Source organism: Anguilla anguilla, chromosome 15 (assembly GCF_013347855.1).
Source record: "Anguilla anguilla isolate fAngAng1 chromosome 15, fAngAng1.pri, whole genome shotgun sequence".
NCBI classification, from domain to species: Eukaryota; Metazoa; Chordata; class Actinopteri; order Anguilliformes; family Anguillidae; genus Anguilla; species Anguilla anguilla.
In genome coordinates this window covers 23,645,578-23,717,666 of record NC_049215.1, presented here as the reverse complement: position 1 = coordinate 23,717,666, position 72,089 = coordinate 23,645,578, and the positions used below count along the sequence as shown (strand labels likewise).

Sequence of the window (72,089 nt, the reverse complement as noted above, 5' to 3'; positions counted from 1 at the left end):
TTTGTGTTTGTGGCATAGTTGTGTACATGTGTGATGTAGTTGAAAGTGTTGTTTTCTAGCATATTTATGTGTGCGGTTGTGTGTGTGTGTGTGTGTGTGTGTTATGTAATTTGATGTGGGTGTAGTTTTGTGTGTGTGTGGCAGATTTGTGTACGTGTGTGGTGTAGTTATCTAAAATATTTATGTTTGTTATTTGTACGTCATATGCATGTGTATGTACGCACGTATGTGTGTGTGTGTGTGTGTGTGCGTGTGTGTGGTGGTTAAGTTTCTCTTTTATATGGCTAAGACTCCAGAGAAGAGACAGTGATCTGAAACGCTGTGTGCAATGCACATCCTTTCACACCTCTCTCTCTCCTTTAAGAGTAGCACGAAGTCTGGTTTCATGAGCAGATGTGGGACAGATGTCTTTATGATGAAAAAAAAAGAAAAAAAAAGCATCTTCCTCCTATTCGGCATGAACTACCTCCACATCAGCCATGTACTAGTGCACATGTGGCTAATTTATAAACTGTATATACTCACAGGTTGCTCTTGATTAAATATTTTGGGGAGAGCAATGCTGAGTCAACTGAGTAATTAACGACCGCAAGCTTCAGCTCTGGCGTGCATAAACCTTCCCGATATATCCAGTCTGCAAATATTTACTGTTTCCATGAAGGGGCGAAAGCGCCGGTTTCAGAGATTTGCTGGACGAGCTGTTCTCTGCTTTCATTCGTCCAGAGAGCGTTCTCAACACCGCTCGGGTCAAACTGGGGTAATACAACTTTCAAAGATCAAATGTGTTCACTGACAAAATCAGACGGCATATTTAACACAAAGCCTGAGATTTAATGTCATTTTTATTGCTTTCAGTTGGGTCCCTTCAGTCATGTTATATACATACACTTGTTCATTCCCTCAAACCAACTGACCAGAGCACTTACATCACAGCTCCTGTCACGAAAAGTAGCTAAAGAAAACTAGCTGTTGTCCAAGTCAGACAAAAAGACAATTTGTTCTTTCTTTTTCTTCCTAAATATGATTTAAATATGGTGTGATGACAGCAATAAAATAGAAAAAATGTATTAATATTCATTTGTATTATGTGTTATGTTCTGAAAGAGAATTATTTAAAATAAGAAACTGTTGTAAGATCTAAGCCAACCAATCATTGTGATTTGATATTGTTACATCACATTTCCCAGTTAATTACATTATTATTATTATTATTATTATTATTATTATTATTATTATTATTACACTCGTTTAATATATGTTTGCATATCCCCATCTACAATGCACTAGGTGAGGAATATACAAAGTAATATTTGAAAGGGCAAGAATAGAAATTAAAGTATTCAGAAAAAAATTATGAATACCTTGGAATATCTTCAAAATGAATTGAGTCTGAATACCATTTGGCTTACGGTTCTGTCCAGATATTGCACTCTGAACATCATTCAGCTACTTATTCAGCAAGTAGAAATTAAGTTGGCGGTGCCCTGAATTTAGAGGCAACAAGATAATCTTATCATGTCTGAAACAAAAATAGACAGCCAGCTCTTATCAAGGGGGACTAAAAAGCTTACAAAAGCAATGGTACTTGACATACATTACAGCCATTTATTATTGGTAAAGAATGTTTTTACTTGTTTTCATTAAAACATCTTTTATATGCCGCACATACTCAAGCTGGTTATTGTCCTCCTGTGGCTACTTATCCTATTTATCATTTCTGGATTTTATTTCCTTATCTTTATAATTGTGCCTAGTTATGGAGTCCCAAAGGAAATGAAAAAGAACTTCTAAAGACACTGGCCCACTGAACAACAGGGAACTTACTGCTTTGGTTTCTCCCAAGCAAGTGTCAGATGCCCACATGCACTCAGCTGTCGCCTGTGAGAGACGCACTTATCCCCAACAGATCGATACTAGTGCTGTGAGGTACTGTAGTGCCGTGTGACCAGTGAGTTTTAAAATAGTCATGGACCCGAGCGTGGAGACAGTGCTCTTTGCAGGGGTCTGAGTTGAGAGGCACAAGCGGGGATTTCAAACTGAGGAGAAAATAACAGGGAGAAAGAAAAGTGTGCTCTCTTCCTTACAGAGGCTGTATTTAAAATATATAATTTCGCTTGGAACATCTGTGTATCACTTTAATTTGAATCATTTTTATTTTGTTTTCAGAAACCTGTGAGTGATGAAAGTTAACAGCAAGGATACATTTGTAAGGCTAACTGAACAAACATTTCACTGTTTTCCTTCCCGATCCAGACACAGCACTACAATAAAAAAAAAAGTTTGCTCAAGGACAGACAGCCAACCACATGGGGACTTGAAACCAGACAGACAGGTTTGTGTGACCTTCTAATAAGACTTAACAACCCTTCATTTGTATTTTTAGCTGGCAACTTGCATCCATTGTGGGAGGAGAGGCTCGTAAGACGCTGACGGAAAAAAAGAGCACTCTAACAGACCAAGCCCTATGCCTTCCCCAAACACCGCCCGTGGTCAGCGTCCTGTTAAAACCTGTGGCTAGTTAAAGCTCTGTTTGCTGTCTGCACGTTGTTGGGACTGCTGTGCCTCGTTTAATGCAGGAATGCACCCGGATTGGTGAAGGCAGGCTTTCATCATAAAAGCCTTTTTATGACGTAGGGAAAATGACCATTTATTTTGGCTGGCCAAATGTGTTACTTTTGGCTAAAAGCTCTGATCCTTTCTGGTTCTGCTAATGTTTGACTTTAGACTTTACGTATTACTGGTGAATATGTTAAAAAAAATTACTCTATATATTTACATCTATCTATCTATCTATCTATCTATCTATCTATCTATCAATCAATCAATCAATCATCTGATACTGTCCAGCACTTGTCGTCTTAAAATACTTGTTATGACTGTCCCACGCGTGTGGCCTGGATCCGCTCCGAGTCCACCTCAATATCTGGGTTGAATCCCTAACAGGGACTTGGCCCGGCTGCCACACGTACAACGAGTCAGCACAGAGTGCAGCCAGGCAGAATCCAGATCCACAGCATATGCAGGCCAGTTCTGGCACAGTTCCAGCTATGTATTATCACCTTCTGTCCAAATAATGACCGTTGCTCTCAGCTCTGGCCCGAGCCTGGCTGGGACCCGCAGGCCGGCACATTCGTTTCTCACCTCCTGACCGAATCTGGTGCTGAGGTGCAAGCCAAGTGTGACTGCTATGCGAGCAGGGGAGAGCACTCCTGGTGAGATTAGACCAGTGTGATTCGGTGTGTTCCTCTCCTAAAGCTTTCTTTTCAGTATCTCACAGGAAGGAGTGAGACGTGAATGTGAGGTGGTGGCACCTCTCACTCTGATTTCTGTGGGTTAATTGACCCTGACGAGGGGCAGGTGTGTGAGTGCTATGGTGAGGTGATGGCACCTCACAGGCATTTGCTCTGAGCTAATTGTCCCTGATGAGGGTCAGGTGTGGGAGGCCTATATCTAGCCCCTGATTTCTGGGGTTCAGCGCAGACTCATTGTTTGTCATGCTCTTGGTGTGTAGGGGTGTAAGAATCGGCAGAAGTTACCGTATTGATCCTATCTGCCAGATTTGATCACCATTTAATTTCTTCTCGAGCTGATTATCTCTTTGAGCTGTGGAGGATATTTTGCTCTCGTCTCTTTAGTTTTCCTTTTGTTTTCTACCTGCTAGAGTGCCCTTTTTCTTTTGTAAGTGACTCCACTCTGTTTTTCTAGTGGGGTTTTTCTTTCTGGGTAGCTACACTGGCGGTGTTTCATTTCTTTTAGTTTTGAGCCCGCGGACAGAAGTTTCAGTGAGTGGAGGGAGCGATTACTTAGCTCTTTATTATTTGTTATTTTCCCTTCCCTTTCTATCGTTCGGCGATTTTGTGGTTACCCCTCAGGGTTAATTTTTAGATCCCCTCGGTCTGCAAATGCGTCCCACCCTCCTCAACCGTGACAGTGAAGGCTTGTCTGAGAGTGTAGAGCAGTAGCGTGTGCAAATGTGTGCGTGGTGCGGCTGGTTTTGGGTTCTGTAATGAAGTTTACCTTGATCACTTGATCCTTGTTTCTTCATTAATTCTGAGCTCTTCCTGCAGTCCCCCTTTTTGATCTGCTCGTTATCTTGACTTCAGCCCATTAAGGCTGGAATCTGTTTCTTTTCTTCTATTCTTACCCCTTGTGCGCTGCTTTATTTTCCTTTGAGCATCTCACAGCCCTGACAGCTTCAGCTTACTGAAATAAGCTGTATTAATATGTCCCAAGGAGTTTGGTTGACCGCTCCATGTAATTTATACCCTCGAGTTGCAGTTTGGAAACAAAGGGTACATCTCAGGTTTAAACATACAGTTCTCTACAAAAGTATGGATAGAGTGAAATCTATTATTTTTGCTATACATTTTCTATATATTATGGTAATTACATTTACATTTGTATATGTTTCACTCTTTTCCAAAACAGGTGTTTTTGTGTTGAGTCCCCCCATTTTCAGCCATACAAAAGTAAGTTAATAGATGCACTTTAAAGTAAATCAATGCAGTAAAGTCTAATATTTGGTTGCATAGCCCTGAAATGCAATAGCTGCCACAAGTCTAAACCCCATTGGCATCACTGATCGTTTGGTATCTTTGTAAATGCTTTTCTGCAGGCCTGCAGCTGCTTTCAGTTGACCTTTGTTTCAGGGGGTTTCCGTCTTCAGTCTCCACTTCAGCAGGTGAAATGCATGCTTGATTGGATTTAAATCAGGTGACTGACTTGGCCAGTCTAGAACATAACACGTTTACCCATTGATGCATGCTTTGGTTGCATAGGCAGTGTTTGAGAAGTGTGCCTAAAGATGCCTAAAATGCATAAGATGCCTAACAGAATGTATACATGACTTCAGGATCGTTGTTGTGAAGATTTTTCCAGGCATCATAACAACATGCCTGCTTTGATATCAGTGTCAGGCTGTCCTGTTCTAGCAGCAGCGCTTCCATTTTGAATTTGGAAGGTGGCATTTCATTCATCCATCCACGGGCGCTTGGCTGGGGGCGGCGGTCAGCTGCTTGACTTTGGATAGGCTCAGGGCTTGGCTGAGGGGGCCAGCATGCCATGTGTCAGGTGGGGAAGAGAGATACTGTTTCATTAGGACCATGGGGCAACATTTAAAGAGGTAGATATCCATGCATCCCAGCAATCAGCTGATTCATCAACAGACGGAGGGAATTCATGTCACTCTATCAGGGATTTTCTTTGGACCATCAACTTGATATACCAAAGTCTATCTCTCCCTGAAGCCTATCCCTCTGTTCAGCCCAGGACCATAATCCCTAGGGAGCATACCCATTTCTGGCAGTGAAGATGTTATATGATTGATTCCCTATCTGAAAAAATCTGCTGACCTGGCCACAGTGAATCATCAAATATAATTTTTGCATTTGCAAAATATGACTTCATAGTCATAGGATACTTGGACATATACAAGCAGTCAGCGATAACATGTAAACACCAATTCAAAATGAATTCAGAGTGTTCAGCCACCAGTGGGGCCAGTACTGCCTGCATGCACTGTGGTATACTATCATCTGGAGTTCTGCACCAGGAATACAACTCCACTGTCCCATGAGAAAACTAATCTACCCACGCTATTTCAGCAGAAGTGGAAAACACAGATTTGAGTATCACATCATACTCTGTGGATAAGGCCTTTGATTTCCTGGAAGACAAAGACAGACATGGAGTAAAGAGGGCCCCTTCACACTAATAAACAACCATCGTGAAACCACCAGACCCATTGAAGAGATATGACAGTCGGAACACCATCATGTTTCCTTTATTTTGTTTTTACAAGCCAAAACTTTCCTTTTCCGTTTATCATATTTACCGCAACCTCCTTTTCTCTGTGTCAAGGAATACGTTTTCAGATAACCCCTATTGATTACCTGACTTTTCTGGCTTTTGATTTTTTATTTGTTTATCTTTTCAATTGTACTTTTGGATTTTTGCCTACAGTGTCCTGCTTTGGGACTGAACTGTTTTTCTTTAGGAACACATGGGGATTATAGCAGTCCACTATCAGAAATAAAAAAGTATAATACCATTCCAAGACTTATCTGCACGTGGCTCAGAAGCATGTTTTGTCCAGAGCTAACAGCATAACAGTGACATCACACTTTGGCGTTCCAGTTGCAGGCTCAAGCTGTAAACAGATGGATGCAATCGGTGTGACTCCTGAGGTCATTGCTAAAAATGGCATTAGCGATGTGTTCCCTTTTTTAATGTGCAGAAAAAAAGGCTTGCGGGACAGGCACAAGCCGTCGGGACACCGCACATGAAGACTTGATAAATGGCTCTGCACACCCTTTAGCCTCTCCCCTCCTCTGGAACTGACACACAGGCTGTCACACACCTCATTTCTCAGCCTTTCCCTAAGTGCAGAATGTTTGTGCTCCTCTGTCGGGGAGAGCTGTCTTCATTTAACATAGCCTGAAGTGCAAAAACAGGGCCCGTCCCTGCCGTGTCTATGTACTTCCTCTTTGTCATACAGAAACGCATCTCATTAATGGATATTGGTTTACAGAGTGCTTCTTTTTTGCGTGGCCCACACCCTTGCGAATGAATGGGGAATCAGAAGGCTTAGTCAGGAGCACTTCCTCGTTAAACTGAAATGGCTTGTCTAGTGGGTGAAAGTGAAAGGGAGAGAAAGAGAGAGAAACCAATGTGCTGACGCCCCTGGAATTCCCTCTGCTTTCTTTCTGACAGTTGTGAGAACGCCCTTCATTGAGTATATCTGGGGGTGGGGGTTGTGTGTGAAGCTTGTAATTTATGTATTGCAATCTGCTCTTTCCTGATGCTCAGCACAATAAAAACAACTGACCACAGAAAAAGTTATGGATGTGCACAGCTGCAATACGTGACCGGTGTAAAATATTTAACAGGAATTTAAATCTGGAAGGGAAGTCCAAGCAGTATGGCTGTATTCATTGAATACAGAAATGAAACAAAGGAGTACAATGTCAGGAGAGGAGACACAGGTATACAGGAGGATAGTCGGCTGACCTACAGATGACACCCTCGGTGACTCCAGGAGAGCATTGATTTCTTGGCTTTTGTTATGCTTTTTTACAGACAGGATACGTTTCTGAAAGATGTCAAAGGCTTTCATTCATTTGTGCTATTATGGGTGGGTTCATCTCCCACAAAGAGCACTGCTGCAAAAGAGAAATGCAGGGTATAAAGACAGACTATAACAGTTATTGAGGTGTAGGTGGAGGAAGGAAGGGCGTACAGCCAATTTAAGAATTTCACAAGGGGGAAATAAAGGGTTTTAGTATTTTTAAGGGTGTATGCCAATTATTGTGGCTGTGGTGGAGAACTTCATAATGGTGCATTAACAACATTCCTTCCAGCAAAATTAAATGTCAACTTTCACTTGCGCTCCTGCACTCAATCATTAAATTGCAAATGAACTCTCCAGCCCCTCGTACCTCCAGCACAACAATACTCTCCAGGTGAGATCTTCAAATGGCCAGGCTCAAAATGAGAGTGCCAGGGCTCAACTCTGAGAGGCTGAGAAAGGGCAGCCACCGCCAGGGCCGGCCCGTGGCATAAATGCTCTATGCGGTTGTTTAAGGCACACAACCGGGGGGGGGGGGGGGCACACGACCACGAGGGCAGGCCACACGATCCAATGTTTATCTAAGGTAAATAACGTTGTTTTCGTGTTTACGTTATTCATCGCCTATCGCGGAACTAGCGGTATAAATTGAAATTGGAACGGCGACAGTTCATAACAATGTCATGTAGGAAGCATTTTACCAAGTAGACTCCCCCCGACCCTCGCTCGACAAACTTGTTTAGGGCCACCAAAATCCTAGGGCCGGCCCTGGCCACCGCAAGCATGCTCAACAGTAATTAAGAAATGACTGATGGACATTATAGCACAAATGAGAAGCTTTCAGCCACTTGTTTGCAAAAAAATAATGCTAAATAAAAGCAAGAAAGCAAAGAATAGACATTGAATATGAGGAATCCATGGAATAAACATTAAGAAAATGTGGGAAAAAATATATGGGAGCCATGTTTATATTATAGGGAGAGTAAAGTTTCTTTCTCTGTGTGTCAGACAGAGCTGAAGGCTGATGAGGTAGTGTGTCTGAGGGAAAGGTAAAAAGTTCCACTTCGTGCTTTTTTGTGTTTGGCGAGGTCTTCCGCTTGAGAGAACATTATTTACCGCTGGACAGGAAAATAAACGCACGACATGCTCTGGCGAGATGGATTTCACCTTTTCATGGTAATACAAGAATAATGAATTACTCTGCTCATTCATTCCACAGCACCTCTCCCTACCACTGGACCCCAAACCAGATATCCACACAAAACTGCGCCTACGCTGCTCCGTGAGGCCACTTTCATGGAACAGCATAAATGGCATGTTATTATCTGTAAATTCATTTACTAAAATGTTTTACACAACTATTACAGTGAATTTCTGAGGAAATTCTGTCGTTAATGGAGCCATTTGATACTTTCCCACATGTACATGGTCCTAAACAAACACCACAACATAATTTTGTGGGATTTAACCACCTCCCATCCTGGGCAGCAGCATTTCCACAGTTAGGCTATACAGCTTTGATTCAGCCACAGGCAGAATGAGCTGCGGCAGATAACTTTGGTCTGGAAGTGATTTGTCAGATCAGCAGTGGAGAGAAAACACACAGTAATCATCACGGCAGTATAAATAAATACATAAATACACAAGACAGGCATGAGTGTGTGAGCTATCGGTTGGCCTACTGAGCAGGTCCCACAATGCACTGCGGGGAGTCTTAAAAAAATTAGAAAAAAAAGGAATCCATGCAGAAGTACATTGCAGGAAATTGCAAAAATTTAGTTTGGTAATGAGCAATTCAAACAAATGAACAAGAAGTCAACAGACTAGAGACATTTATATGCTTAAATAAACTCAAGCACAAATGATTATGATGGAAATATAAAGAAGGAACACAATACATGAAGGAACCTGGCCATGTTCTGAGAGGAAACTCAACTTCAGGTAGCATGTTTATACTTCAGTTTATCTAAGCACATCGTAGCTGTGAGCTTTGTGGTTGTGCACCATTACACATTAGGGTTGCAATTTAAAAGGTGACACTGAAAGGTCTGGCACATGATGGGGTCAGTACAGGAACTCCTGGTGTGTCGGTGTGTGGCACACTGAAAGCTCCGGAGGTATGTTCACCTATTACGAACTGGGAAGGAGGTCAGAAGAAGCTCCTGGTTTATAACACACTCTAATAGAATGATTTACGAGAAGACCTTGTAACTCGAAGGGTGCAGTGTTAATTCCCATGTGGGATGCTGCTATTATGCCGTTGAGGAAGTTGCTTAATCCGAATTGCATCAGTAAACGAATAGTTTATGTCACATGTTTATGTCGAAATGTACAAAACAAAACATTGCTGTTTATAGTCATTGCAGTATATTTTTAAAGCTGCTGTGAAATATCTATTTCTCTTTATATTTTCCGAAATTCCACATATATCATATATTCACTTTATGTAATGGTAAAATGTGCATGTAAAAAGTCGAGTAATGGAGCGAATATTGCATCCTCATGAACCTCATGATGCTAGGATGTGGCATTTCCTTCCATACACTGTGAGGGTTGATGAACACAAACCGGGGCAGTATGGGTTTGACCTATCAGGCTCACCGCTGGCGCTATGCCTACATTCAGTTCCTTACATTGTATTCCTGAGCAAGGAACTTAACCTGAATTACATGCTGGAAAAAGCCCAGCTGTGTAAATGGTTAACAGGAGAAAAAAGTCACTTGCAGAAGTTGACCCCCCAGTGGAGCTATGTGCCAGGCAAGCCAACATTACTAAAGTAGGTATCGGTGTGGTAGAATAATAGAGAGAATCTTTTTGTATATTTCATAAGTAAGGTGCTTAGATCTGAGGTACATCCAGCTGGACTGCATTTGTACTTGGTATAAAATATCAGCTGGACAATTCACTCTGGACAAACGGCATTTGTTAAGCGAATAAAAATAAATATTAAGAAATGAGCTAATTAAATAGCTCAAAATGCACTTACAGCCAAATGGGTCAGAGTGGAGATGGAGGATTATGAGAAAAGTGAGAGGCTGAGGGGGTGGGAAAGGGGTGCAAAATGTCCCCTTGCCCTGTCTGAGTGGCATCAGGCAGAGCGGCACTGACAGCCATGCAAAGATTTAAATAAGAACTGGGGGGCTGTGGGACAGGGGGGGCACCACAGGTCTTTTATAGCAGTGACAGGCTGTATTTGCCAGGTGACAGCTGTAAGAGCAACAGGAAGTTCTACGGTTCTTCTTTGCAGAGAGAGTTCTCCCTGCCTCCCTCCCTCCCACTGCACCACATTCAGATTCTCCTGTGATGCGTCACACGGAATGGAAAATGCAATCCATGTTTCCTTATGACAAAGCCATCTTTTAATAGAGACAGAATCTGGGAGTTTCCACAGCTGGCTGAGAAATTCTAGGGGAAAAAAAAACATCAGAAGAATTTGCCTTTTTTTTAATAAGAAAATAAGCCATTTATTTTTATTGGCCTCTGTTGATTAGTTAAGTACTAGTCCATCAAATATCTCACATCACAATGTCATTTTTTTCTAATGATGAGAGGCTGAATTTTTGGTAAGAAAAGTAAACAAACACTCAACACAGACATCACAGAACTCAGATCTATTATTCAGCCAATAGAAAATGTTCTGTCTCATTCAACTCACGAATTAAAACGTACCAGTGATAATTTGTTTAAGACAATCAATTTCTGAATTTTTTTTTTTTACGATAGCGATAACCATTATCATGTCAATGCCAGCACATAAAGAAAATAATTTTTTGCTGACTGAATTCATGCATGGCTTGTGAGTTCTAATACATTAATACATTTCTAGCCTTTTAGGGTAGAGACAGGGCCCAGAAATCAATGCGACAGAAACGCAAAGAAGCTGAGCGATCGTGCTGTAGGAAGAAAGTCATGTGGAGACTCGACTATCATGAGTGTTTCCAGATCGCCTTTGAGCATCCTGGAATGTAAATTTTTATTAGATTTTTTTTCACTGCCAGTAAAGATTGGCCGTTGGTGCGGAAGCCTCTTCAAGAAAAGCTTAACGGATATCTGAGCCAGTGTGCCTTCATCCCTAATGGGTCACCGCATGGAAAACAAACAGCTCCACAGAGGAGTGTCCAGCACCTAACTGTGACGGATTACCCCAATTTCTCAGACGTCTTTTTTTTTTAGACATGAGAAAACTCCATTCATTAAGTTCCATTCATTTCTTCTAAAAAGAAAAACACCCCAAAACACACAAAGGCTAAAAAAAAACGGAACCCGACCCAGTCAATCACTGTCAAAATAGGGGTTATATAATACATCACACATAATCAGACTAAGAATTTTTTTGTTCAGGCATCAAATTTCTTTTCTTTTTTGTTACCCCCCTCTCTTTGTAATTCTCTCTGAAACTAGTGTTGGGCTCCATGGGGGGAGAACTAGCTCGCCTTGGTGGCAGCAGTGCAATGAGCGAGTGTGGAAAGACGCTTACTTGTGAGGGAACATGGATCCTGCTGTGATCATTTGTCTTCCGCGACACAGCTGACACTTCCCCTGGTGGCCCAGTTCAGCCTGAGCATCTCACCCCCAGACATTCAGCACCGGCCCCCAACCCCACCCCCTTGCATCGTACTTCATCACGAGAGGCCCCACTGGTTCCCTATGAAAGAGTGTGAGGACCAGGAAAAGTGTCTAGAACTACTGCCACTTTGATTCTTATTCTTTTATTATTCTTCAGTCCAACGTAAAGCATAATGATTATAATACAATTATACAATTAATACAATACAAAATTAAAATCTGTAAATATTGTTTTACTAATACCTAAGATTAAGGAAAGAGCTAAATATTTAACGGACATGACAAACTCAATCATAAAAAGAATTAAACAAAGATATAAATGAACATTTCCTTCACACATTGGCACTACTGAAGACAATAATAAGAATGCTGGAATGAAACAGCAGCTGGCTGATTCCTGTGGTTCCATTGCGTAAGAAAGGAACTAAAGACAGTCTTTATTTTTTGGGATCTAATTCCTTTTCCTATCCTCTCTGAGGATTTGTCTTTCACTTTGTTTCTCTGCCTGCGTGCTTCCCTCGCATGGTTTAGCTCAGTGTGTAGGATGCACTGGCTGAATGCTAACACCCCCCGCGCACCCCCCCCCCCCCACCCCCACCCCCCGGCCAGGCATTGTCTGCCTGTTTTGGAAAGGGATCAGCAGGTGAAGCTGGAATTCGGGAAGGCTTATCCCCCTGCTCCCCAGTCAAACAATGGCACGTAAGACAGATTCACGCCCCATCAGCCCATTGTGAACTCATTGTCCCAGGCTGTAGCAGCTATCTGCTGGGGACTGTATTCAGTGTTTGCACAGTTCAGGAGGAAACCGGCCAGGCCGCTTTCTCAAAGGAGAAATGGAGAAGGTCGATGTGACATCACTCAGTCCCAAGCCCACACATAATTTTCAGGCTCAACACCATGGTGAAAATGATTTGTTATGAGTCAATGCTTGATCCGTGAAAAGGTTCTGTTTAACTCTTAATCTTGATCAAACATACAAGCTTCGGCAAACTCACCAACTATCAATGATACAAAATAAAACAGTCATCTATTGTAAGATAACATTTATAAGTTTCATTTTGTTTTCTTTAAACAAGGTCATTTAGATAATTTGAGAACTCACAAGAGAAAAACTTTTGTGAAGTCAGATATATTATCCCCTGAATTTATGAGTCACGTAAGAATAACTGTCCTACTTTATTAGTTTGTTTTAACAACCTTGGAATTTACTGAGGTAATAATTTTTTTCTGTTTTTCATTTTCTACACAAAACAAAACATGACTTTTTTCTCTCCTTCTGGAATTAAGCACAAGGTCACTTTAATCTGCTTCAGTTGAACCGTGACTCCCAAAAGCGCAACACAATTCAGGACGTGTCCATGTATAAAACACACCGACGTACACACTAATCTGGAATGTCCTGGGTTAAACACTTTTGCACATAGCACATTAGTAGACGTGTGCTACACCCCTGGCTCATGAATGTTTCTGCAATGCTTGCCACTGACATTCCTGCCATTTAACATCAGCCTGCATAGGCCAGGCAGTCACAGAAGCCTCTCATGACATATCTGATTGGTTTGCACAGAATGAAAGTCTTCTTATACCATCTATCATTGGGGCTTAACCAGCCAAGCAGACACGCGGTGACATCAGCATGCCTGTGTCTAAGAGACTGCATCACTGTACTCGGCCTCCCCTGTTGAAAACATGCCAAAACATAGGCAGCATGGATTTTCTGATTAAATACATATCTGGCCAAACATACAAATACATATTTAAACTGTTAATATCTTTCAGCATGTCATTAAAATATTTAATTATGTTAAATGCACAAATTGTCTTGCTCACATCAGGTATTGCTGATAAATAATTTCAGCTTTAGTTATGAGACAGACTGCCCTTTCACCAGCTTGCAGCCCTTTGGCACTACAGCTGGATGTCAAAACAGCCCCTAACCAGGAGGGTCAAGTAACTGCTAATGCTCTAGGTGGCTGTTTGCTTTTGCAAACTCCAAGCTCCAGCTGATCTGATACTCGTTGTCATGGTGCCAAGAGTGATTGACAGTTTACCACTAATATTCCTGAGCCTAAGGATTTCCTGAGGTATTTTTGCTATGGGTTATAGGAAAAGGATCTTTGTTTTTTTTTTTTCTCTCTCTTTTTTAAGGTTCAGTATTCAGGAAAAATAAGGAAAGAAATTTATTTTGAAAATCGTCACTTTGTCAGCATTAGGACTTACAGTGGCGTGAAAAATATTTGCCCCCTTCCAAATTCCCTCTATCACTGCACAATTGTCACGCTGAATGGTTTCATTTCAGCTCTTTTTAATTGCAAAGTCATGATCACTGACCTTAGCTGAGGCTAGAGAAGCCAAAATTCTTTGAATGTTCTTCTGGGATCTTTTGTGACTTACTGGATGAGTTGACTCTGCACCACTGGAAAATGTTTGGCAGGCTGGCCACCCCTGGGAGGATTCACCACTGTTCCAAGTGTTCTTCGTTCAGAGATAAGGGCTCTCACAGTGGTGTGTCGGAGTCCCAGAGCCTTAGAAATGGCTTTGTAACCCTTTCCTGAATGATATTTCAACAACTTTTTTTCTCATCTCTTCAGGAATTTTATTTGATCATGGCATAGTGTGCTTGTAGAAACTTCATAGTGACTATTTCATTCTAATGGTAAGGTTCAATATGATTGAGGTTTAGACAGGGCTGGCTGCAATCAATTGCCTGGCTGTGTTCAATCAGATTAATCAATTATCAGTTATATAAGATTAATCGGTTGATTGAGTAACTAAGGGGGGCAATTACTTTTTCACATGGGTGATATGGGCATCTGATAACTTTTTTCATTAATCAAATGAAATAATAATTAAATGTGTTTTGTGTTTACTCAGTTTACCTTTGTTTACTATTACATTTTGTAAAAAAAAAAATACTATTCAGAGTGACAGGTGTGCAATAATAGAAGAAATCAGGAATGGGACAAATACTTTTTTTTACAGCACTGTGAAACAGCAAATGAGGGGTTCTGGAATTCGTCATCACTGTGTAATTTTCCATTGTTAATATTAAATTGATTAAGCATTTATGCTGAAATACAGAAATTATGCAGAAAAAACTGCAGTGTGATCCTAAAATAGATGCAGTGCAGTGTTAAACAACAGAGAAAAGAATAGAAAATTACAGGAAGCAACAACTGACAGATTGAAAAGTTTTCTGTGGAGCCAAGATCTGCGATGGGCTTGTCCGAGTCCATTCACATCAGATGAATATCAGCCTTTTCCCACTGTTACTAAAAGGCTGAAGCCATGCAATTGGTTGGAATGAAATTACTAGCCAACAGACTGAAAAAATTATGGGCAATGGGATTGAGAAAAGAAAACTACATGTTAGATATTCCTTACATTCTAAGCGCATGACATTACACTGCGTATAAATGCACATTCCATTAAATGCAATGGGGAATCCTAAAACTTTTCATGGTAAAAGCAGGCTAATCAATGGACAGCTTGAAGCAAACTAGACATCTGCTGCAGCCAAGCATGACTGGACAAACATGTTAATAAAAAACCTCCACGCTGAAGAAGTTGTTAAGAGATGGGGGGGATATAAACGCACAACGGGAGAGGGCAAAAGCAGTGGCGGAGAAGCGTACCAGATGCCTACAAATCATTTCCTGCTGTAAGACCCTTCCCTATATGCCTTACGGGATCCTCTTCATCTGATAGGAGGGGCTATGCATCGTGGAGGTCACAGCAGTTTGAGGTTAGCCGCACATGCCTGAGGGATGCACATTTTCACACAGCCTGTAATGGGAACTCCAACACTGTTCCACAAGGCCCAAAACCATGGGTCCTCCACAACCAACTTTCTGATGAAATCTCATCATTGCCATACTGAACGCCTTGCCAATATTTCCTCTGCTGTTTCTCTATATCACAGGGCCTCAGGCGGGACTCTCACATGGTTCATGAGAATTTAGGCATCACCGATGATGAGAATAAGCCATTCAGCCAATCTCAGTTAATCATCTGTCTATTCTGTAGAGTAGGGACCCCACATGATGTTCCTGGTGGTCTGCAGGATGTGATGGATTTTACTTTCACCTTAACATCAAAAACCAGTTTGGACCCAGGAAACAAACTAAGTGAACTAAGTGTAATTGACTGCTTTAATTGATTAGAGTATATCCAGCACATGTTCTGGCAAGCAGTTCCACACAAAAAGCCTAGAAACCAAATGTTGTTCCAGACAGTGTACAACCACAGCTCCAATGCAAGTTTTCATAAAACCCAAACCACCAGTCATCATGCTATTTCCTTGGATCTTTGCAGGCCTGACAGAACAGTTTAAGTCTACCACCATCACATGGTTTATTGTAGCCCCAGCATAGTGAATCAATCAAGATTCTATCTGAACTTTTTCATTTATTATTATTTTAAAATGTTCTGCTAAAAGCTGGGAAAGAACACATAAAAAACATTAGAAGAGAGGACTGAAGTAAACCTTCACATTGCTGAGGATATTGTCATCATCTGTTCTTTTAGGTATTGCATTTTATCTGCAGTTAGAGAGGTTCTGACCATCCTCTCTCTCTCTGGAGACATTAGTGGCAAGTTAAAAAAAAATGTAGATGCCCCCTTTTCTGACTCTTTGATGGCCTCACCTTGTGGCATGATGGTTATCCTGTTTGATTTGATTTCTGTTGAGTCGATCTGTGACTTAAATCGGACCTGGCTCAGAATAGTTGAAGTCTTCCTGATTCTTCCGAAGACTCATTTAAGAGATTTCTTGCAGTACACAATACCGTCATAGGCACACAATGCAACCATCATGTCTGTCATAGATGTGACTGCCGCTGGGTACACGGTTTTGGAAACATGCCAATGTGACACGATGATACGCGGTACCTGTGTGCGGAAAGCACTGCTGACAGACCGGTGCCTACAGGAATGGTGGGACTGGCCTCATGAAGTGCATGGCCCTGGGTCTCCATTCAGAGCAGCTTTGTGTGCAGAAGATGCCTCAGATCGGGTTCTGGAAACCCGAACCGCGGTAAGAGCTGCCTTCCAGCGCTCCGTCGGACATCCAAAACCAGACCTCAGCACCTGCACCTACAACTCTCCGGATCTAAATAACAATGGGTCACATTTCCGCCTTGCCCTTCGATTTCAATGGCAGCAGAAGCCACAAATGAGGGGGGATACGTTATTCCCTCCCCCTCGGCCAAAACAGCGTGGCCTTCCCATTCATCCGGTATTCCCAGTCATTCCGCTTTGCTGTCTCCTGCACAGCTATCCTGGCGGTGACATCACATCACCTACATGTGCTGGAATGGAAGGTCATTGACCCCTGAGACCTCCTGCAGTACTAGCAGTGAAACACTCTGCTATTCCTATAATTATTGAATGCATGCGGTTTGAAATATTTGTAGCACAGTTCCCCAGGTAGCCGAGAAAGCAATTGGTTGGGTGTGATAATTGTACACATTTTGGGCAGGACCTGAACAAGCACACGCTGGAAAACAAGCTTGTTAATAAATGACTCCTCAGCAGATACACATCTTGGCCTCAAGGACACACTGAACCAGCCTCAGGTCTTAAGTGGCCTGTTAAATACCACTGGTTACTCTTCACTCCAGCAGCTGCAGAAATGACAGACTAAATAAACGGACATCCTAAGGAAGACATAATGAAAGGAATACATTTTGGAAAAGTTACCCTATAACAATGTTTGGATAGGATTTAGATTGTAATGTTACATTTGGGATTCTGTAACCTAAGAAGAGCTGTAGAAAAGGACAGTTAAAATAATGTGGTGATCATAGGACCCTATGGACCTGAAATTGGCTACTTTTATTTCCAAGCCTGGTCAAATTGTCAATCTTAATAATAAGTAGAAGCAGAGTGAAAAAACACAACTACATACTCTGTCATCTTGTAAAATACCAAGCATTCATGATATAGATGGGTACTATATAGCTAAATAAAATATCGGTAAAGTAATATGGTATTAAAACTGACATGAAAATAAATAACATATGACCGAAAAAAGCAGACCATTAAAAACTGTATGTGTGAAGCATAGACAAATGTATTACTTAACAGCATTTCTAAGACTCTGCAGTGATTTCAAAGTCATGTAAAAAATTCTTGATGAAAATGAAAACACATGATGATAGGCTCTACACAGAAACAACATACATATTAAAGTGTTGATAATCATTTGAAATCCTTTTGATATCCTTTTGAAATTGAATAATGAAACATTATTTAGACTCCTGAATTTTCTCTGAAGGCCACACATTAGGCTGACAGGCATCACATTTAAACCCCCATCCAATGAGTGAAGGATAGTTTAAGGTTAAAAGGTGAAACCTTTAAAACTGACAGTCAGACTGTGGGAGTCAGGCTGGCTCCTGGCTCCTTAGACTTCAGCTAGGCCAGCAGGTGGTAAGATCTCAAGAATACCAACAGCACATTCCAAGGCAGGAAGCACAGGTCTTGAGGCAGACTTCAGCCACACTGGATGTGAATAGTCTGACACAGATTTCCCAGTTTTGGAGACCCAGGCTGAATTATTAACTGTGCAAACATATAAAAATGTAAAATAAGGCCATATATTTCAATATATCTGAAATCACAGAATATACTATAACAAAATATATTATATATGTGCATACAATATACAACATTACAATATAATTGTTTCTCATAAATATATTGCTGTATATGTATTTAATCGGACTCTATATAAATCTTACTTGGGAGGTTAACATTGTATGTCTTCATTGTACAACCATTGTACAACCCTTGACTACTACCCCTGTACGCCCGAACTATGTGTTTTTATTCATATTTGGCTGCGGTTTCTATTAAATGGGTTAACATAACTTTATATCACCTGAATACATTTAAATGGAAAAGCTATGGATTGGAATGCTTATAAATGATAAATCTGAAATAGTAAACACTAAACGCTGTAGGCCAGAGGTCATGCTAACTAACTCATAAGCCCTGCATTGGTATGAATGAGCTACACTATTAGACTAGAGACAACCACAATAGTGGACTGGCTGGCTGATGGACAAACATATTTGACGATCAAAGAAGTTCAGTGCTGCTTGGTATCTTAGAAACAAATTTGTGCTTGGATTGTTGCACATTGAACCTCTTTTTCAATACTTCCACACATGTTTTGTTACCTACTTGGAGGAAACAATGACCAATTTGTAAATATAATTTGTAACTGTTTAACCAAACCTCCAGCGAAATAATAGAATTAGAAAAGTAGCCTTTGATGTGGTGGCCATGGTTAACAAAGGCCAAAAAAGCCAGGAAGTTCAAGAGTGCTTTATTTGATCTATATTCCTGAAAAAGCTTCCCAACACAGCAAAAAGTATGCAATGCATTTCAAAATTGTTCTTTATATGCACTAAAAAAACTAATTTCTTAAACTTCTGTATTGAATGTATATATTTCAATGTATACATCTATTAAATTAAAATCAAATTAAAAACCAATTAATCTGTGAATCAGTAGATTTTTGAAAGTTCGATTGCCATGTCCAATCAAAATATTTTCTTAATTTTTTTACCATTTATGAATAACCAGCTTACAAATGATCTGCGAGTCAAATATTAGCTGTTCTCTATCACCAGGGCTATTCAAAACAGCTGATCTCCAAAAATAAACACCACTTACAGCACATGTTCTTCTGTCACCTGTCACTCACTCTCATACTCCCACTGTGTGCAGGCAGTACAAATCAAGAACAGATCCTGAGCCAGTGTGTGCAAAGTACAAATGACTGTATTTCTGATGTTATTGACTGTGGCTTGTAGGTCCTCAGACTTCAGCCAGTCCAGCAGGTGAAAATCTTATCTAATTACTTCTGTCTGTCCTCGCTCATTTAAGCATGCCAGGAAAAGTCTGCAATATTAAGTGTTATTACATAAATAGTTATCTTCTAGATAATAAATCTGTTCCAGTCTGTTGCTGAAGAATGATTCAAGCTCAGGCTCAGCTAAAACTGCAATACTTCATTTTCGGAAACACCTCACATGGATTCAACGTGTAAATAAAATGACCTCCTTTTGTAATGAGTAAAAAAAAGACATTTCAGAGACTTTTTTCCCTTTTACATGCTGGAACTGGGGAGCTGTTAAGCACACGCAACCAGCTGGCAGAGGGAGAAGGAGGGGCCCTGACCCCTGTCACTCAGCAGCTCACCCAATGACATCATCAATATGCATCAAACGTGATGCCTCAGCACCAGTAGGGTGGGGGGTTTGGGGGGGACAAAGACAATTCTGATACTGAGGAGGGGGGAGGCTACATAAACACAGCCGTGCTGCTGAAGGATCCTGTGCATGCTGACACTGCAACCTCTTGCCATTGAGGACTGCTGATCCCAGTGGCGGATCTGATTCTAGGTGGTTTCAACAAACGATATTCTATGTACTGACCGGGGAGTGTTAGCCTTGAATCCTAAAATATGATTTTCACATTTAATAGTTACAGCACTGACCTTTACTGTCCACTTTTCCTCAAAGGGAACATGTTACCCTTACAGTAATATTCACTTGAAAGCAGGGTGCTGTGATGTCTATGAACATCTGGTCATTACAGATCATTTCTAGTCCTGCCCATTGCTGAGGTTTTTAAGTGGTGGGAATCATGGAATAGATGGGTTACATCCTGTGGTGTCTTTGACCTGCCCCACACTCAAGAGACAGATCACTGCGGCTAAGATACAGTCAGTTCAGTTGCTTTATCCCACCAAGGTCTGGGCTCATACCATCTCCCAGGGGGACACTTCATTTTAGGCTATGGGCAAGCGTAGAAACACGGAGGAAGCTCACTTCAAAAAGAGGAGTTTCTTGCTGGCTTATCCGACAGCAACAGGCCATAAATATCGCCCTCTCCTCGTCCTCCTCCCAATTGTGTTATCATTTTTTAAACAACCAGAAATAACGAGAGCAAAGGCTCCACGGTGATAAATATGGGGTGGGTCTTGGGGGGGAAAAACCTGATCACTTCCCCATTTCATCTCATCTTGAGTTCGGGCTCTGACTCGATATGTCTGCCAAATGTGCCAACCGACAGTACGTTTTGCAGCCCAGATGCATTACGGCAGTTTAGCTCTTTATATAAATAGACGTGTGATTATGATAACCCGGCCAGTTCTGAGGCTGGGAGGGTCTGACTCGCAAGAGGGGATCAAAGGGAACCCGGTACGGGCCGTGCCAAGAATGTGCCAAACGCTCGTCTCCCGCCAGAGCGAAAGAGCAGGGGGTAAAGTGATCCGCCATCAATCTGCTATTCAGCCCCACTATAAGCATGTCTGCGCAGCCGCCTCTAGCAGAGACTGAGGCATTGTGCTCTCTCCGCAACTGACAGACCTTGTGCTCTCATTACAGCGCCGCACAACCAAAGCTATTTATTTTGGCCCTGGGTGCTATTTTTCATTTTATGAAGCATTCACTGCCCCCGTTGCCAAAGCAGAAGCTCGCTGGAACATTTGGTCTTCATTTCCAACAGGCCGAGATGGAGACGGAGGCGCCGGAGAACTGAGGACTGCTCCTGTACGCGTCTGATGGCTCGGATCGCTGCGGTCTGTTGCGTATTCATGACCAGTGGTGAGCATTTCATGGACCTTTCAGTGAAGAGAAGCTAAAAGTTGCTCAGAGAGACTAATTAGACCAGGGGTGGGCAATTCAGCTTCTGGAGGGCCAGTGTGTATACAGAGTTTTGTTTCCATCAATTACCAATTACTCTGGCTAAATGAGCCAAGTGGCCGTATACACCAACACTGGTTCAGCTGTAGATTAAAGTAGGTCACATTTAAAAGTTTCATATAGAGACACATGAACAGTCTTCGGCTGCCATTCATGAGCCTATCACATGACAAAATGTCAGATTGCAAAAATGTTAAGGCTAATTAAATAATTAAGACCAGAAATTGGCATGAAATTCAGGACCAGATACAGCCCACCTCTGGACTAGACATAGAGCTCAAAAAGAGAGACTAAAAACAAAACGTGCAGACAAAGCAGAGACATTAGTGGCAGTGGACAGGAACAATAAAGACAGAGACAGTGCAGATAGAAAGTAGAGCCACGTTGTTTCAATGCTGATAAACAGTAGAGATACAGCTGATAGAAGCAGAAGAGAGAGACAGAACTGATAGAGGGATAGTGGAGATAGGCAGTACTGATAGGGAGACAGACAGTAGAGACAGACCTGATAGACAGTAGGATTGGACGTGTCTTGGTCATTCCAGTGGCTGTATTTCTCCCTCCCTCTTTCATTTTTGTAAACTGCAGCATGCTCTTAGACAGATCATCACCACTTCTCCCTCAGCCATAGCATGGTGACAAGGCAAGACTACAAAATAGACCAAAAAGGTTACTAGAACAGAGATGTCTACAATTTCACATAAAAAAAGAAATAAATCAATTAAATACATATCCAAGTAGGATAGTTCAGTAAAAACGTGGAACTTAAAGCACAAGGTTTCCTCCTGTGTAAAGGCTTCATTGCATTGTTCCATTATCAATGTCCCCAGAGCTATCCAAGCCACCTTTTTCTCCCCAAGGCAGTCTGAGTGTGCCATTCATGGCAGTTTAGAAAATATATTGCTATAAAAATCTTACATTACGAAAAGGAGAACAGGGAAATGGACGATCCTTCATAATACAGGGAGTGTTAGGGAAGTATGCCAGGCGTAGTTTTCAGTGACTACATAGGCACAAACAACACCTAGTGCTGGAATGTTGTGCACTTTCTCCTTAAGTATTTTAATTTTTGTCAATAACTAAAATTCAGAATCTTTATTCAGACAATTACTTGCATTTACGGAATATGGAAAATTTAGATAAAATAATACATTTTCAATGGTAGATTTGAAACTATAAAACAGAATTATTAAATGATAAAGGACGGATTCAATGAATGCTAAAGTAGATAACAATAATGGCATGCAGATAAGTTTAAAAAAAATACATCTCTTTAAATGTAGGCTGTTGAAAGAATATATGCAAGATATATTTACATATAATAATTTAATTTGTCAATAAAGCTGTCATGTTCCCTCCCATGTGAATATATATCTCAACCTACAGCTTGTAACTGAATATCCCTAGTAGGACAATGAAGTTGGCAGTGACAACCTGATATTATTTCCCTTTGGACGTTTTTTTTCCAACACCCATCCCAACCTCATATTTCCATACCAACTGGTTGGAGACATACAAAGGAACATCACTGCATTGTATTTGAGGGAAAAAAAAATCTATTTTGTTTAAAAAACAATAGAAAGCAGGCGAATGGAATTATCTCAGTGAATGCTGCAGATGAACACTCTGTATCCACTCAATGCACATTGACACCTGTCAGTCACGTCAATGCTCTGTGTGAGAAACGAGCGGTTTGCAGTGATGCAAATCCTTTCAGGGGAGCAGCGCGAGCGCGTCTATTATCTCCTCCTGTCGTGGCTGTTAAATGAGTTTCTCTCACACATCTGTCATCTCCCCCCACAATTAATAACGCAACAATAACAGCGTCTCGCACGGCCCCATCCATAACTGTCTCCTGACGCTGCGCAGTGCGCTGTGTGAACCACACCTATAAACAAATCCAGGCTCCAGGCTCCGCACAGCACCATTCATCATCGAACCCACGCCAGGCGTACTGGCACGGGGGGGTCGCGCCTGGAACCTACCACACTGGAACCCGATATAGGCACCGGTGATCTGGGACAACAAATACTAGCCCGTAGCACTAACCACAAACACGGGATTTCACTTGAGCCAGGCAGAGTAACCATGAAGTCACACGCTTACTATTTCTGGATGTATGCACAGAGATAGTCTGTGTTGTTTCACGAAAATGGTGATGTTTGCGCAGATGTTTGGGCTAGTGGGTACTTTGTAAGATGTTTGCTTAGGGTTGGTCCAGAATGTCCAGTTGTACTTCCTGAGAACAAAGTTAGATTTTCTTTTTAGTTTGTTTGGTGGATAGCAGTGGCCCTTTTTTTGGAAAAGACACCACAAATATGTGTGCTAAATTGTGAATTCCAGTGAAGCCAAGTTGAAGGAGGGCAAAATGTTATGCATTGGTGTGTGTGTGTGTGTGTGGATTCCAAGTGTGCAATTCTATTAATTGCAAGTGTGTGTATGCATGCCTTTTTTTGGGGGGGGCAGTGCATGTTGTTGGTTGCAGATTATTGTTATGAATTTCAAAACTATTCAATGCAGAAAAAAAACACCAGCCAGATCATATGTCTGTCTTTCAGGCGGTCTGTCAGTCTCTGAGTGGGTTCATTGAGATGTTCCTTCAAACAGCACTCACTTTGCTGGCTCCTACAGGCAACATGTTTGACATTGCTAGGGACCAGAGTGGGGGATTCTGGAAGAAGGACCCCTCAGGCACTGTTTCAGCTGCCTGAATGTAAATGATGTGGCAGACAGGCGGCAGACAGACGATCCTGCAGCTTGTAGACCATACTGTTTCCCACTGCAGCCGGTCTGTCGTGGCCACAGACTTAAATCCCAGATATAACATTGAGCAGCTGGGAATACACATACTTTTGTACTTTGCTACGCTGCAACACAAGATGGGATTAAACAAACTAAAGGATAACCCCATAAACATTATGATTGTGTCATATTAAGATTAGCTTCTGAATGAACACATTTTGATATCCTGGCTAAGACAAGGCTTTCTAATTAAGATTGGGGGGTGGGTGGTTCACTACTACAACCCTCCACTTCCCCTCTGGGCATCATTTGGAAGGCAATGCCCTAATCAATAGATCAATCCAGTCAGATCACGTTCTGTAGTAGTCTGGGATTATTGAGAGACACACGTCGTCTGGCCTTTTACAAATGACCTCTGCTCAGTCTGAGTTACCTGTAAGTTTCATTGTTGCAGAATAGAACAGCTTGAGGGGAAGACTTCCAGGCTTACCTGCTTTTTGCCTTAGCTTGCCTGGGAATATTAGTAGTGGCCAACTGCAGTCCTGGACTGCCACAAGGACTGCTGCTTTTCCCTATGCCTTTGCTTTGATATCAGCAAGAAATCAAAAGCCAATTAACCATTGAATTCTGAGCGAGAGAAAAACACTGGTCTCTCTTGGACCAGGGTAGGCTATTCCTGTGCTAGAGCATTCTACGTCCATAGTTGCTAGATGTGCTGCAAGTCTTTGGATTACCTGTGCTTGTAGAATTTTAGTATGAGTTCTTGGTTCCTTGCATCAGATGACCTTTTGATTGATACTGGTCTAAAATGGAATTTGGTGTTTAATTGATGCATCTAGCTGAAGCACAATCTACCTGTAGTTTACGGAAAGACCAGCAAGAACAAACACCAGTGTATGCTGCCCCCCCCCCCCCCCTCCTAGCAGGAGCCCAGAACCACAAGTGAAAATGTCAGTTTGTGACGAATACCGCACGCCAAGGCCCCAGTCTGAGGCCAGCCCTGTCTGACTGACAGCACTGGTGCGTTTCTATACAGGATTCCCCTTTCAGTCTCAGGACTGACAGCCCCCCTTCCTGTGGCAACACGCCTGCACAGGACCTGGTTCAGTCTCTCTCGGGGGGGAGGGTGGTTCCTCAAAAGACCCCACGACACAGTAAACACCCTGCGAGCCAAGACAGCACCCACAACAGCAGAGCAGAGAGGACGACTCCCTTCCAACCCCAGGGCGGGCCGCCAGACGCCACTCCCGTGACAAACGAGAAAATAACTGCCGTAATTAAGCCAGGAGTGTGTGCTCGCTATTCGCGGGACCGCATGCCCCACTACCATAGGGCGGCCACTTCCATTACCCAAAAAAGGAGGACGCTGTGCCGTGGCACCGATTCAGGGGGCTGTGGGGAGATTGAGATTCCAGAATGGGGGGGTGGGGAAGGGGGACCAGATTGCTATCGCAGACAGGGGGGGGGGGGGGGGGGGGCGGTGGCGGGGGCACTAGCAACACAGCCAATAGACTGGCAACCAGCTAAGATTAGATTTTTTAGTGACACTTTACAATACTGGAGGCAAATAAGCATTTACTAATACTTGAATGTATGTGTAAACCATGATGAATGAAGGAATAGACTAATGCTTAACACATCAAAAACTAATGAAGCAGCCACCGGAGTCATACATGAATGACCATTAAAAATCCCAAATCTGGACCATGAACTGAAGTAAAAAGAGTCGTTCTGGGGTTTACTCAGCGCAGTTATCTAGCAAACTCAGTAATTAAGTTTCATAAATACCCCCAGTTCATAACCAGGGAGTCATCACATCACCAAATCAGAGTGGCAAGTGGAAAATTTTGTCCTTATGTTTCCATTAAGTTGCAACCTATTTCCAATGTCCTGTGAACATTGAGGGGTAAAAAAGTTGCTAAAATGTTTCTGAAATGGTAAAATGTTCCAGTGATGATGCGCTTACTGTAACAACCCCATGGCCTATGCCATAAAAGAAAGAGAGTGAGACATTCCTGTGGAGTGCAGGTTCATGCAGGCGGGGTGCTCGAATCAAACTGAAAGTGAGCCCGATTCATTCCAGAGACATTAAACCGTTTTATTATGCAATCCAAAGGCAATGTCACAAAACACTTCACAGAGAGCACGATGAGACGCTTTCCGGCAGTGTTGACAGCTTCAGACTCCACCTACCGCTATTTTCATTTCTTTTTCCTGTGGAATGCAACCCCGGATCTGATCTATCTTTGCATTTGCCTGGTTGGCAGCTAGCAACTCTTGAACTTGTGACCAGTTTGATGTGGTAAGCTTGTCAGTGAGGAACCTATTCGATACTGATATATTGTTGAACATATTTGTTGGCATTTTATTCTGGTTCATCTTGCGCTTACTCTTCTCTGATAACATGTACTCAGTGACAGATGCATCATGCAGACTTAAGGAGGTATTCATGAATTTATGACCGGCTATGATAACCTGAAAAACATGAAAATATGAAACATGATCAGCCGTAATGTCGCTAGCCTATTGAAAAGTTTTAAACCACGCACCTTGACTTGTGAGTCATTGTGATTGGACTCATCAAGCCTCTTTTATATGACATGTTAATGCTTCCTTATAAAACCCTTTTCCTCAGTATGGACCCAGCCTTGTGGCACTGTCTTATCCTGCCACATTTCCCATGGAAAACCCACTTCCTGTTTCCCATGACCACTTAAGATATGGAGGGAGATATATCTATGCAGATGCTGATGGAGATCAAACTTCTGAAACTCTTCGATGGCTTCTGTCCCCTGTGGGTGGGTGGATAGATAATTTGTAAAGTTACAGAGAAGCCTCTTCACTCTGTGAACCAACAAAGAACATGGGCTCTTCAAAAAGATGTACAACAGACTCCATTGTGTCAGACTCCATTCCTGGAGGGCTACAGTATTTGAGGTGTTGAAGTACTTTGATTCATGATTCATTTCACTAAGGAGTCCATAAATCCTCTTTCTGAGGCCTATACTGGCTGCAGAGACACAAAAAAAACCTGCAGACGTAGTGGCCCTCCGGGACTCTCGCTTGACATCTATGGTACACAGGGAACAGCGTTTTCTTTAAGTTTAGTTTATCAGACATTGGTTTGGAACACATTTAAAAAAGACCCTGCCTCAGCTCTTTGTATAATGTCTTCAGAAACCTTTAAAAGGCTTTAAATCTCATGGTGAAGGTTATTGCAGAAAATGGGCATGTCTCCCTTCTGGTTCTTTCTGGCAATGCGAATAATATGTTTGCACATTACACTTATGCAGTGATCGTTGTGTGGGCTCCTACATGCATGCACTTTCCTTGAACTTGTAAACAACAGGAGAATTCCCTGCTTGGAGTTGTGCTGTGGTGAGCTCAATGCCAGACGAATGCACGGCCAGCACTGTCTTTGCATAACTACTGCGTTTCCATGGTACAGCCAATGGAACAGCTTCCATTATGAGGGCCTCGACCACATAAACACACTTGTTTTTTGTTGTTCACATCATAAGCGCATAAGTCCTCTGAGACCATTAGAAGAAATTAAAAGAAGAAAAAAGATTTGCACAAGCAGCACGAATGCTAATTACCACATAAATATTTACACCAGTAACATGGCAAAAAAGCCTGCGATTTGAGGGTAATTGAAGTTAGACGGGAGTCTACTCGTGCATGCTAAAGGTCGGTGTCACTCACAGCAAAAAATAACCTCATTTTTGAATGTCACTGTGTGTCATAGAAAAAGGGAACTACTGGGAAGAACCTCCGTTTGTGCGCAAGTGTGACATTCAAAAATGAGGTCATTCTGCACTGTGAATGACACTGACACTGTGCACCTACTTTATGTCACACAGCAGGGTCTGGGTTTCACATTGCAAAGGAATGAGGAAGCATATTTCCCAGCAGGGTGTTTTTCTACATGGTGGCAAATGCATATTAACACGTATTTGCGTGATTAAAATGACTCAACACTGTACAAGTGCTGTTGGACATTTTATAACTAAACATGGGCTTTTACAACCTTACAATAAATACCCATTTTACAGCAGAAATGAAAATTCCTTACATACAATGGAAACCTCCAGTCTGAAACTGATTAAATCTTAGACAAAGATTATGGGCTATGTCATTGGCAGATTGTGACCACAAGTGTACTGCTGCAAGACACAATTGGATCTATCCTGCCAGTGGAAGGGTGGGTTTGATTTAGCCAGGGTTCCTTGGGTTAGAGCTACATTAGCGCCTCAAAAAGACATGCCAGGACACCACAGGCTAACAGCTGTCATCAGTCAGAGGCCATAGAAAGCACACGGAAAAAAGAGAGAAAACATTGTTCAAAGAAAAAAACTCTTACTTAAAGTCATGTTCAATATGTAGAAAAAAAACCCACATTTCTTGAGGATATTTGAAGTTGTGGTAAAAACTATACACTATATGGCCCTATTACTCATATTGTTATTGTTATATTATGGAACATACCATTTGAGAACATACCACAGAGATTCATTAGCAGAGCTGTCTGTCATAAGATATATGGTATTTGGGGTTACAAGAGTCCCCATCTCAATATTTCTTAAAAGAAAATTTATATTAAATTTCATTTCAGAAGATATATTGCACAAATGTATCTTTGATGGGTGGTGCAAAGACATGATGTACCAGAGCCTTCTCCAAATGTGTTCTGAATTCTCTTCTATTGCTGGACTCATGGGTAGAGCATCCAACTAAAGCATCAAAGACCCTGGTTTAATGATGCACCCTATGGTCTGTAATCTAATCCAGACCATACCAGTGTCTATGGCAGGGAGACCTGTGGGGTAAAGTGCAGTTGCCAAATGCATTGCACTGGGAGGGAGGTGTTCAGTGTTGTCCTTGCGTCATTGGGCAAGCGGGACTCACAGGCAGCCGAGCATGAAGTGCTGTCCCCGATGCAGAGGCTGCACAGCTCAGTCATTGTACCGCGGGAGACAGGAAGCACGAGCTGACAGCACATCAACAGGCCACACATGCTAGTCTGCACCCGCTAGAGCTGACAGAGTATGTTATGGTGACTGATTGCTTTTTTATGCTTGGTCCAAAGGACTGTCCCCTATTGGCCCATTAACACCACTTCCGGCAGCAAGTTAGCCTCCCATCCATCCAAGTTGCATGCTTGGCTTCAACCTTCAGGCAGGATTAAGGTGCACGGTGTCAAAATAGGTCACGGATAGGTCAAAATAATTTTAAATGTGGAATAAACCCAAGCTGATGCCTCCGTTAGCTACTGCTAGAGGTGGGAAAACCGTTCAGTGAAAACACTACCATAAAAACAAATGTCTATCACTGAGCTTTAAAAAATATTTAGCTTTAGTCAAAGACTTTAACCCTGTTATTTTCAGGTAGAGGGACTCAGGGAGGAATTGAGGAGCCACCGCCATTCCTCAGACAAACAAGAGCCCAGGGAGTTCTGTGGGACGACTATAATAAATGAGGGGAACCTAGAAACTGTTTTTAGGGGTCTTGCACAAACTCCAGTGGTCATTAGTTTACCATTTGTAGTTATAATGGTCAGCCTGGAACACGCTAGAGTTGTCACAGTGAGTAATATTTTGGTTTTCCTGTGCAAATCCCAAATTTATCCACAGAGCAAACATTGCTCTACATTGGCCGGTTTTGATGTGTTACTTTAGAGAGCACAAACTGTGGTGAAAACCGAATTTCAAGGGGGGGGGGGGGAGGGAAAAATTAATATTGTTTGCAATGATTTCAAGGAAGAACAAAAAATAAATAAATAAGTTCAGATGTCCTGAGCTACAATCAATGGAAACAAAAGAGGTGCCTTTTGTTTATTTTTGTAATCTTCTGGCTTTGTGAAGGGATAGTCGCAGCGGTTCACTGCTGCTGCTTCCTTCCATTCATTAAGAGGGAAGCTGTTAATTGGCGGCAGCTTTATCTGCTGGCGCAGCGCATTCGTGCGGCCGCCTTTGCTGACCCAGCTGCGTCTGGGCTCGCTGTGAAAACACAGCTCTTGGCTCTCTGCTCAGCACATTACCGGTAACTGGCAGCACATTATGCTCGATAAGGACAGTCAGATCCAACAAATGGAATACCTGTGGCAAATAACAGACAAAATGTTGTTTTTTTTCCCCCTCAACTATCAATTCATGAATAAAATGGCCCATAGAAGGCAGCTTGGCCAGATTTCCATTTTTTAAATATTATCCCAAGAGGTAGACAAACAAAAGACCAACCCTCCCCCCTCCCCCCCATTCCACCCCTCCAAAGAACATGCAGCATGCAGAGATGTTGAAGAACAGATGGGGGCTCCTATTGGGAATATGGATTAAAAACACATTTCTCCCCCCAAAAAAAGAAAAATGGATGAATCGCTCATTCTACGTGCACAATCACAGGTGCACACTGTTGGTTCTGTCTCAGCTCCATGACTGTTGGCCCTTGAACAATTTCAGCTCTGATGGCTGGTCCCTGATCTCACTGTCTGGGTCGGTGCGAATTTGAAGGGCGAGGGGTCATGATGTTTGATAAACAGCCGAATGCACATTTAGATGCTGGGGAGTTTAGGGGCAGAAAATGGGACAAGGGGCAGGACTGTTGACTTGGTGGTAGTGAACAGCCTGGAGCCTGGGGGTTAACTGCATTCAGAGGGGGCGCTGTCAGTTTGGCAGTTGCTCTCAAGAGGGCTATTCTCTCAAACCAAGCCTGGAAATGATTACTATCCGAAATTAAAATGGGAAGTGAGACACAAGTCAAGCTACTTGAGCAATGTTTGGCCATGACTAGGAGAGGGTGGGAAAGCTTTGGGGGGCACTAATCTCCCCACAACAGAGGATGGGCTGGAGTAAGGGGGTGTCCAGCAAGTTCTCACTTTTTACCCCTTTTTACAGCCCTATTGTTTGCAATAAATCCTATGGCATCTTTCATGGTTCCAGAGATCCAGAACCTCAGTTTAACATCTCATCCATGAGACAGCCTCACTATCTACACACAGACCACATCCATAGTGAGGCACTGGTTTTCTGTTCTGTCCAGAGAAGAGAGTGTCCCCTACTGGCTGAACAGAACCTCTGAGGAATCAGTTTTCACAAAGGACTCTATTCAGGTCATAGTCTAGTGCAAACCCGCTTAGCCTCAACCAGTTGGAAGGGGAAAGGTATGGGTTGTAAGTGTGCTCTGGCTATGTAGCAACTGTCTGATGTTGTCTGATTGCATCACATCAAGGCATGCCTAAGCTTTCACAGACAGCTGTGGAAACAGAAAAGCTACCCACAAAACCATTCTATGAATTTTCATTGTTTTTAAAAAAAAAAACTTGGTATCCTCAATCCCACCCGAATTGCTGGTGGGAGAGTGAAGACACTCACCTCCTCTGAAACACACAGTGCCAGCCATCTGCCTCTTTTCACACCACAGCCAGAAGCCATGCATGCGTGGAGCAGGGACAGAGGAGACCCAATCATACATGTGCGCAGAGCACAAGCCACAGGCGCCTGCACGAGCAACAGGGGACATTCAGGCAATGAACATTGCTATCCTCACTGACTGAATCCCTCCCATATATCCCTTGGGCGATACAAAGCCGTGCTCAGTGATGCACAAAGGCAAGCGGCGCTTTTACTAAATGAGCTTACCCAGTAGCCCTGTTTTTTAAAAAGACCTCCCCTCTCTAATTTTCTTTACACTGAATGTTTATTCTTTTCTCTGTTTTACATCAGTATTTTTGTATGTGCTTTGCCACTGCTGACCACTTACATTCATTCCTTTTTTGATGTGTTGCATTACTATCAAATGTTGCTTTTCTGAAGAATTGACCATACATCCAAAAGTGCAAAAGCTTATGCCTCTGTTTTACAGTCAATTCAATATTCATTTTGAAAAATCTGTCTGTTTTCACTGTTTCTCCGTTCTGGTGCTTGTTTCACAGATGTGGCAGCAGAGGCCATGGCAAAATGGTCCTGTATCAAAGTCATCCCAGGCTATCCCCTGCTAACCGTGATCTGCTCCCTCACCACCCATACCCCCAGCCTGCTAACCAAGTGACTGTTTTATTTTAAAACTCAATTTAATTTTGAAACTACAATCACAAAATGCTCTGTTAAAATAAGCATTTCAATCAATTATTTCCAGTAACCAAAAAATACCACACAATAAATATGCATACATTCTATCCTGGAATAATTTTTTTTTTTTTCCATTTTCTTTTTTTTTCAGCATGACGGAATAAAACAGAAACGAAAGGTAAACAGGATCTCATATTGCAAGGTCAGGGGTCACAGAGGTCCCCTGCATAGCTGTCCTCCTGACCTCGAAACTGATCCGCTCAAGGGAACCCGTTTAAAATGTTCACATGCAAGGTTAATGCATTAACCAAGATATTTGCCCTTAAAATGACTAAATATTTTTGGAGGAGGATGTGCAGATACTAGTGAGCTGTCACTGGGGAACTTTTCCTCATCACTTCAGCCAGAAGCCAGCTTGGACAGCTTTTTGGATTCTTGGAATTCCTGAATTCCTGCGGGCATCTTGTTTTGTTTCTCATGATCTGGACAGTATAAACACTGATCATTTTCTAGAGCTTTCATCTGATTGGTTTGCTCTTAATCCTCAGAATTCAAAATATTTCTGTTCTGTTTAACCCTCTTTCCCCTACCGTGTATTTTTAAAAACAGTACATATTATGAAATACCAATTTAAATCGCTTTTGGGTATACAAGAACTAAAATTCGCTTAGCTATTCCCTTGTGTCCAAATTGTCCAGCCAGACACCAGATGGTTGTGGATTTGAGTCTAAACTGAATATGGTACAGTACTTGTGTGTCTTTATAACCCTTGGTAATACAGAGGTGGGTATTGGAGATGGACTCATGTCGTATACAGGAAGTCTTTTCAAGAACTAAAACTTTGTATTACTTAATTCCTAAAAACTATGATTCCAAAAAATTATATTCTGACCATATATACCGAGTTAAAATTAAAACTTTGACATTGTAAAGTCATTTTAATAGTCTTTAATCTGATCCAGTAACAATATTCCCACATGCCAGAGGATCTCATTAACTCTTTTTGGGTCATACAGATATTGAAGTGTAGTTCACATTTGGCACAGGATTGGTATTGCAAGGATGTGACAAATGACTTTGATAAAGCTGTTATGTCTGATCCCTGACCCCCCCCTGCTTCTGAAAAGTATTTAATGCCCTTCTGAGATAAGCTGCATCCTGGGAAAAGTCCCTGGATAACAGTTTGGAATGGAAAGGCTAGCGATAACATCTGACCTGTTCATGCTGAGGCATTGAGTTCTGAGTGGCGATGCTTGAGTTATGAATTCAACCATGTTTTAACATTGAATACAGCGCCTAGTTGAAGCTAAATATTTTTTTAAAAATTAATTCAAAATGATATTAAACTATTCATAAAAAAGAAAAATGGTAAAATTGAGGAAGTGTTTGTGCATCTTGAATCTCTGACTACATATTTCAAAGATTCAAAAACAAGGAAATATGACATCATTGTGAGTAAAAGTACAAGGATAACCTATACCAACAGCTAGAAGGCGTGCTAAAATGTTGACAATGTACAATTATATGAATATTATTATATGAATAATCAGCTTCAGTGAAAGAGGCCTGCTGTCTGCACCAAGGCACAAATTCTTCAACACATTTCACAATGTCACAAAAATAACAACTTAAATTGCAGCTGTTAAAGTACAGTTGTAATTGTGTGCTCCTCAGCTTATTGTTTTGCTGTTAAAGTCAGCTGTGAATGTGGTAGTAAGTGCATCATAGTTATTTTAAAATGAAACATAAGTTGTGGGCAGGCAGATGGAATTATGAAGGCTGAGTGAGTTTGAGTTATAGTCAATAATAGATGTAAATTAAGTTAAATTTAGCATATTTATAGACTACAGAAATTTTTGCTATATCAGGCATGTCTGGATATGGCTAAGAATCTCTGGCAGGGCCTACAGCACTCTTGTGTGCTCTTGTGTGAACCCATTCGCTCTTATTTGTTTGACTAAACTACAATCAAAAAGCTAAAACTAAACCTCAATCCAAACATCAAAGCAAACTACTGTAACAAGTGCGAGTTTGTCTCCAGCCACTTTAGCCACTGTCAATGCGGCTGCTCTTTAGCGCCGCTTCTCCTGCTCGCCAGCTGCTCTTTCGTTACTCTGTTCATAACTGTTCTCTCGGCATTTTCAAATGGGTATTATATATCGAGTAGCCATGTAGAGACTACCCTTACATAAGAGCACTGGTGAGGAGATTTGGTGCAGGTGAGTAGTGTAGCGTGTTCAGGAAGGCAGGCATGTGCCTCCACTCATCTAGATGGAGCCAACACACACATATCGCCTTTCTAGCACCACACCTTTCTCCCTCATGTTTTGTTACGCAGGGTCAGCAATTCTGGATTGATTAGTATCAAACAGCTAGCAGACCGTGAACAAAAAATAAAAACAGGCACAGAAGTGATAAAATCAGGACCCTTCAGATAGGTTCTCTGTTATGTCACTATTTTGCGCAAAAGGACTTGCCCAATCAACAGAGTTGTTGCTTTTTCCTTTTTATCTTGTAAACATCATCAGCTGGAACATAACATGATGTACAAAGTATCCATCTATTTCCAGGAAATTTGTTTTCCAGAACATCCATTTGAGTATTTAACAATATCTAACTTACAATACTAGACTACCTACTATTATGATAAAGCAGTCAAGAGTTTGTTAAAGGGGCTCAGCAATATTATTCACTGTGGAGAAGTAAGTGTGAAACAAAATATCTGTGTATCGCTTTTCTCCTTTTGCAGAATTGCTGCTTGTATTTGGGAATTTCAAGATATCACATATTGGGCAGAGACGTCAGCAGTGCCATTGTGGTCAGGTGCCTGGACCTAAACAGAATGCTGTAGGCTGAGTTCTTGCTCCACTGTTGTAGGCCAAGCAAGGCAAACAGCGTCAGTCCCCAGTTACCAGCTGCCTGTATGCGCGAACGCATAAAGGAATCCCTTAAATCCATGCGGGCTGTGACATCGTAGCCCTCGTCACGCCTTGTAATGGTGACCATCGTGCAGGAACGTGCACGTCTCTCAAAACCCGCGTGGCGAAAGGAAGATATAGCCAGAGGACCAGCATGCTTTGAAGTGTTTGAGCCAGCAAATGAATCCCCCTTCGCTGCCTGACAGACGAGCAGGAGACGGGTTCTGATGGATGGCGTGATATGAAGCGTGGGCGAAAGAGGTGAGGGTAAGTGTGGACGCAGATGAAGTGAGAGGAGACGGGAAACAGAGCCTGCCCGAACAGAGACGCAGATAGACCGTTAGGAATAGAAGGGGTTGAGGGTCAGGGGTGAGGGGAGTGGAATAAAACAAAATACACACAATAATCATTAAGGATCGACCTTGAAGAGAGACAAATCGCGTCTCCAGACCTCGGCCCGTCATAAAAACCGGCCTTGATGAGCGGGGGCTGGTTTCCCCGTGCCACAGTTCCAGGGCAGGTGTCATCTCCCCTCCTTCACCGTGAGGCTTATCGCTGTACCAAGATCAACAGCCGATGGATCTTCCTGTGCATAGTTGGCATGGGGCTGACTGGAGGGAGGGGCTAAGACAGAAAGAGAAAAATCTAGATTTAAATTATAAAGAGCCATTAATTAATGTGCTATTTTTACATACTAAAAATGCAAGAAGTCAACCTGAGGATGTTAGAGATGAACGTGTATATTAGTGGTACTGGTTATTCTGATTAATGGAGTTCTTCAATAATGTAACACATGCAAGAGGCCTTACATGGGGATGATACCTAGCAGCCAGGTAAGTAATATTCGAAACATTTGTAGCCAATGCAATGGAAAATTACATTTTTTAATGAAACATGCTTGTCAAGGTTTTCAATAGCCCTGCAGCTGCAATTGAAGACCCAGCCAGAGTGATGTCAAGCGGCCATTATGGCTCTATGAACTCAAAGAAAAAGCAATGCAGACCACATGGCTCAATCGCTGCCAAGGTCACAAGCTCTCCTCCATTTTGACTTTTTTGGCAAATGCCCTGAAAGCCTCAGAGCCATACCTTTAGTGCCAAAACAGCATGGATGTGAACTGGCAACTCTGATCTGTGCCACATGCTGGCATAGTAGATGAATGCTGCATTTTTATTGCATGTAAAGTATAATTATACTATTTATAATTGAATCGTTTAGCAGATGCTTTAAACCAAAGCGACTGAAGTGCAGTTAATACCCATAGAGCTAGAAATGCAATTATATAAATTCCCCCATGACGCTGCATGCCTCAAGATGCATACAATAAGGAAGAGAAGGATTATTATTTATAATAATAATAATAATAATAATAATAATAATAATAATAAATCACAATGGTTGAATAGCAGGAATTGGGTGTGTTAAAAATCGACTATACTCCCACCCTACAATTATATATGACTGAATTAATTTAGATGATGAATTATCTTCAACCCACAAACCTCAAATCCAAAATAAATCTTAGTAGATAGAAATCTTTTTCTCTTTGTAATTCACATGGTGTAACTAACCTTTATCAACCAGAGACACCAAATAGGTCCACTGTGATGTTAGTCAGAATGTACTAACATGTTGATGTAGTACACAGACATACAGGGATAGTGGTGGGAATTGAAATGGTTCCCTTTTGTATTTATCTAGTCACAGTATATGTACATTTCCTTTGGAACTGAGGAACTGCAGCCTGATCTAAAATGTCTTGTCTTGTGTTTAACTGGGGTGATTCAATCTTTATTAGAGGGGAAATAAACACTTCATTACAGTACAGGTTTTCTGATGAAAAATTGATGATGGATGCCTCTGACCACTGCTGCCAGCATATTTTGAGGTGTCAGAGTAGCTGCATTTAAAATTTTAAATTAAATCTACTTCTACAACATGAAATTTCACATTAAATGTAAGATTCCTTTCCATGCAGAGGAACATGCTCAGAAATGAATTATAATGCTCTTTAGGATACATTAGTCACAAGTACACACTGTTAGAGGTTAAAAAAAGAAAAAAAAGTTACTCTATGCTAGATCTAGGGGGTTTTGCACAGCATAGCATTGACTGTGGAAAGAGGGTTTCAGTTATGGTCATTGTTAATCATTGTGAAACAGCCGTTGTGCAGAAATGATAAGAAGTGGTAGCAGTTAGCTCCACACCCCTTGAATGATGCACATGCTTGTCTGTGTTCTGCCATAATTGCAGAGGCCATAGCAGCAAATGGGTAGGGCACAATTTTACATTCCAAATTTGGAGAAAAGGTGAAATAAGAAAAACAAACTTCAAAAGGAGCGCAGACTGCTGAAAGTGGGTTGCTGGAGTTGATGGAGGAGACTAATTCTCCCTATGGGGGACTTAAACACAGAGGCTTTGGGGCTCTGAACTTGGCTGTGGTTGTTTAGGCTTTAAATTCAAACCATGCTGCCCTCCTGAGCAGCAGACACCTTCAAACACACACTCTGCCGGTTAGGCTGATCTAACTGGGGCATGATTTATACGTCCTGTCTGGGGAGATTACAGAGTGTCTCTATTCCCTGGAGAAACAAGAGGCTCGATCAAATCCAGTGTCGGAGCCCATGTCTGACAGTGTCAGGAAGGTGACTGAAACTGGCACCGTTTGAACTAAAAAAAGGAAAACAAAGGAATGTTTTCACCCCTGGGACTGAACTACCAAAGGGAAAGATAATCAATGCTTTTGGACTTCCTAAAGAACAATAGCACAAGACAACACCCTTTTTTAAGCTCAAATGGTGTTTTTTATTTTTGGTAAAAGCCAAGAAAAAGGATTAGCCTTTGCTATTGACACATTGGAAGGGCCACTATAAAAAATGAAATAATGTAAGCCTTCAGCTGATGAAGTGAAATGTTTAAAAGCAGACTATTCTCTTATGAATGTAGCTAAATGGTCCCATATGCAGAATCAATATTTCAATTTATTAAATATATTTGATGATATGTAAAACTATTTGATGTTTAATTGTAGCAAGATATGAAATATTTACTTTTGATACAAAAAATATGAACAATGTGTTATATGAATATGTTTATATATTGGCTGAACATAACTTGGAATGCAAATGAAATGTAAGCTATTTTAATCAATATATAAATAATACAATATAGCTGGCATGTATGTATGTATATATATATATATATATATATATACATACATGTATATATATAAATTTGAATACATTGTGAAATATTTATTTTACATATGGGGACAGAGCAGCATTCTTCCCTCTGAAATGACTTAGTCATGTGACCTAGATTAAAGCCGAAAAAAGCTCCTGACATTCACATGGCAGAGTGAAATGGAACGCCAGATGCTAATGTGTCATAGTGGGTGATGAAGCACCTGGTTTTATGCACTGAGAGTTAAAAAAGGAGCCAATACAAAAAAGGGGCAAATACTTTTTCATGGCACTGTAGGACTTTTGGGGTGGCCAGATATGGGATCCTGTTGGTATCCTGCCTGCATTCTGCCTGCACCAACTAATGCAATGAAATGTATTTCATGTGCTGTGCAGTATATGTAGGTTTTAAATTAGCTGAGAACGTGTATAGATATAAATGTACAGGTATAATAAGAGACAAACCCATAATCCAGGTAATTAACTGCCCTATCACGGAGGATGATCTTAGGACGGATGGGACTGATAATTACCCGGATGATGGGTTTGTCTCTTTCTTAAAAGGCTTCCTACCATATCAAAGCTTCACAGCGGTTGTACACACCGTAACCCGTTCTCGTCACCATAAAACGACAGGAAAAAACACAGCAGAACAATCAGGCCATCGTCTCCCGGGCCCTGCTGCCAAGCTCAAAAAAATCATTGCGAGGAGTGGAGATTCCACATTTGTCTGTGCCCCCCTCCCGGCCCCAAAACAGCAAGACACAAAGTGGAGGAAAGGCGAGGCCCACAATCGAGCTGGCCTTTGAGTTCTGGCCCTGCTTAACCGAGTGGCCTGAACCTCTTTGTTAAAGAGGGGGCTGAAATCAACATGGAAACAGGAGTCGAGGATAGACAGCCGCTGTAAAACAGCCTGTCTTGTTTTCTTCATAGCCACTGTAAACACGCCCCAGCACTGTATCAACCACACACACACACACCGCCCCCCCACCACACCCCTCCAGGAACCTGACCTTGGGGAAACAGATAAGAGCATCTTGAGGAACACTTAAAACGTGTCATGATTAGGCATGTATTCCGAACAGCACGTTATCGTCACACCCCCTCCCCCCTCACCCCCCAAGCCCCTGTCCCCTGCCTCCACTCAAAGAAGGTTTATTGCCAGGCTATTGACCCTGCCCTGGCCCTGAAAGTAAAGAACGTCCAGTTTAGAGAGGCTCTTTCTCTGCTTCCCCATTTTAGGAGGGCAGTTACCGCAATTTATGTTCGCGCCAGCTTGACTACACTGTGAGTCTGCGTTTACCTGCAGCTAAATCTTTCAATACCCCCCTGTTTCAGACTCTTGCGTAAGTGTAGCTGTGGAACCAGGCACACTTAGAATGGAACCAACAGAAAAACAATCTATATGCAACAAAACCACAAATCTGTTTCAGGCAGCAGTATACATTGGGGTTATGACAAAATGGAAAGTGTCTGATTTAGTTATTGCACCTATTGAACACAGACTATTGACTTTGCCAGTTGTGGTCAGTGGCATATTCAACTGAAGAAAAAACGACTTAATGATTGATGATAGAAATAATTACATCAATTTGGGAATGGGAATGGAATTTACAAGCAACACTCATTTGAATCACATGTTGTATGCAGTACACACTTGTCTTGTTCATTTGAACTGGCTTGACTTAATCCTCTGCCCAACTGGTGGACAGTCTGAGGTTCCTTCAAATGTTTAATAACACTTCTATGTTTTTTTGTTGATTTTATGATCAAAACATTCTGATGTCTATACATTGATTTTCAAGGTATAATTGAAATTTTGTCCAAGTTCAAAATGGAGAAGAATGAAATTAGATTTTATAATAAATAATTATTATACAATTTATTGATTTATGAGAAAATTTGTATAATTTGCCTGCTTTTGCTTACTGTCACCTACATTACCAGAATTCCATCTTCATATCAACAGTTGGGGGTAGTCCTCAGGTAAAGAACATATTAATGGCTCTGACTGAATTTTGTTAACATCAAAACATGAACCGGAGTCCACTGATCACCTGGTTTCACTGTATCAGTGCAGCCAATATTGAAAAGATAAAACTAGATTCAGCAAATAAAATAACCGCTAATAGCTAATTATCTTTCACACATCTCCCGAATAACTGGAAATTATTTAAACGTACAGATAATGGTTAAGGCTTTATATCTGAAAATGCACCAAATACACACAGTACTTTGTCCACCAATGTTGTCTTTCATGAAGAGCACTTGAGGGGAACTGCAAGGTTATAGGTTTTTGTTTTTTTAGATACTGAATGCTGATGCAAATTTCTCTGAGACTTTCAACACAGATTGCAACAGTTTTCTCACACTGTGTTGGCAAATGACTGAGCATTGAGGGTGAAAGTGTATCTAACAGGCAATGCTTTCCTTCCAGTTCACTGATGAAAACAATTAATCAAAGTAGAGGGTTTCTTTTAATCAATTGTTTCATTTGAGGAACAAAAACGGATCTACAAACAAATTCCTGTCATTTGATCTCCCAAAGTTGGCACACTTGTATGAATTGATAGCAAAGAATAAGACCCATAGATTTTATCACCCATATGAGGTATTACTTGGCACGGTAGCTTTCCTAAAAAACATTGACTTCATGGTATTCTCTTGTGGCTTACAGGAGAAGAACATTGTGCCTGAAAAAAGACATGTAAAAAAGTTTTTGTTTTTTTAAAAATGTAAACAAAGCAAAAGCCCCAAGATATTTTTGTTAATATTCCCTGAAAACTTCTAAAATTGTAAATTTAATCATGCTTTATAAAAGCAAATTCATGACCTTGAATTTCAATGCATTGGTACTGGGCCAATGAGAAGAAAAATATCTGGGAATCAACTAAATATTTATTTCACTGACAATCAAGTAGTGACTTGACAGTAGTTTTAGTCTGTTCAGATTAATGTTATGTGTTTGTATAGAATGTCATGCCCAGCCTCCCAGGGGAACATTTCTACAGGGGCGCTTAAAAGCGCATGATCAAAAAAAAAAGGGGAAAAAGTACCGAAGTTAATTAGAACCAAGCTGTGACCATCCTGCTCACCCAACCGTGGAAGCACCCAGGCTCCTTATTGAACCCATGCTTGGAATTCACGCTGTCGTCTTTGACTAACATATGCCCTCCCTCCCCCTCCAAAGTTAATATATGCTCAAGAATGTACTTTTCCTCATTTCTGGAGATTCATGAAGATGGTCGCCTACAGCATCGGAAATGTCCTCCTTTGGGATTTGCCAGAGGTAAGGGCCTGAGCAGGACCGTTAAGCAGGGATCATCAGGCATAAGCTTGCATCAGACGGTAAACTGCAGGGTGCTGCATTACTGTGCAATGTATGGGAAGTTACCTTCTCCTGCCAATTCCAGAAGGTTCTCTGCCTCTGATGGACAAGTGGAGCTGCCATTGTGGCTTAGTGACCACACCCCCAAATACAAGAGTATGTATGTGAATTCCAGTGTGTGAATATCTGGTCAGTATATAGAATTTCTTGGAGGTTGTATACAAAGATATTTTATATACTGATCAGATATTCAATTTTTCTTCAAAATCAAAAGTTATTGTCTGAAATGCTCTCCAGCTGTATCCATTTCAGACATCTATTACAGCATATATACAAAAGCTATTAGACATTGCATGCACTCATCTCAGTTTACACACCAGCATGCAGGTATCTTGTACATAACAGGTGAGTAAAAGAGATGCCTGCATGCTAAATTGAAATCTCCCAAACAGGTTTAATTGTGCAAATAACATTTTGACCTGCAAAGGTATTCCAAGCCTGAAATTAGGTCGATGTGACAAATACCACTGCAAGTTGAAGTATTGTTTGGATTATGAGCATTCAATACAAGCATCCTTTTTCCTCATCTGTCTATGTTGTGCCCTCATCACGTGTGAGATTTCTGAACATGTGTGCACTGTCTTTTCTTTAATCCTGAACATATCTCACATGTCATTGATTTAAGAATGGTCATATATCTATGATTTTTTTTCTGTTTTCATTAAATCATTTCTCATTTTTCCCCCACCTCACTTACAGTAATACCTGCTCTAAATGACACTTATTGGTTGTGATACATTCAGTTAACAGCTAAATGTTGCCTCAACCCTCTCGCCAAGAGTAGTGATAACTTGAAAAAAAAAAAAAAAACTCAGGACACCCCAGCCCTTTGCCCCTCACTTCTCCAAATGTTCTCATGCTCCGTGGAAAGGAAATGGAAGAATTGAGGCCTTTCTGGAATGTTCTCCACAATGCGTTTTATATGCATTGGTGCGTACTGGCTGGATAACACAGTGCAGGCCTCCACCTGGAACTGTGAGTAAACAAACTGTCCTTGTCCAACTGTTCAGCGTCTCAGGAAACCGTCCGCCCTAATTATGCTTATTGCTCATTTCTGCTCTTAAAAGGGTGGGGATCCCTCACCCCAAACAGCCCTAAAATCAAAGCGGACGCTTACGCCCGTCTGCGGTTGTTCGTTTCGAAAGGACGGTGACTCAGAGCGGGAGAAACGGGCCCGTCTTTGAAGTCGTTGGGGAGGTGGCAAGGATCCATACTCGCGTTCAGCGTGTGGTTACAGCCAGCTCCAGCTCCCCCACATGTCCTTGAATGTGTACATTTCTGGGCGCCAGGTGCACCAAGGATGACACGGACAGAGCACACACTGGCGCCCCCTACGACACCCCCGAGACCGGACACTTTGTTCGCATCTTCCTTGTTGACTTGGGGGAGTGAGGCAGACTGAGCATTTGAGCATGTTTTCAGATTCTTCACTGTAAGTCCACATTTTTGTGGCCCTGTGGTTAGCCTGCTCACTAAGCAGTAGCAGGGTCCATGTCAGGCTATCCCTCACAGGTAGCTATTCAAAAGAGCTTTCAGCCTTTTTAGACATAGCTGAAATTATTGTATAAGATGTCGATTCTGCATTTATAAACAATTTTAAAAAAGTGTGAACTCTGAAAGTCTGGAAAATACATTTTTGAGTGCAAACCATTTCATTTCTTAATGCTTTTTTGCCATTGTTTCACTGGTTTTGATGCATTAAACGCAGCAAGGCTGTGTGGAGTGATTCCTGCTACAGATTATAGCTTTAAGCCATAAAATGTGCAGGCATCATGTTCAAGGGGGATGAACTTGGCTTAAGTGTTCTGTTCAGCCCCAGTGATCATTTCAAAGGTAAAAGGTGGTATGGAAACAACTTTTAGGTCAACACATACTTTATTTATGACCCCGAGAGATTAGCCTCTGTTGTGGTACATTCCAACATAAATTGATTGCTAAACTAGCCTGGGAGGCATACATTACTCTGTTTTCCCCACAATGGCCACACATTAACTATAACGATGGTAGTGATTGAACTAAAATTTATTTGCAGAAGTTCACATAACCATGTTTTGACAGAAACAGGCTGTCGTGTATTCACCCCAGACACCTCAAACTGATGTATGTATGTTTCAGCAGATCCCAGAGGCAACTCTGTTACAAATAACAGTCATTCTGGGTTGGTGTTTTATTGCAGTCAATCTACTGTGGATTATTAAAATGGTGGGTTTCTTCACATTTCATGAAATGGGACCAATATAAATCAAAAACACTTGAATGCTGTTAGGATGAACAGAACAGAAAATGTGCATATACAGATTTGACTGAGAGTTGTGCTGGCAGGTTGTTATATTTTAAAAAGAATTATTTTAACAATAAACTAATTCCAGTGACTGCTTCTCATGAAAATATGAAATATCAAAATAACAGTTTTCACTAGAACATATCATATATTCATACAAGCAGGGATATCTATGGGCTAGTAATACAATAACACTAGCATTATAAATGTCACATCTGTTTATAGTTCTGTTGTGTTTTTGTGCATTGGAACCTGAATGTGCTACAGCCCCAAAATTGCAATAGGCATTTAATATATTTTTATATTCCTGTTATTATTATATACCTATTTATTTATTTGTACACTTTTTTGAAATGAAAAGATATTTTAAAAATCTTTGCTTGGCAAGCCGTGTAAATTATGTGTCTGTCCCCAACGCTAAATGGATTGTTCCACTAATGAACTCTGTTACTATGTACACTTTTTCACTAATGTTTAGCATCACCAAACCAATCCCAAGCACTACTGCTGGCGCAAGCCCTGAGAACTTCTGGCGTGGGCAAATAGTGGTTTATTTACCAGTCTAACAAGGCTTTTAAAATAATACCACTGGTCCAGGATACCACACGCTCTGGTAATCTTCTATTTACACTTCTGCACAGTAGGGTCTTCACTCATTCTAGGAGTGTGTAGCCTCTATTAATCTTTACTAACCCCATCAGCCTTTTTCCTGTTTTGAGTAGCGGGGTTGTTTGTTCCTCCGTTCCTGTGCACAATATGCCAAACGCTCCCAGTTGAAGCCGGTTGTGTCAGCCCTTGCATCAGTCTTTCTCTCCAAACCTCCAGCAGCGCATTGGCTTGTAGAGCAGGAAGGATTTGTCTTGTCAAAACTAATTTGCTCCTATTAGCAGATGTTCCTTTGTAATACTCAGTGCCATTTAGCCTCAGAAATTCACCCCTGCGGACTTGTCTCAGGAACAGGAAACAAGTTGTTTTATGTTCTCACTGCTGTCATTTAGTCCAATTTAAGAGTAAAAGGAATGAAGGAATGAACTGTAACTCTCAAAAAATGGATTCCTTCACTCATTTTGATGTAGTCACTCAGGATCTGGGTCATTAGAGCTTGGAGGTTTAGGCGCACAAGAAATATATTGTACTGGTCAGAGACAGAGCAGACAGGGAGGTAGTTATGGAAAGAGACAAGGAAGAGAAAGTCCAGGAGAGGTCCACAGTTCTGTATTTTCTCAACTGGTCTTCATTCAGTCCAGAATTTAATCTAAAGCAGTTGTGCATGCGCACACTGATCACCTGGCATATGGAGACAGGTAATTACATCTGGCTTCCATTTAAATTCTTATTAAGATTCGAGTATGACATTGAACAAGTGGACATCTATACACTCAAACAATTTTATGAAGGCTAATTAGATTTGACTGAGCATGAAACCATTCAGCTTCATTTGGATCATCCACAGATGCAATCTGCAGCATGTGATGATGTACAGTACTTGTAGTTCTTGTTCAGAAAAAATCCCAGACATCCACAGCGAGCATGACAGAGGTGACAGAGGGAGGGAATGTTTCCTTCTATTTCCAGGCAGCTATAGCTAGTTATTGTTAATATTTGTTCTCCTCACTTGTTTGCAGGGTAAAATAGGAAACACGGTGTTGTGGGCTTTAGCACAGGCTGGCACAGGGAGAGCACAAGCAGTATGAAGGCAAGCTCTCAGTTAAACTGGCCCCACTAAGTAATTTCTTGTCTGTTCTGACCTTTGGTGGAGGTGTAAGCAAGGAACTGTTTTTAAGACAACAGTGCTTTTTTAATATCACATTTTTTCTTTTTAATCCACAGTTAATTTTGTCTCAGATTTTTTTCCATCCCAGTCACCCTCCTGTGGAAGGGGGTCGGGTGGAGAGCGTGTGGAGACGGGGCAGTGTGCCAGACAGGTCTCAGACTCCCAGGGCAAAGCCATCAAATCGCCATTAAGCTGGCTGCTCCGCGCTCCAAGAAGCCCCAGTTTTGGAAGCACAAACAATGATAATGGCTCCGAGCACTTAGCGTGGGCAAAGGGCTTCAAAGCCAGGGGTTGGGAGATCACACACGGGGCTATGGGAGAGAGCACAGAGGGGCTCTCACAGTCTCAGCATTCCAGCAGTCTGATTTGGACAGGAGCCTAGGGAATCATAACCGCACTTATTGAAACTTTCTCCTTCAACCTCAATGGGTGCATTTTTTTTTTAAGCGCGAGCTGTACAGTTGACTTAAATAAGCAAAGCCTTATTCGGAGAGGTGATTGATACCCAACCGTCGCTGCCATCGGGTTGAGTAACAGGTTACGGATCCTCTGGGACTGAGCCGGGTTTGGCTGCATGCCACCATGTGCAGGAGCCAGGCCGATCACTGCCGTCCAGCTTTTTAACCTGGGGGCCCCCAAAAAAAATCACTCACCCTGATCCTGATAAATACCCTGCAACACTGCAGCTACAGCAGCGATTCCTCTCTCCTCCGCATTCTTGCCTTTTCCATAAATACTCTCTCTTCAGGTATACAAAAAACAGGAGCACTGCCTTGCCTCGCATTATTTCACAAACATATTCACACTGGACAGGAAAGGCCATTTGCTATAAACAAACGTCCAGGTAGCCAATGAGCCTGTGAACACTGATAATGAGCTGTGAATAAACTAAACCTGAGGAGGAAAGACACCTGCCTGGGTGGCTGTCATTTCTGGAGCCAGTTTGTGTGATGTCTGCATGGTCTAATCATCCCAAAAACAAGCTTCTTGGCATGTTCTGCATGCACATTTCATTCTTTGATCAAGCGAAAGAGAATGCTACCCAATGTAAAAATAAAAAAAAGGCTCTGAACAGTCAGTCATTAGACAAATAACTTTTATTCCTTGTGGTGTTCTGTAGCAGTCCGTGGCAGAAATGGATATCCCCTACAATTGATGGGCAGCACCATCTCTTGATTCTTACATTTTTTGTAATTATACAAATTACTGTTATGTCTTATTTTTTCCCAGGGGAATCCCAGACTACCACACAAGCATGCATTGGGCATATACACTATGAAATTATGAAAAACATCCATCATGATATTCATCTTCAAGTCTTGGAAAACAGACCACCCATGTAACTCTGATAACATAATTTAAAATATTAAATAAGAGTGCAGTAATGGAACATTCAGTCTAAACTGATCCTTAAATTTGACTATCAGTATCATGCTTAAAGTCTGTACTTGTTTTAGTAACCACCAAATGTGTAATGAAGAGGGAAAAAATGGAACTACAATGTATGTTGACATGCTGGCATCCTTTAGTAAGTCAAATTAAGGACATGGCATTCTAGTGGTTTAGACGGACCCACTCCCCTCCCATAAAACATAGGAAGGTAAATAAATACAGTGACCATGTAAGGCGATTAGGGTCCTGGCAGGAAACTGGCCTTTAGTGAACTGGCCTGAGCACGGAGAGATAAGAATTAACCCCCTCCTCTACTGCTGGAGTCAGATGAACGTGGAAGTGGCCTGACGCGGACTCCGCACGAGAGGTGCCTCCCGCCATTGTCCTCTGCCATGCCATGCTATGCTGGGCGCCCCCCCCCCCCCCCCCCCATTGTACTGACAGCCCCGCCACGCCTCCGGTACCATGGGAAATTGTGTTCTAGTGTGACCCTTCTTCTCTTTGCTGGATACAGCGTGGAGAGGGGAAGTCATATGTATCAACATCATTGGCACCAGGCAAAGGAAAACTGAGTGGATGTTTTCTCTTTTTTTATAGACTATTGTTAGGTGCACCTGTAGTTATGATTGCATTTTCAGTTGAGTCATCATCATTATCATCCTAATTTGTTTTACATGATCATGTACCAGACATTATTACAATAGCCTAGTGTACTGTAGCAGTAGTGTCAATAAGAAATGCTTGTTCCTTCTTGTTCTTTATTGCAATTTGAGAATTTTTACACTGCAAATAAAGATGACAGATTACAGGCTCAGAACTCCCTATACTGCTCAGCTGTGCCCTGTTTTCTTTGTCTAGTGCAAGCGTGGGGGAAAAAAACCTGCTGTATCAACCAACAGTGCAGCCAATCACCAATGTGATGCTGTGTGTCAATGAAAATTTCAACAAACAAAATAAACAAATAAAAATCCAGTAATCATTTGCATTTGCATAGTATTCCTTAACAGATCCTGGGCAGCGGTTTCAGTTTCAATCGTGGGAAACCGTGCTTCCTCGTAAACAGCGCAGTCACAGAAAAGCACAGCACAATATGCAAGGCGCTGCTTTGGGGCCATTAGATTTCCTGTGTTTGATATTCCCCTCAGAGACAGGAACCGCGTCTACACGACATGACCAAGGCTGGCATCCCACTGTGTGGAGCCCGGCTCCAGTGGCAACTGCTGCCCCCCGCGCAGAATGCTGTTCGCGTTCAGCTTGCCCACAATGGACCATTATTACAAGGACAAGTTGACGAGTGTGATAGGGCGCTTGATTTGGGCCAGACCGGTCATTTATTCTGAGAGAAATCATAAAGGCTGCCATCCATAACAATAAGGCTATGACGGGGGCACATTTACAGAATGGCTATTGATAATACAAATATCTATAACTTTTCTTTATAAATGGGGAAACATTATAATTATTTATTTACCTGGTAAAATGATCTTATATTTTCCATATTGCCCATATATAAAGCTGGATACTTGTTCTAAACTCAGGTTACAGTAGCGTACCTCCTTTGTCTCACAGGTACAATACAAATGGTACATCTGGGTTATGAGCTGGCAAGCCTAGATCCTGAAGCACTACCCCATACTGTTTCCCTATAACACAACATCAAAGCTGGCAACTACTGTTCCTGTGGATACAATTTAAAAACACAGATAACATGGCGCTGTTTCTACAAATCTATTTAATTTCAGTCCCATTCATTTAAATTACATGTTTAAATTTAGAATTTCACATGATTTCCATACACTGAATATCTGGACCCTCAACTCAACTGAGATATTGGCAGCCAATCCCTGGACATGGTAAAAGCAGACATGAGCATGAGGTGCCATCTAGTGGACAATGTGACTGCAATAAAATCTTACTTGAATTACAACTGCAGGCAGACATTTCAAACAGGATATCAATATTAGACAAGGTGTGTTTTCTATCTTTCAGACAGCATATAGTGCATTATGCAGAAACAATATAATGTTGCAAGCACTATCACTGCAATCTGAACATTAAAGGCAAAACAGAAAACCAAAGCAGTGATTCCAGGGTCCAAGCAGTCAATGGAACTTTCCTTCACATGGACATTCAACCATATCAATGTACCAAGACAAAAGCCCTGAAACTACTCCAAAGCTCACCAATCCACAGCACTGAATCACCCCACACGGCCAATAAAAAACAAATACTCAGCAAAAAGCAACACAAAAAGCAAGTTTTATTAACAGTTTTACTGACAGTAATTTATACAGAACCTAAAGAAACCAGGAACCGTAAACAATCCACAGCCACTGTGTTCCCTGGTCACAACCCCTTCTTTAAAACCCTACAGTGCTGCCCTGTTGACACAATAAACTCTTGCACACACTTATAAACTTCACCCTGTCAACTGATTTAACAGTAAAAAAAAAAGAGGGAGAACGTGGTCACATTAATGTCAAACAGAACCAGTAATGGAGGAGTTCACTAATGCAGCAAATTAGATTAATTATGGCAAGCATTTTTTTTTTACTGATAAAAATATCCTCGTGATTTTCTAGAGCCTACTGCAAAAGAGAAAAAAAGGCTTTTAGTGCTTTTTCAATGATATTTAAAGGATGAGGAAAATTCCAATATTGTCAAAGTTGTTTGTGGTTACAATATTTATATTGCAATAATATGAATATGTGGTAATAATATTTATTTATTTGTGTATTCATGTATTTCTTTTACAAAAAGGGCCTGAGTGAGCTGCAGAAATGGCCAGATTCCTCCTCCGGAGGCCCAAATTTCTCGGCCCTTTTGTAACTCTGAGTGAATCGTGCATTACTTCTTATTTCCAGAAGATGTCCCCCTACATAAAACACTTTTAAAAAATACATTACTTTAGAAAAGGAAGTGACGTTTCTTCCGATGAAAATCTCTTCTCCATCCAAGATGCCCGCGGCCGTGGTGATGGGCGAAAACTACGATAAATTACTGGAGCAATGCGAAGCTCAGGAGCTAGAGGTACGTGTTGTCAGACTTGCATTTAAAAATATCTAACTGGTGTGGTCGTATTCGTATTCGGTATCCCGCAAAAATAAGAATCTAGTTTTGTGAAAGCAACAACTTGTGGGTGTTAGCTAGTTAGCTAGGCTAGCTAATGTTGGTTATGTTAGCTGGCAACAAGCCGGGTGTGTAGCAGGTGAAATTGCATATACCGGTGGGCACTTGAACTACTGTACCTTGCTTGTGGCAGCGGTGGACACCTTGTTGTGCTGTCAGTAATGGAATACGAATGGGCACGTGGCCGTTTACTTGTTTACATGTTCGCTTGTCAGTTAACTTGGGGTTTGAGTTTGAGTTGCAGCTTGCAATAACTAACGTTAGCTAATTTAACACATTGAAAACTTCGTCAACTAACGGTTATTGGTGGCTGGGATAAGCTGTTGAGCTGGTATTGCCTACTGTCAAATTAAAAACTGGCGTTGTTAGTTAAATGCGATCCATTGCAACCTAGTGTACGCGTCAATATCGATGGCTAGTAAGATTTTGAGTACGCTAATTTGCTAGCTGCTATAGTAAAACATACTGAAACTGTTTAACGTTAGGTAACGTTAACTTGGCTGACTTACTATTGAATGGTCTGGCAAACCAACCAACTATGCAACTGAATTCATATTGCTAGTTTGCGTGCTATAATAATTTAAGCGAGTGAGACAAACTGTTGAGTAACGTCATAGCTAGTACTAGATCTTTCTCTGAGCCAGGAAAACTGCCAAAGGTGTTTTGGCATCTTGTCATCTCTAGCTGGCAACATGTTTATATGTCATTCTGTGTTGTTTTGGCATCGTGTCTCCTCACTAGCAGCATGTTTATGGGTCATTCTGTACCAGTTGCTAAATTTATCTCGTCTGCTTAATTTTTCGTGGAACACTGCGGTTGAATTATTAGGGAGGTCAAGCACATTAGCTACCCAAGAACCGCAAGTCAAATGAGGTGGTACGTCTGGCCAGTATTATTAATGCACAGCTCAACATTTCACTTTTAGTCGTTTGTTTATACATTTATCTATTTAATTATTAATTATTTTTTCAAGGCAACACATATAAGGGTAATCATAAATTGTAGTAATATTATTAGCTAGTATGATGAAATGCTAATTTTTTAGCATAATCTGAGATTGAAAGAATGGCTTTGTTTGTTTTTAACTTGTTGTGCATGTTCACTGTGCGGAATAGCTATTGATGGTATTAAAGGGTAAGCACCCGATATTATAAAAAATGAAATGCACCAGGCAAATAGAAGTTGTCCTATTTTATGATTCAGTGTTAAAAAAACCTAATTTCATTGAAATGAAGGCAAGAAATAAATAACCCCTAAAATATAAAATTGCTTACTCTTTTTGTCCCACTTCCCTTTATCAACAATCTTCGGAATGATCACCTATGTCATATGTTGTTTTGTGAAAGGAGGAGGACGTGATATGCTGTCAAAGTAGCTATAGCTGGCCCTTTTTCGATGATAGAATTGGTCTGTATTTGACACGTATGAGAAAGTTATTGCGACAACGCTAATGGAAAATTTGTTAAATGGGAATATGATGCCAGACAAATTCACTCGCTAGAGTGGATTAGAGTAGACCCTAAGGTAGGAGCCATGTTGCTAGCTGGTGCGTTCCACCTGCAGCCATTGATACAGCTAATTCTTTTAGCATGCAGCCTGTATTGTCTAATATCCTTCTACTGGAACACACAATTGGTGTCAGTCTTCTCGTATGAATCTGGGCAAGATAACTAAAAAGCAAATTTACTAGAAAGTGCTCTAGTTGTTGGCTTTGGGATGAATCCTCTAACCCCTCTACAGAGTTTTCAGAGCCACTGATGTTTTTTGATTCAGAATGAAATATTTCAGTGCTTTCCATTTCTGTCAAATTTTCAACCAAATGCTGTCAATTTCTGTCATCTTTTCAACCTAAAGGTATAGGCTAATAGCAGAGCTGTTTGTCTTCCACGTATTATGTCGCGCATCACATAAGTAATTTTCCGGCATGACTTCAGATGTTTCCGTCAGGAGTGATCAATTTGTCAAATATGAAGCCGTACTATCAAAAATAAATTTCAGATTCATTTAATGAAAAACCTAGACTAAAAAGAATTGGTCTAATATCTTTGGGGAGTGCCGTTATGTGGTGGTTGTTTTTTAAGTGTTGGGTGAATCCATGTAGGGCTAATGTGCTCATCTGTATCTCCAGGCTCCAGGCGGAATTGCCACCCCTCAGGTGTACGCACAGCTGCTGGCCTTGTATCTCCTGCACAATGACATGTGAGTGCTCACCACCGCAGACTGCTGCCCGCCAGCTTCAGGTTTATGTAATAATAATAATAATAATAATAATGTTTATATGTTGTTGGACAAAGCTATGTTAAGGCGATTGTTAAGACGACTACGGCTATTACATTGTTCAGGTTTTCTGTTGACATTTTGGTGATGATTTAGATTTTCTTGATATTGTTTATTTTATACTCAAAACATTTCAATATTGAGCTATTATTATTTACAGAACCACACCACATTTAATCTGTCCATTATTATATTTGCCCTCATTTAATCTATCCATTATCATATTTGTGCACATTTAATCTATCCATGATCATATTTGCGTACATTTAATGTATCCATGATAGATATATATTTGCAAATTCATATTATTTAGCCTAATCTTTGGTCTTGACAGTTCTGTATCTGCAGCCAAAGCTTTTACTCCAGCCCTGTGAGCCAGCTCAAGTTTACAGACTCAAACAGCCAGCCTGATTCATTCAGTACTAATCCTCTAGGGGACACTATTGTATTCCAAATGTAAGTGAACAGGGACTTTGTGCTCTTAGTGGCTTCTTGGCTTGTAAAAGCAAGGTGGCAACTTTTGTTATTTCTTACAATAATGAAGCTTGTTGGCACAAACATGAGTAGTCCACCACTAATTACAAAAAGTTAAGTTGAAGAGTTCCACAACCACAAACCTTTAGCGTATACATGATGCTTCTGGTCCAGAATCAGCTACCTAATGGCAAGAAGTAGCCTACATACAGGGCTAGTCTTACTTGAGAACTGTTCTCTGTTTGCAGGAATAATGCCCGGTATCTTTGGAAGCGGATTCCACAAGCTATAAAAACTGTAAGTAATTTTCTTCCCTGTGCTTCCCAACACAGGTTGAGTGAAATGTTTTCTTTTTTCTTTTGTACTTAAGACATTCAGTTTTCAGATCAAAAGATGAATATGAGATAAAAGTACAGACAATCAGCTTTTATTTCATGGTGTTTGCATGCATACATGTTTTACCATTTTACCAACACAGCTGTTCTTGTGTTGAATCCTCCCATTTTCACTGGAATACCGTCCCTGAAATACAATCATTTTTAGTGGAAAGATTGAGGTCTTTGGAAATAGTGTGTTTTCCTTTTCCTTCCAATATAAAGTGAATCATCTGTTTTTCATTTAATGAGAACTATCCATTAATTTCCCAAAGAGATATACTGTATATTGGATTGAACAGATCTTGGCTTGCTGAAATTAACCTGACTCTTGCAACTCTCTTAGCCACGCATTCAGCATGAAACCTCATTTTTATTAACTGATCATTTTGTTGAGGGCACTTCTGACAGAAAACGCAAATCATATGAGGAATTCCTCAAAAGACTTCCAATTATTTCTTTTTTTGACATCTCCAATTCCGTCTGAATTTTGGATGTCCAATTGACAAACTGTGCACGAGTGTGCTCGTATACTCCCCCGGCTGTCTCTTCGGGAGAGTGGAGAGGACCCGCAGCTCTCCTCTGAAGCACAAGTGCGGCAGCCAGCTTCTTTTTTTCATTCCGCAGCCACAACCTGCGCGTGTGCAGAGCGGGGGCGGAGGAGACCCATTCATACGTACGCACTGAGAGCAAGCCACGGGCACTCGGATGGTCAACACTCGGATGCTCGACCAATGAACCTTGCTATCCCTGCCAACTGAATCTTTCTCATGTATGCCTTGGGTGGCGCAAAGCCAATTGTGCACCGCCCCTCCAGGGCTGCCGGCACTGGCGCGGGCCGGATTCGATCCGACACCGCGGTGCTCCAGATGCTTTTTTTTGATGAGATGATTGAAGGCAGAGCTGGCAGAGGTGGAGGAGCATGCGGCCTGTGCTACCATGTTAGCGCAGACTGAGCCGTGCGATTGCCTCCTTTGAGGTTTTATTATTAGTGCTGCTCCTGACACAGGCTGACTGGTGGGGGTGACATCTGACATTTAGAGCTCCCTCTCCAGCAGCCCGAGCGACTCGCAGCCAGGCCTCCAGGAAACCTCTCTCCCAACTGTCAAAAAGCTCTTAGCGCTTAGCTGGAATGAAAGTAACACAAAGCAGATCTGCTCGTTCCCCTGTCTACCCGTGTGCAGTGCGGTGGTGTCGCGGGAACTGTCTAATGCATTTTCCTTCAAGTGTATCATACAGTTCTCAGGCTCACAGAAATACTGGATGTGTAAGTTGTGTCTGGCTGTTGGAAAATGCGGTGGGCATTATTCTACCATAATGCTCAGATAGCAAGTGCTGTGTTTGCCTTGCGTTTTGTATTTGACTTTGGCTAGACTAGCAGAGAGAAGCATTTTATTTAATTTGTTTCAAAAGGAGTTGCTGGTTTGCTTGTATGACTGTGGCATCAGCGCCCCCTGATGTTGAGGCGTGGGAGCGCGTGAGTTAAAGGTGTCGCTTCCTGCAGGCCAACCCTGAGCTGACAGCAATCTGGGCAGTCGGCCAGCGCATCTGGCAGCGAGACTTTCCAGGAATCTACTCCAGCATCGCCGCCTTCCAGTGGTCAGAGAGCATCCTGCCCGTCATGGAGGCCCTAAGAGGTAGCGGCCACACCCTATAAGCACAAAAACACACACCTGTGCAGGACTACATGCAGAAAAAACATACCTGCGCAGGACTACATGCACATAAACACTCACCTGCACTGGACTACATGCAGAGAAAACATACCTGCCCTGGACTACATGCACATAAACACTCACCTGCACTGGACTACATGCAGAAAAAACATACCTGCGCTGGACTACATGCACATAAACACTCACCTGCACTGGACTACATGCAGAAAAAAACACGCCTGTGCAGGACTACATGCAAAAAAATACACACCTGTGCTGGACTACATGCAGAAAAAACACACACCTGCGTAGGACTACATGCAAAAAAATACACACCTGTGCTACATCATGCACCTGTGTAAGATTACCTGTGCCACAACATACACCTGTGTAAAATTACCTGTGTCACATCATACACCTGTGTAGGATTACCTGTGCTACGTCATACGCCTGTGTAAAATTACCTGTGCCACACCATACACCTGTGTAGGGTTTTCTGTAGTACAATACACATCAATGTGAAGTTACCTGCACCATACTAAAGATTTGGTATTCAGCTCCAAATGAAATATGCATTTACTGCTGTGACATCTATTCCAATAGTATTTACTGTTGACATCAAAACAGCAAGACTCCTTTTAAATTTTATTTATTTAAATTCCTCGACATCAAGTACATACTCTTAAGGCAAGCGGATGCTTTTATTTTGAAAAAGGGATTCAATTCAAAATTGCAGAAATATAGGTAAAAATTAAATGGTTGAACCAATAGTTACTTAAAATTAAAAAGAAAAAACATTTACATGCTATTTGTGTGTATTCTCTTTGCTCTCAACCTCAGTGGACAGTCATTTTAAATTTATGCTCATGATGCCATTTTACAACTACTTTAGTTTCAAGTTTTACAGCTTCATTGAAGCCCCTTTTTCTTATGTATATTAATGAGACCCTAAAGGCAATAATGGATCCGTAATACATTTTTAAAAATTCTAAAAAAAAGAATGTTTCTAGGTGGTACAGTATGAGTACTTATTTAGGTTGAAAGTGATATCTATGCTTTACCACTTTTATTCATATATATATATATATATATATAAATCTTTATTACTGGGGGTCTGGCTAGAGTGGGTTATTTTTGATCCTGTGGATACAGGATGCATACATAACCGGAAACAACATGAGGGTTTAAGGGATTTCAGCTGCACATCGCTTGAAAAACATTACACCTCAACATTTACACCTCTTTTTGAAATAAGGAAACACACGGCAATGCTAATTTTATCTTTGTCACCATCGTTACATGTCCAAAATAGTTTGGGGTTTATTTACATTGAAGGCATTGCAAATCAGCCATGCTCCACACTTTCCTCATATAAGCAGAAATGGCCATGCATATTACAGTTTGTCTAATCGAGATGCAGCTCTATCTCATTGTAAATAGGAAAAAGAAAACGGTACTCCGTTGGTTGTGTAATTGTAAATTGTAAAGTGTGAATTGTAAATGGCAGAGGTAGGATGCATTCTCAGCTTTTAAAACTACGCAAATGTAACCTGCTGCATTGCGGGAGGGAGATCTTAACATACCTGTGAGCCCTGGGTGAACTGAGGCTTTAACCGTGCATGACTGTCCTCAGCCTAAGATCCACGAGGCTGAGGAGTCTTCAGATCACTGTGAACCCGACATGACATAACCGGTGCGGCCGGGTTAAAAATATCACACCTTGTGCACTCTGGCCTACCCCTCAACAGCTGGTATTTATAACCGTCTGATAAACAGCACAATAAGTACTGTACTTCCATGGCCGAGTTGCACAAGACTGTCATCATGGGAAACTGCAGCATGTGTGACTGACTGACTGTTTACAGCATTCCGTAATGGTACAAGCTTCTCTGGATCCTTAATAACTCATAATTAGTGTTATGTTTGTTGTGCTTGTGTTTGGGTTTAAAGGGTGATGGAGTAGTTACCAACAAACCAATGTGTCTGATTCAAGTAAATAAATCGATAAAAATGTAAATGAAACAAAAACAGTTAAAATGGTCATATGCACATTTACTCTATCTTGTAATTGTTATTCAAATTAAGAAATTGTTAATTTTAGTACCTACATTATTATTCCATTTTCTCCTGTTATTTCATAAATAAACATAAAAGATATTAGATCTCTTAAAGCTATCTAGCCAGCTAGCCACTAATGTATGGGAGCTGTTCATGCTGGCTTTGTTAAGCTAAAAAGCCATTTTATTGAAGTTGACGTATCTGCTTTGGCTATATTCTTATTGTCAGGTTTAACACAAACATCGATAGTGCTCTGGATTTGTGCCTTCAGTTGGCTTGTCATCTTGGTTAGTTAATGGAAAATGTTCACATTTTTAAAATAGATTTTTTTCCAGGGCTTATCATTTGCTCACTGCAAAGGAGTCCATGGCAACCTTTGATTTACCTTTGAAATATTTACCTACAACTACAGCTACATTTCAGATTAATTTTAGCTTTTTTATATCCCCTGGAGATAGCCTTCCTCAGTATATATAGTGTAGTATAAGTATACTGTTTATCTATAGAAATAAACATTATGTTCGTAGGCATATGTTTTAAATTAGGGGTAGACAGGTATGCATTTATTTAAAAGTAAAAGGGGATTACGAGAGGTTTTTCCTTCTGGCCCCCAGGTCAAGGAAATGAGAAGGATGTAAACAAAATAGCCCCTTTTAGCAGGTGGCGGGGCCGCACGGTACACTTGCCAGGAAACCGCATATGATGAAACCAACACATCTCGCGGCCCTCCTGTGTCACATGTGCTGTGTTTATCTCCTACTCTGACTTTGCCCTTAAGCATGCCTCCCCTGGACAGGAGAGCGGGGGATTGGGGGACGGTTTAGCACATTGTGGCATGTGACCCTGGAGGGGGGAGGGGCGTTTTCTCCGAAAAGAGACTGACAAACAAGCCAACAGGAATCCTCGAGCAGCCGGCGCGACTATCAGGTGTCGGAGGCAGCCGGGGCACTATAAATGAGGGCCGTCGAGACTGAGCCCGGGCAGATCAAAACAAACCTCACGACAAGAGCTGCACTAGTAGCACCCAGCAGCCGCGGTACCTTTTCAGCGCAACGAAAGGATCCTTCTTTCCTTTTCGAGTCGAGCTCTCAGGGATACAGATTAACACTTCGAGCCCAGAATGGACATCCGCACTGGCCACATGGTGAGGTCCTCCAGCCCCATGGAGAGCCTGGAGAAGCAGCTGAGCTGCCCCATCTGCCTGGAAATGTTCACCAAGCCGGTGGTCATCCTCCCCTGCCAGCACAACCTCTGCCGGAGCTGCGCCAGCGACCTCTACGACTCCCGCAACCCTTATCACTTCTCCGGCGGCATCTTCCGCTGCCCCACCTGCCGCTTCGAGGTGGTGCTGGACCGCCACGGCGTCCACGGTCTCCAGAGGAACCTGCTGGTGGAGAACATCATTGACATCTACAAGCAGCAGCAGGAGGGCGGCGGGGGGTCCACCGAGGCCCCGCTCAAGGCTAAGGACACCAAGGAGGCCATGTGCCAGGAGCACGAAGAGGAGAGGATCAACATCTACTGCATCACCTGCCAGGTGCCCACCTGCTCCCTCTGCAAGATCTTCGGCTCCCACAAGGACTGCGAGGTGCAGCCCCTACAGAACGTCTACCAGAACCAGAAGGTGGAGCTCAGCAACTCCATCGAGATGCTGATGGCCGGCAACAGCTGCCTACAGGTCCTGCTGACCCAGATGGAGGACAGCTGCAAGACGGTCCAGGAGAACAGCCAGCGGCAGAAGCAGGTCCTTGGTGAGAAGTTTGACCTACTCTATGCTATCCTGGAAGAGAGGAAGGGCCAGCTCCTGGAGAAGATCAGCCAGGAGCAGGACGAGAAGGTGCGCTTCCTGCGCTCCCTGGTGCTGCAGCACACCGAGCAGCTGCAGGCCAGCACCAAGCTGATGGACGAGGCCGTCCAGACCATGGAGAAGAGTGGCGTGGCCGAGTTCCTCCTGTCGGCCAAGCAGCTCATCAGCCAGACCAAGGAAGCGGCCAAGAACTCCCTCCTGCAGAGGCCCGAGCCCGGGTTCGAAAAGATGGACCACTTCACGGTGGACACAGAGGACATCGAAGCCATCCTGGGAAAAATGGACTTTGGGACGGACTCGGATTACGAAGACGCAGACGATGAGGAGGAGGAAGAGGAAGAATAGATTAGCCTACAGTTTTAAAATATGAACTTTAGTTTCTTGAAAGAGAAGGAAATTTGATTGAAACTGGTTGAGTGAACTGTGGAGGAGGAAGTATATATTAGGAGTTGACAAATGTTCTGTGGAGAGGTATAGTTTTCTTAAATCCAGAAATAGTTCACGGTGCTGTGAAGTCATAACTTATCTCCACCATAAGTGCAATGTTTTTTTTGTTTTTTTCTACACATACAAAATGTACCATTTTGTATATACTTTTCTATTTTATACTTTTGTATTGTAATGTCAGTTTTATACTGAATTATTTATTGATGTCTTCTAGATTCATGTCTACACTTGAAGCTTGTCACAATATCTCCCTAGTTTAAAGTCTGGTTTAGAGTGTTCAATAGCATTGGAATTGTTAGTTTTTCAGCAAGCCTAGAATGTCTTGCCTGTTGAATTGCTGAATACTTGAATATGGAATGCACTTGACTGATGGTCATAATGATTTAAATAAAGTTTAAATAAAACAAGTAATGCAGCGCTGATCTCTTCTTTACTCGGTGAAGCCGCGTCATGTTCTGGACCCAGGAGAAATGCCAGAATTTGGTTTTGCAACCTGAGGCAAATGTGCCTTTTGGCACAGTTGAAAAAAGACCCTCGCGCTTAGCTTGCAGCAGTTTTTTCGAGTGATGGGGTGGGTTATTTTTAACGAAGGAGAAGGAGAGGCGATGAAGCGCTGGGAATAGAAGGCCGGGGCAGCGCGGGCGGGGTCGTATTTCTGTCCCTGGCCCAGCGGCTTCAGCTGCCGTGTACCATGCCTGGGAGGGCAAGGGGGCGGCGGGTTTGAGGAGGGGGGGGGTTTTGGGGGGGTCACTGGCCCTCACCATATCAGTCTCTGGGCGCTGCTTAAAATAGGTCTTAGGGCATGTTGTACCAAGATAAAAAAAAAAAAATGGGGACAGCTCGGGATTAAGGTTTTTCTGCTGTGCAATGCCACAGCAAGCGGAGGGTGAGCCGTGCCTTGGAGCTTCCTTCAGAATCCCTGTGCCTGTAGCTTCAGTCACGGCCTGTCCTTCAGCAGTGATGATATTATCATCTCTAATGCAGCGTTTTCCGTTCATTAATTCCGTAAATGCCCACTTACATGGATTGATTGTCCAAACTCCCTGCATATTTAAATTTTCTCATTGAGTACTGTTTAATGTTGGTCGGTTGCTTATGCATTCAGAGCACATTTGTCATTGTAAAGGCAGACACTTCTCCTGAATTTGTAATGACAGTTGGTGCACAGTTGGCCAATTTTTAGGATTTTGTCATCATTAATTAAAAAGTAGGTCAAGTGCCTGAATGTAGCTAACAAGACCTAAATTGCTGCACTTTGTCTGTTATTTCCCCCACCCCCCACCCCCCTTGATCCACCTCATAATGATGTTATGATGTCATGATGAACTCGGAGGGTTGAATGTCATCTTTATTTTGACGGAACGCTTATGGCTGTATGTTTTCATTCTAATATTCTCAGAGAACAAGGTCTGAGGAAAAAAAAATCTATTCAGACCACCCAAGGCTCAAGGGAGCCTCAAGGTTTTATCAGCAGAATTTAAAGCCCCTTTCCTGGCTTGGGTACATCACTGTTTCTGTTTCTTTCTTTTTTTTTTCAACAAATGCGTTAATTTCAACCAAATGTGTCGTTAATTAAAAACAATGCACACACACTAGGACTGGGGAGATTTGCAATGCTGAAAACAGGGGTAACATTTTGTACACAAGCAGCTGTTGCTTCCCGTCATGGTGGATACTGTTGCCGTCGGTTGCGCCGTTACCGCGAGGTGTTGTTGATACATAAGAGTGTTGCCATGCTCCAGCTGGAAGGCTCTTATCCTTTGCCGTTGGCATTGTTTATAAAGAGCAAAACAAGATGCAGGAGGCGAACAGGCCAGCTAGTGAGAGTCTGGGTCGTCGGGAAGCTTGGGGCCCCTGCATATTTCACAGGGCTGTCATGGCTATACTGAGCGCAGGCCATCACATGGCACATGTCAGCACTTGTAGATGCTGGCTTTGTCACAGCAGAAATGATAAGAGAAACGTTTGAGCTGTGACCCCTTGCACCTCATGACTCTGTGTGTGCGTGCTTGTGTATGCGTGTGTGTGTATGCGTGCGTGCTTGTGTATGCGTGCGTGTATGTACGTGTGTGTGTGCATGCCCACGTGTGCGTGTGCGTGTGCGTGCGTGTGCTTGTCCATGCCCACAGAGACCACTCGCAGGAGGGCATTTGGGCTGGTGGCGCAGGCCTACACCTCCATCACTGCGGATGACTTTGCCGCCTTTGTGGGATACTCAGTGGAGGAGGCAGTGAAAGGTGAGCTGCACTGAGCCTCCGTCCCTGTCATCTCTCAGTGACTCTCCTAAACCAAAAGACTTTTAAACGCATCATCTTCACCGACAAACACTTCACCGAGCCCCAGTCAATGACTCCTCTGAACCCAAAGCCTTTAAAACATTTCAAGACGCACCTCATTGAGTCCAAGTCACAGCCACCTCTCCCTAACTCTCCTGAACCCTCTAACACTTCATCTTCACCCACAAACACCTCACTGAGCTAAGTCGCAGTCAACATCGAAGGACTTCCCTGAACCCTAAGCCATTTAAACACTTCATCGATGAGCCTCATTGACCTCCAGTCGCAATCCGTCAGCTCTCACTAACTCTCCTGAACCCAAACCATTTTAAACATGTCATCATCAGCAACACGCGTGAACTGTCTGAAACCTTACCTCTGTTGTGCACGTGCAGACCAATGTCATTTATTCTGTCAAAAGCTTGTGCCTGAGGAACCAAAAACAACTTAGTGAAAAATGTGATTTTGTGAGTCATGCAGTCTTTTCTGTTTCATCTTGCATAATTAAGCATCATCAAAGAAAAGTACTGTAGTTAAGAGCCTTCTCCCTTTTTCAGTCCTTCCTTGAAGTAAATGCAAACCGAGTTCTCTAATCTATTTTTACAGCACCACAGTGCACATTTCAGTGTGGTCACCTTGAGCCTGCTGAGGGGTGTCATTCTGTAACTGTAGCTGTTGCTCACAGACCGTCTTTCTGTCTTTTCTGTCTGTCTGTCCGTCCGGTCGCCTTCAGGAGTTGTCAGTCAGGGCTGGCAGGCAGACCCGAACACCAGGATGGTTATGCCACAGAAGCCAGGTAGGGGGAGCTATTGCATCATTTTAAAATTTTAGTGCGTTTTTCTTTCTCACAAGGCGAGGGCCCTTCACTGTTATCTTCTGTCTTAAACCAGACTTGGGCTATTCCTGTGTTGATAGCAATTTCCATGAACTCCAGATAATGTTATTTTACCCCTTAAACAGTTTACGTCAAAGTTGCCAAGCCTGTTGAATTATCGTGTGTGCTGTCAGATGGCAGTTCCCCTTGTTTTTTGTTAAACATGCAACAGGAGGAGTTTGAGACGGAACCACAAGTTGCGTGTTGGTGTATTTGCCTTCTGCGGTTGATTGCATTCACATAGGTCAGCATTTAATAGGATGTCTGGTTCATGCATGAACTCCTCCTCCAGACAGTGGATCATCATGTACATCTTTAGTGCACATTATTCCAGCCACGCAGACTCTGCTAATCCATAAACTTCTCTTCTGATTGATGGCAGAATTAGAAATTGGAAAACAAGTGCCATACGACATGAGGCGTCTAGATTTACTTACTAAGCAACCACAAAAAAGCCAGTGGGTTTAATGGGTGTAATAAGTCAATTTCTGAAAAAAAAATGCTTTCCAAAATTCAGTATTAATGTTGTTGATTTCTGCAGATGTAAGGAGTTCTCTTTGCCTTGTGTGCGCAGTGAAAGGAAAGTGGAGCAGTTAAGCCCTTGTTTTGATGGCTTTTAATGAAGGGGAAATGGGGCTGTGTGTTAGAGGCTTTCCCAGAGCCATGAGAACTGGACGGGGAGCCCTCCTGTCGCATGCTTCTGTGGGATTTCTGCCGCACCGGAAACACCTCTGCCTCTGCACTGTTGCTCTGGCCAAGAGCGCCAGAGGCAGGCCGTGCTGTAGGAACACTGCCCTTTTCTTCCTCCCTCCTTCTGTCTCTCTCTGTCTCTCCCCCGCTTTCTCCTCTGCTGCCTCCCTCTTTCCCTCTCTCTCCATTTCGCTTTCCTTCCAACCCCTCCCCCTAAATCTCTTGCTTCCCCCCTCTATCTCTTCCCCTCCCCTTTGTGCTGTCTTCCATTCTCCTCCTCTTTGTTCTCCTCCCCCTCTCTCTCGCTCACTCTCTCTCTTTCTTTTGCAGATCCTCCCCCAGTCTCTCTGGTTCCCAACGAGCAGCAGCTGGCCAGACTCACTGACTACGTGGCTTTCCTTGAGAACTGATAAACCCGGCTCAGCCTGCTCGTCAAAACCTGTGGCTCCCCCCGAGCATGGTGCACCTATAATTCCCCCCCTCTCACTCCCCCACCCCGCCCCTCCTCTTTTCCCTGTTCCTCGCCCCTCCCTCCCTCCAGCCCCCAGACCCCGAGACGCTCAGCTAGTTTCCCTGTGCATGGTTCTGAGCCCAACGCCATGCCGCTCACACCATTTACAGTGCGTTAGACAGACCTGTAAGGCGCCCGCCACCCGGGCACGTGCCCAGCCTAAGCCATGCGCCGGGCTTCTCCCATGATGAGCTGTGATTGGACGAGCCACCTCCTGAAGCTGAAACGCCAGAGGTGCCGTTTCACCCCCCCTCCCCCCCCAAAAACCCCCCCCCCCCCCCGTCAAATTGACGGTGACATAAGACTCCAGCCGCATTTGGAGCGGCATTGCAAATATAGATTTCACATGGCCTGTAAAGTATTGCTGTTGGAGGCTTAGCTGTCTACTGTAAGTTTCTAAAAGGAAAACTACAAAGAAGTATTTTTTGTGTTCATAGTCTTTTTCCTTTTATTTTTTTATGCTTTGCATGCATCACGTAACACGTGGGTGACGGAAATGGGGAATTTCAGAAAAAGCATCTGGCCATTTGGGTTCTGCATCAGTGTTTTGCAGCCACCCTGTGGTCTCATCTGTGGAAGTGCAGTTTGTGTCTGTCTTGCAAATAAAAGTGAAAACGCAGCGTTCGTTTTGTTCGTTCACTGGGGGACGTTAATTCTTCCTTCTCTGGAAAGAGGCGCTGTAATCTCCGTGTTGTCTGCCATCTGTTCAGACGGAAGCTGAAGACGCTCCCTCCTGAATGCCCCTCTGTCCCTGGTTTTCATTCGCAGGGGGAAAAACTGATATAATGGAAGAAACACGGTGTTCTCTGTAGAAATCCTAATTGCGCTTTCAGACGGGGGTAACAGAGGTTGAAACCGGGCTCGTTTCTTTGGGTTTGAAAGCCATCTGAGGTATAGCCCTGCGACAGGCTTGTTTCTACTCCTTCCTGTGCCTCGTACGTTGAAGAGGACGGTGAAACTCGCAGACCAATAAAATGAAATTTGATCTTGTGACAACGGTTCCCCACATCTGTTCTCATTCTCCACCTATGAAGGAAAAGGGTTCAGCTTTAATGGAGGTTTAGCTGTTAAGCGTTTAGATGAGCTTTTAAGTGACAGAAGCACGTCGTTCTTTTGAACGGCTGAATGCCGTGTTCTGCACAGAGCGCACATTTGCTTTTTATTTTATTGCCTTCTGCTTCAGAACGGTGTGTGTAAACATTCAAAAGCCCAATTAAAGAATGTTTCCTTCGGAGACTGGAAGGAAAATGAGCTGAACAAATGGAGGCGATACAGCTCGTCATTGCAGTGGGCCTCTTGTGTGATTCTGCTGGCCTGAAAAATAATCAAAAATACAGCATGACAAACAAGCCTGGAAAAAAATAATGGCCTGAACGTGAGTGCAGCTGTTTCCTGTGAAGTTGGGCCCTGGGTTGACCAAACTGCTGAGCTGACGCAGTGCATTGTGGGAGAAATTGGCAGAACACTATTGCAGGGTTAAGAGTCTATGAGCTCTTGAGGAGAGCAATATAACCATGACCCTTGGAAAACCTTTCCTGTCCAGGCAATGTGTCAAATACATATATTTTAAACATGCATTTATATATTTCATGTGATATGAGTTGGCCTTTTTTTTCTATGGTTTATACTTTTATGCACCTGCAGGCCAACTGCAGCATCCTGTGCGGTTCACAGCTGTGCTGTGCTGTCTGTACCTGTGTCTAATGTGATTTTGTTTGCAGTGTGTACCGTACAAGCAGGAATCTCAGACTGACAACACGTGTAGCTACAGGCACCAGGCCCCAGGTCTCAGCTGACTGCAGCTGGTTGGCATCAGTCACTTGTATGATTACACACGTTTTTTTGACGAATGGCGTGGTATGCAACACCCTCCCCACCCTGACCCCTTGGTTTTCCCCTGTCCTGCCTAGTGACAGGTGGTGCTCAAATGACTGGTCACAAATTTGAAACGAATACCAGCATGCAGTCTGTCCTTTAATAAGCTCCATCCTCGCTTAAAACGGGCCATGTGACAGCATCTTCCTGCTGGAACTCTTCCTGTGTTACCATGACTGCATTTATCATATTTTACATCTGTCTTCCATACAGTACTAAGAATTATCTCATGACTAATACAACTATAAATCTGTACTATTCATGAAAATTTATAATAGAAAAAATTATAAAGATTTTAGTATTTAAAAAGGCTGTGGCACTAATTATTTCAGAAATTTTTTTTTGAAAACCTAGCATGGCTACACCATTTGTCTCATGTATCCTTCTGAAAGCTGCACCATGTAACAAGACTCATAGCCTAAATGGTGGTTCTTGTAAAATATTGAAACAGCTGAGTTATGCTGCTCGTTCTCTCACAACTATTGTGAAGCTTTGTTTTTTTTCATATTTTTCATTTGAATTGAAATGATTGCATAAAGGCATGAAGGTACGATTATCAAATTAAATTCAATAAAGGAAAAAAATCACCTGTGAATGAGGAAAATAAAAGTAAATTCTTCGAAAACAGCTCCATGACATCCGCCTGAGAAATTCTGCTTTTTATCACAATTGGGCATGTTTCAATTCACAAGCCAGCTGTTCTGGTTTTTTGCTACTCAAAAAGATGCTTACTGTGGGAACAGCTGCTGTTTACTGAGAGATGCTATAAACAAGGGCTAGTGATACATTCAGCAGGCACGGACAATTGGATGTCCACGCGTTTCTAATGTAATCAGTCCACTAAAATGGAATTGTGTTTACACTGCAACAGGGAAGCCTATACAGTGAATTACATTCTGTAATCAGTTCTTTACTCAGTTCTGTATAAGTGCAGCTGTTGAGTGAGAAAATTGGTCAGAGGTCAGGATAATGTCATTTGAATGATATTGTCCAAACAAGCTGGATGAGGTAATACACTATGCCTGATGTGTGTGCGTGTGTGTGTGTGTGGGTGGGTGTGCATGTATGAGTATGTGCCTGCTGTGTGTTTGTGTTTGTGTGTGCACATGTGGGTGTGTGTGCATGAGTATGTGCCTGTTTGTGTGTGTGTTTGTATGCATGTGTGCATGTGTAGGTGTGTGTGTGTGTGTATGTGTGTGTGTACATAGGTATGTGTAAGTTTGTGTGTGTGCGTGTGTGTGTACATGGGTATGTGCATGTTTGGGTGTGTGTGTACATGGGTATGTGTATGTGCATGTTTGTGTGCGTGTGCGCGTGTGTTTGTGTGTACATGGGTATGTATGTATTTGGGCGTGTATGTGTGTCTGCATGTGCGTGTGCGTGTGTTTGCGTCTTAGCTACAGACATCTGAATGTTAACCAAAAACAACGCGCTGTCGTCTGGAGGAATGCTTTGAAGTCGGAGGCTGTGTCATCAGGGTCATGGCGCACATGAGACCTGTGCCCAGAAGGGCTCTTTGATTCCTTAAACGTTTAAAGGTGGCGCCGTCCAGATGCCCTCTGCTCCAGCTTGCCGCTCTCTTCCCATCTGCAGCCTGGCGAAGCGCGGGCGTCGGGTGACGTTTTGAAGACACGTAATGGATTCCCTCCTGCGCTGCCACCATATGTTTCCAGCTTCATGGTTTCAATTATTCGCAAGTTTATTGAACTTTTATTTAGTTTGCCAGTATTGGAGCTGTTCAGGAATCCTTTATGCAAGCCTCCTTTGTAGCCCATCAGTGATTGCTGAAGTTAAGCGGGTAATATGGTCTTGATTAAGGAACTCTGCAGTTGCTGGGCTCATAGGCCACAGTCTTTCCTTCTGTCATCCAGCTGAAAACCAACACCAAACTCCAGTCATGGTGACACTGGATGAGATGCTAAACCACGTTCCTGACTCACTGTGGCCAGTAAAGGTTTCATGGGCCTCATTTAGGAGATGGGGCTTTCCCAGGCTCCCTGGCTTAATTTGCAATCTCCCCATTAATCTACACCTCTGCTAATGTGTGCCTCCTGTACATGATAATGCATGGATCACCCGGAACCTAGTAACCCACAAAAGGTGCTAAACTAATGGCATCCATTATTAGTATCATTATTATTGTGAATCAGTAATGCCATTTTCATGCAGTGCAGGATTTTGTATGCTAATATTAGGGAGGGTGAAGGACAGGCTATAGGCGGAGGTTCCGACTGGTTGCTGACACTAATTGACTCAATATTGTCATTGGCACCCTGCGGTAGGTGTGTGGCAGCTCTACAGACATCCCAGTTCTTAAAGGCTTAACGGTCCCAGTCCCAACGGCCGTCGCTACAGCAACACTCATATTTTACTAAATAAAACCAGCTTGCTGTTGCTCCTATAACCAGCTCAGAGGTCTTCTCACCACTAAAATTAGAACTGTGAATCAGCCTGTAGTCACCTCTGTCCTTGAAATGCACACACACACACACAGGCGCACGCACGCATGCACGCATATACATACACACACACAACAACCACAACAGCAAAACAGTACAAAGTGAATGGGGGGGGGGGAATGGGGGTTGTATGGCTAGCCAATAGCTAACACCAGGGGTGAGTCTGGGTTGCTGTCTCTCCCTTTGCGCCAGAGGCCCTCAGGTCTGGATTACACAGGCCGGAAAAGTACTGTAAATGGTGGCAGTGAAACTGGTGGAAAGCCTGGGTATTAACACTGACAGCTCACAGGCATGGCATGGAGGCCGTGTCCTCACTGTGGAGGGCACCGTGCTTGCGCAACACGTAAACCAGTCCTGAGGGGAACGCTGAGACAAGACTGGAGTTCAGTCTCAAAAAAACGTCTTAACGTCAAGAAAAAAGTTTATAGCGTCAAGAAAAAAGTCTGATATATCCTTTTTCTGTTTGGCCCTATGTAGTTAATTTCATGACGCTGCTCATCGATTCCATCTTGGGAAAGAAAAAGTGAACAACGCATAAATATTAATTCCCAGAAGGGGTCTGAGGGGTCTGAAGGTGAATACATTTATTTAAGCTAATCTTATTTTAATGTTTAAACCCAGGGTGAAATTTGGCAGATGGATGCAGCATGTCTTTTGGTGACATGGTAATTTCCCCACAATGCATCATTAGTATATTTTTAGGTAGTTACTAACCCCTGCTTTGGCAGATCTATAACAGCTTCTGAACATTTTCTGTAACCAGCTAAGTCTTTCTATTCTTGCTTTTGGATTTTTTTCCCACTCTTCTGTACTGAACTCTTGTAGCTCAGAAATATTCTTAGGTGCCCTTCCTTGAACTGCATGTTCGAGATCTCAGACAGATTTTCAATAATATTTAAGTCAGGGGTGAGTGACTTTTATCATTCTTTCCTGTATGTACTTCTCGCTTTATTTTGAGGTATGTATGGGTTACTGTTCCATTTCACAAGTGTTAAAAGTTACATTTATTTGCATTATAAATGTAAAAAAATATTTATTATTATGGATGAAAAATTAGCAAAAAGATTGTCTGGCCTGTACATATTTTAGCCATTTCTATCGTATGAAGTCTGCCTAATGCAGATAGAGGGTAATCCAGTGCATCAGACAGAAATAAACTCCAGTTTCTACATCCAAAACAGGCTTGCAAAAGTATTGGAATCTCAGACTCTAACCTCATTTCCAAGTTGGTGACTGGTGGACAGAAGATTTAACAGGAGCCAGCAGCCATAGCACCCTATGGCCTCATTGCGGAGCTGAAGCCATAGCAACAAAACAGGGAAAGGCTTGGGTAACACTCTAATAGGAGGTGATCTTGGGAAACTTCTCTGCTGTTGGAAGTGTTGTTCGTGGGACAGATGGAGACTCTACTCCCTTTAGACCAGGGTCGCTAATAAAAAGGACAGAGGTGCTTAACCCCAGCCTCAGATCCCAAAAACAGCAGATTTCAATCTGGCCACACAATCCTCTCCCATCCCTTTCTCTCATGGCTTCCTCTCTCAGGTCAGGCCATCTCTGTAATAAAGAAAGGAATCCTTGGTTGACCCTGTTGTTACACCCCCTCCCGGTCAAATAAATGTTCTGAGAGAACATGCTTAGCACTGACGAAATGGGGTGAGGAGCTCCTTGCTGCATGCATCTTTTTATTGGCCACACAACATGGAAACTGGGAATCGTAACTTCAGCTGTGTAGGGTCTTTGTTTTCCTTGTGGCTACTGAGTCAAATGGAATTATAATATAAAGGGACTTAGCAACTGCTGCACTGCAAACTTTGATCAGTTGCATATTTTCTGTGTTTACTCCTTTCCTTATTATCTTGGTTGTATACAGTATGGTCTGTACAGAGAATGCTAATTGGTTTGTATACAGTATGGTCTTTACAGAGAATGCTAATGGCATTACATCCAGTTGAACTGGTAAATTAAAGTGTGCAGTAGAATGAGTTCTCATGACAGTCCCTGTTTTATGTTGCAGTGAGACGGCATTCATGCATTTGACTTAAATTCAGTTAACTTGTTTTTTTCCCCCTCATTAAGTTCATATTATGCCTCCATACAATCAAGTACAATGAATAAATGACAGCTTCAATTGAAATGTCCATAATGCAAAGTTTGTAATGCGCCCCTATTTATGCTAGAAGTAAAATAGACCATAAATAGACCATGTAAAACCCATCACTCAAATTATCGCAAGTATCTTAGCAATGTGAAAATGTTTGGGTCTGAAATGCACAGATTTGCAGAAACAAAGCATTTGTCTTTTCCGCTTTTGGCCAGGGTGGGTGAATTTCTTTTTATTTTTTATCCTTGTTTTAAAAAAGAACTACATCTGATGGAAAAATGTTTCCATGTGAGTCGATGAGTCATCCGCTCAGATGCTGTAGGCGTCCAGGGCCAAGGGGAGATGGGGGAGAGAGGGGCAGATGGTTACTCTGGCCAGAAACGGGCCCGATGTTTTTTTTTTTTGTTTCTGTTTTTTTTTTAATCTTCTGCAGGGACTGCTCATTTCGGCTGAGCGATTTATGGTTTCTGCACGATGTGTCCTTTGAAGTCTTTTTAATGCTGTTTGGAGGACGTTTGTCAAATGGTGCTGATTTTCAGATTGTGCAACGCTCTGTCAGGAGAATGACTCTGAGGCTGCTTTGGATGCAGATGTGCACATACGTTTTTAGAAGAGCTACTCTCCTCCCCGTGGGAGGAAAGGAGAAGGAATGCTTATCTTTTCTAATTTTCTGAGCAAACACTGAGAGCCCACTTCCAAGATACGCTCCTCTGTTTTCAGGTCCAGTTCCCCATCTTGTGTTTAATTACTGCACTTCGTAAGACCGCATCTTCTGTTTCTGATGTATGAGCCATGCTTTTCGACTGCTGCTTGTTGTAGAAGGTCTTGTTTTCTAGCACAACCTAGCTAAACCGTATTGCTAATTCCTTAAGTTAACCCCAAAATCCTAAAGACAGAAAATGGTTGTGGAAAAATCACACCAGATGTAATTTGTCTCTCTCCACGACAGGGATCTCTAGGAGCACTCTCTCAGGCACAGCTGTTTTTGGTTTAATTTTTTTGCTTTAGAAACCTTTCCCCAGTTTTATGTGATTGCTTTAAAAGTTCTTACTCTGCTGTGAGATCTGTATCATTGCTTCTACATTTCAGGAGATTTCTTAAGTTGAAACTTTTAGGATCCAATGTCTAAAATTTGCCATCCAAGCCAATATAAAAAAGAAATGCAGTTTAACGCAGAAAATACAGAAACTATAATTTTCCTCTATAATTCTTAAGTCTTGGATGATTATAATAAGGTATATATGGTTAGTGACAGATCAGTAAGTTATTTTGAAGGCAGCTGAGTAGTATCACTGAGAACCTGAGGCTTGTGGTATATTAGACCATTGCATTGCTGACAGTTGCTGTCCAGGGAAGAGTATGAAAAACAGACTTCCCCACTCAAAGATTTCCCCTGCTTTTAAAGCTTCCTGTCTGAACGCTAAGCAGTTGCTATTCCTGAGCGAGCATACAGAAGATGCTCTGAGAAGTCTGCGATAGCGCTTTGGAGACACTCTGGGCTCCCTGTCCCAGTGTACAGGAGATGCTCTGTGCTCCCTTTGAAAGCGTGTATGAGACATTCGTCTCGTGGGAATGTGTAGGAGTGACCCTGAGCTCCCTGGGCGAATGTTTAGGAGATGCTCTTCCTGTAGGTGTGTAAAAATCATTCTCCCTGTCTGAGCGGGTAGAGATGCTTTGAGCTCCCTGTGTGACCACGTAATGCATGCTCTGAGCCTAGGTGAACGCTTAGAAGATTCTCTAACCACCATGTGTGAGCACGTAGTAGTCACTCTGCACATCCTTTGTAAGTATGTGGGAGATACTCTGACTCAGTAGGTTCAAGCTGAGCCGCGCTCTGGCAGGACCAAACCCGAGCCAGGCTGACAGCACTGGAGCATATGGCTGTAAAAATTTGATACACTGGAAAATGTCATGGAGCCAGTTAGCCTTTTGCTGGCTCAAGTCAGAAACAGCCTGTAGAAAGGAATCCCTGAGTACTGTTCTTGGCT

At 42.3% G+C, this 72,089-nt stretch overlaps 2 protein-coding genes across 2 annotated transcripts; both read left to right on the top strand.

Moving 5' to 3' along the window:
• Nucleotides 1-49,992: 49,992 nt before the first annotated feature.
• Nucleotides 49,993-64,305, top strand: cops8 (COP9 signalosome subunit 8). The gene is made up of 7 exons (XM_035393147.1): nucleotides 49,993-50,124; nucleotides 52,352-52,422; nucleotides 53,223-53,271; nucleotides 54,853-54,985; nucleotides 61,445-61,552; nucleotides 62,325-62,387; nucleotides 63,486-64,305. The coding sequence occupies exons 1-7, from the start codon at nucleotides 50,029-50,031 to the stop codon at nucleotides 63,563-63,565; spliced, it is 600 nt and encodes a 199-aa protein (XP_035249038.1). The 5' UTR covers nucleotides 49,993-50,028; the 3' UTR covers nucleotides 63,566-64,305.
• trim63b (tripartite motif containing 63b) lies at nucleotides 57,940-59,730 on the top strand. The gene has a single exon (XM_035393146.1). The coding sequence runs from the start codon at nucleotides 58,182-58,184 to the stop codon at nucleotides 59,211-59,213; it is 1,032 nt and encodes a 343-aa protein (XP_035249037.1). The 5' UTR covers nucleotides 57,940-58,181; the 3' UTR covers nucleotides 59,214-59,730.
• Nucleotides 64,306-72,089: the final 7,784 nt, after the last annotated feature.

Bases quoted from the DNA above. Each gene is read 5' to 3' on its own strand.
- trim63b (XM_035393146.1), top strand. From the start codon at position 58,182: ATGGACATCCGCACTGGCCACATGGTGAGGTCCTCCAGCCCCATGGAG.
- cops8 (XM_035393147.1), top strand. From the start codon at position 50,029: ATGAAAATCTCTTCTCCATCCAAGATGCCCGCGGCCGTGGTGATGGGC. The intron at 53,272-54,852 runs GTAAGTAATTTT...CGCTTCCTGCAG, and splicing joins TTCCACAAGCTATAAAAACT to GCCAACCCTGAGCTGACAGC. The intron at 54,986-61,444 runs GTAGCGGCCACA...CCATGCCCACAG, and splicing joins CGTCATGGAGGCCCTAAGAG to AGACCACTCGCAGGAGGGCA.